The sequence below is a fragment of the Struthio camelus genome, chromosome 3 (assembly GCF_040807025.1).
Source record: "Struthio camelus isolate bStrCam1 chromosome 3, bStrCam1.hap1, whole genome shotgun sequence".
Taxonomy (NCBI): Eukaryota; Metazoa; Chordata; class Aves; order Struthioniformes; family Struthionidae; genus Struthio; species Struthio camelus.
This window is the reverse complement of record NC_090944.1, coordinates 39,556,149-39,628,237: the sequence shown is the minus strand read 5'-3', so window position 1 is coordinate 39,628,237 and position 72,089 is coordinate 39,556,149. Positions and strand designations below refer to the sequence as shown.

The 72,089-nt window shown below is 37.9% G+C and overlaps 2 long non-coding RNA genes across 2 annotated transcripts; one reads left to right on the top strand and one right to left on the bottom strand.

The window, feature by feature from the left end:
• Positions 1–36,782: 36,782 nt before the first annotated feature.
• On the top strand, positions 36,783–53,920 carry LOC104153307 (uncharacterized). The gene is made up of 3 exons (XR_696218.2): positions 36,783–36,983; positions 40,160–40,217; positions 52,817–53,920. It is a non-coding gene; the product is annotated as an uncharacterized lncRNA (long non-coding RNA).
• On the bottom strand, positions 51,816–67,002 carry LOC138066564 (uncharacterized). Its single transcript, XR_011139878.1, has 3 exons — positions 66,887–67,002; positions 58,893–59,024; positions 51,816–52,047 (listed from the first exon to the last, which is right to left on the bottom strand). It is a non-coding gene; the product is annotated as an uncharacterized lncRNA (long non-coding RNA).
• Positions 67,003–72,089: the final 5,087 nt, after the last annotated feature.

The window sequence follows — 72,089 nt, the reverse complement described above, 5'->3', positions numbered from 1 at the left end:
CCAGAACAGAAATTGCTCACTCAGTGATTTCTGCAGCCTTGTGATCCCAACTAGACTCAAATATTAGATTGTTTCAGATGCTGGAAGAAACCCCCCTTTAAGGGAACTATGCTTAAGAGTTTGAAGAATGAGGTAATATATTATGCCATCTGCATATATTGTTGTCAGATGAGAAATATGATAGATCTGAACTGCCACAATGTATCTATTAAAAGAAGAAGAATAACATCCTCTTGTGATGCAGACTGCTGATCCCCAGTTCTGAGCCAAGAACCAACAGTTTGAGAAGCTATTGCCAGGAGGTAAGCAAAAAGTATTTTAAGAAAAATATTTTAAAATAACTTTATGGAAAATATTATATAATTCATTCAGTGGAACAAAACAACTACAAATATTACATAAGAGAAAGATACGGCTGACTTTATAAGCCGTTAGAAGGAAAAAAATCTCAATACTGAAATAATCATAGATTTCTAAGACGTTAAGAAACACAAAGAGATGATTATCCTCTTAGAACTGAAGCTTGTCTATGCATCAGATGTAAGCTGTGAAGAAGTAAAGGTTCCTTTACCCTTTTAGGTGGTAACTTCAGTATGAACTTTTGTTCAGTTCCAAAAGAAGCAGTGAAACATATTGTCCAGAAGGGCTGCGGAATATGCATCCTTGGAGATCTTCAGAACTCAGCTGGTCAGGGCTCAGAGTGACCAGATCTACCTTTGAGCAAGAAGTTCGTCTAGGTGACCTCCAGAGATCCTTTCCACAAAATCCTTCTATGACTCAGTGATTAGAACCCTGTTTCAGGGCAGAATCTATCAGGACTTTCCTTTACTTGAGAAAGGTTCTTATCACAGTCTGCTGATCATCTTCCCTACAATAGCAATGGCAGCCAGGACTTTACTGAAATACAGACATCTTAAAAAGATGTCCACATTCCAGAAACTTTAGGACACTAGGGTGACATAAGATACCATTTGCAGAGCATCTGAATCTTACTCTAAAAGTTCAGAACACCCTGAAAAGCTGAATTCTTCTGAATTGCTTCCCATACTTTTGGCTTGCTTCACCAAGCTGTTTTTTTCTCTACCACATTTATCCTGCTAACAATAAATCAGCCCAGCACTTTGGCTTAGGCTCACTGGCTACTTCTGCCTGTATGGTGCACATACAATCAACACATACAATCAAAAAATGGGCAGAGCAGTCAAGGCAAGCAGGAAGAAAGCAGAAGTCACCAGATGCTTCAATGGAAGTAGTGCATGATTGCATTCAGCATAGGAAGGGAAGTAGACAAGAGCTAGTGAAGGTGATGACAGGTGATGGGAAAACTCAACAGAGTGTTTCAGCTGGATTTTATGTCCTCACTATGTCCTTGACTTCCAACACCCCACCCTTGGTGATCTTTAATTCACTGCAGTTGTATGTATCTTCAAAGAGCTCTACATAAAATGTTCCTTTGAGATAAGATTAATTTTTTATCTTTGCATTTTTTATTTTGTTTCTATTTGTAAAACCTTGCACTTTTATTTTGTCCACCAGATAAATTTCCTTTAGCATGTCTAAGGGTATGAAACATTTACATGGCTGTAGGGGAGGTCTTGTTGGGCAGGAAAGATAGGCATAGATAGATCTCTGGAGCTAGGCTACAACTGAACTGAAAAAAGTCTAGAAAGTTGTCAAGAATCAAGATCTGTACAGCTTTTTTTGTTTACAAATCAACAAAATACATAGCAATAGTCATGGGTCTTGCATGAAATAATTTACCATAGCCTTATGCACAATTTGGCCCCACTGGTTCTCCAAGGAAGATGACTGAGTGTCAGCAGACATTGCTTTAGGCTATTGATTCATAACTTCCTGACCCTAGCTTTCTGTCATCTGTTTGCTTTTGTTCTGCAGGAACCAGTAAATGAATAGGATCCTGCTAAAGTGTTCAACCTCAAGCTTGACAGAGAAAAAAAACAACTTTCTTTCCAGATGCCTGAACATTATTTTCACTGCTCTTTGAGAATTGCTGAAGCAGTAATTGAGGAAGTCCTGGTGGAAGTCAAGGTTCCCAGTGAATGGCTTCATTTGCCATGGCATCAGGTAGTAGGTGGGATTACCACATAGCACAGGGGAGATAGCACATAGATGCCTGCACTGGTTTCTGCAGGGTTTATGTAAAAGTAGGGATTGGTGATAGAGTCATACTGCAAACTCAGGAAAGTCAGTAACAGTGAGAGAAATTTCAGGATGGGAATTCCTTTTTAGAAGAGGATGCATTTATTGTCTTTGGCCAGGCAAGACTTACGGAAACAGTAGCATCAGAAACGTGACACAACAATTACTGATGACAGTAATAAGATGTCATGCTGATCCACAAAGGCTTGAATGATGACAGATAAATACCATTTCTACTGATGACTTTGGGTTGGGAAGAAAAGGGCAAAATTAAGGAACGGTATGAGAGGACATGGAAAAATACAGGTAAGAATCTGGCGAACAGTATCACCTGAATCATCTAACCAGTTTTTGCATTGTCAGTGGCTACCTGACTAGCCATGAAGTTCATACATACATACAATGACCAAGGTTGGAAGGCACCTCTGGAGAGCATCTAGTCCTACCCCTCTGCTCAAGGAGGGTCATCTAGAGCATACTGCACAGGATCACATCCAGACGGGTTTTGAATATCTCCAGGGACGGAGACTCCACCACCTCTCTGGGCAACCTCTTCCAGTGCTCTGTCACCCTCACAAGAAAGAAGTTTTTCCTCATGTTCAGATGGAACTTTCTGTGTTTCAGTTTGTGCCTGTTTTCATGGGAGACTTCAACCATCCTGACATCTGCTGGGAAGACAGCACAGCTAGGCACAAACAGTCAAAGAGGTTCCTGCAGAGGATTGATGATAATTTCTTGACTCAGGTGGTGGAGACGCCGACGAGGAAAGGTGCAATGCTAGACCTTGTACTAACGAACAAAGAAGGTCTAGTTGGAGAGGTGAAGGCTGGGGGCAGCCTTGGCTGCAGTGACCATGAGATGGTGGAGTTCAGGATCCTACGAGGAGGGAGCAGGGCAATGAGTAGGATTGCAACGCTGGACTTCAGGAGAGCTGACTTTGGCCTCTTGAGGGACCTACTTAGGAGAATCTCGTGTTGTAGAGCCCTAGAAGGAAGAGGGGTCCAAGAAAGCTGGTTAATATTCAAGCATCACTTCCTCCAGGCTCAAGAGCAGTGCATCCCTCTGAGGAAGAAGTCCAGCAAAGCGGGCAGGAGACCTGCCTGGATGAGCAAGGAACTCCTGGCCAAACTCCAACAGAAGGAGGAAGTACACAGGATGTGGAAAAGGGGACAGGCCACTTGGGAGGAATACAGGGAAGTTGTCAGAGTGTGCAGGGATGCGACAAGGAAGGCTAAGGCCCCTTTGGAATTAAATCTGGAAAGAGATGTCAAGGACAACAAGAAGGGGTTCTTCAAGTGCATCAGTAGCAAGAGGAAGACTAGAGAAAATGTGGGCCTGCTGCTGAATGGGGCGGGTGCCCTGATAACAAAGAATATAGAGAAGGTAGAGTTGCTGAATGCCTTCTTTGCTTCAGTCTTCACTGCTAAGGCCAGTCCTCAGGAATTCCAGACCCTGGGGAAAAGATAGGAAGTCTGGAGAAAGGAATACCCTCCCTTGGTTGAGGAGGATCAGGTTAGAGATCTTTTGTCCAAACTTGACATCCAGAAATCCATGGGCCCCGATGGGATGCACCCACGAGTGCTGAGGGAGCTGGCAGATGTTCTTGCTAGGCCACTCCCCATCCTCTTGGAAAGGCCCTGGAGAACAGGAGAGGTGCCTGAGGACTGGGAGAAAGCCAGTGTCACTCCCGTCTTCCAAAAGGGCAAGAAGGAGGAGCCAGGGAACTCCAGGCCTGCCAGCCTCCCCTCCATCTCTGGAAAGGTGATGGAACAGCTCCTCCTGGAGGTCATCACTGAGCATGTGGAGGACAAGAAGGTGATCAGGAATAGTCAGCGTGGATTTACCAGAGGGAAATCGTGCTTGACCAATCCGATAGCCTTCTCTGATGGAATGACTGGCTGGGTAGAGGAGGGGAGAGCAGTGGATGTTGTCTCCCTGCACTTCTGCAAGCCTTTTGACACTGTCTCCCATCGCATCCTCATAAGTAAACTCAGGAAGCAAGAGTTAGATGAGTGGACAGGGAGGTTGATGGAGAACTGGCTGGATGGCAGAGCTCAGTGGGGTGTGGTGAATGGCACAGAGTCTAGTTGGAGGCCTGTAGCGGTGTGAGAGACCTGTGGCGGTGTCCCCCAGGGGTCAGTCCTGGGTCCAGTCTTGTTCAATGTAGTCATCAATGACCTGGAGGAAGGGACAGAGTGCACCCTGAGCAAGTTTGCTGATGATACTAAACTGGGAGGAGAGGCTAACACACCAGAAGACTGTGCTGCCATTCAGAGGGACCTGGACAGGCTGGAGAGTTGGGCGGAGAGGAACCTCGTGAAGTTCAACAAAGGCAAGTGCCGGGTCCTGCACCAAGGGAGGAATAATCCCATGCAGCAGTACAGGCTGGGGGCTGACCTGCTAGAAAGTAGCTCTGCAGAGAAGGACCTCGGTGAACTGATAGATAAGCCGTTAAGCACGAGTCAGTAATGAGCCCTTGTGGCCAAGAAGGCCCGTGGTCTCCTGGGGTGCATTAGGCAGAGTGTTGCCAGCAGGTGGAGGGAGGTGATCCTGCCCCTCTCCTCAGCCCTGGGGAGGCCTCCCCTGGAGTACTGTGTCCAGTTCTGGGCTCCCCAGTGCAAGAGAGACATGGCCCTACTGGAGAGAGTTCAGCGGAGGGCTACAAAGATGATCAGGGGACTGGAGCATCTCTCCTCTGAAGAAAGGCTGAGAGAGCTGGGCCTGTTGAGCCTGGAGAAGAGAAGACTGAGAGGGGATCTCATCAACCTGTATAAGTATCTGAAGAGGGAGTGTCAAGAAGATGAGGTCAGTCTCTTCTCCGTGGTGCCCAGCAACAGGACAAGAGGCAATGGGCACACACTGAACCACAGGAAGTTCCACCTAAACCTGAGAAAAAACTTCTTTCCTGTGAGGGTGACGGAGCATTGGAACAGGTTGCCCAGAGAGGTGGTGGAGTCTCCTTCCCTGGAGATATTCAAAACCCGTCTGGATGTGATCCTGTGAAATGTGCTCTAGAGGACCCTGCTTGAGCAAGGGGGTTTGGACTAGATGATCTCCAGAGGTCCCTTCCAACCTAAACCATTTTGTGATTCTGTGATTCTGTTGCTGGGCACCATGGAGAGGAGTCTGGCCCCAGTTACGTAAGGAATTAAGTTAGGTGAGAAATTAAGGTTATTAGCTTCCAAAAAATGATGGCAACTGTCCTTTTCATGCTAGTCATCTTCATTGAAAGTTAACATACTTGCATCAAGAAGGAACACAAGAACACGAAGGTGCATAGAGAATCAATGACTCCAATAACCTGCTCAGGGAAATGGAGTTCCTGAATCAACTCTTCCCAAGGCATCTCAAAAGAGCCATCAGCCTCATAGTGTAGGTAAGAAAGGCATCGCGATTCAAGGGGAAAGGCTGGTGAGAGACCAGGGAATGGACCTTGGGACATCACTGTGGCAGCCTCACCTCTACTGGAATATGGGATTTGGCAGCTCCTAACAAAACAGTGTTCCTCCATGCTGATCCTCCCATATTTTCATCATGGCAGGCAACCATTAGTCCCTCCTATTCTTGCTATAAATCCTACTCAAAACAAAAGGGAGCATCTCAGTGTTACCTTATCCAGATAAAATATTTAAAATATAACTTTTGGGGGCTGCTTTAATTTCTGCTTGGAGAATTTCACACTGTACGAGGCTCATCATGAACAGGACACAATGTTTGCAGTTCTGAAAGTCCATATTCACTTGTAGAAAGGTCAGCCAACCCTTTTCCATTCTGCTGGTTAGAATGACCCGGTAAGATCTGACCACATATTTGTGTATACTTCTGTTACTGACTCTATTAACTACATGCTTTTAAAATACATTCATTTACTAAGATTACTTGAAAAACATAATTCCTATTCTTCAGATGCTTGGAGATTGAGTGTAGACTTGAACTGAAAAGAGATAATTCCAAACTTATTTTTGTTTTTCCCCTACCAAAGTAAAATCCCTCCTGAGCTATCTCTTCTCCAGGCTAAACAATCTCAGCTCTCTGAGCCTCTGCTCATATGAGAAATGCTCTAATCCTTTGCTCATCTTTGTGGCCCTTCGCTGAATGTTTCCCAGTAAGTTCATATCTCTCATTTATTGGGGAGCCCAGGACTGAATCCAGCACTCCAGTGTGCCCTAACCAGCGCTGACTGGAGGGGAAGGATCACCACCACAACCTGCCGCTAATGATCTTCCTAATGCAGCCCAGTATGTTGTTAACTTTCTTTGCCGCGAGGGCACATTGCTGACCAATGGTCAACTTGTTGTCCACCAGGACCCCAATGTCCTTTTCAGTCAAGCTTCTTTCCAGCCAGTTGGCCCCAGCCTGTACTGGTGCGTGGGATTTTCCCCTCCAAGGGCAGAACTTTGCACTTTGTTGAACTTCATGAGGTTCTTGTCAGCCCATTTATCCAGCCTGTTGAGGTCTTTCTGAATGGCAGTATGACCATCTGGACTATCAGCCACTCCTCTTAACTATATATTGTCTGCAAACTTGCTGAGGATGCACTCTTTCCCATGATCTAGGTCATTAATGAAGATGTTAAACAGCATTGGCCCCTGTATTGACCCCTGGGGTAAATGACTGGCAACTGGTCTCCAACTGGACTTTGTGTCTCTGATCAGTACCCTTTGAGCCCAGTAAGCTTTTCAATCCACCTCACCATCCACTTATCTATCCTGTACTTTATCAGTTTGTCTATGAGGAAGCAATGGGAGACACTGTCAAAGTTTTACTGAAACTGAGAGAAATAATATACACTGCTCTCCCTACACCCACCAAGTCACTCATCTCATTGTAAAAGGTATCAGGTTGGTTAAGTGTGTTTTTTTCCTTTATAAATCCATGCTGACTGCTCGCAGTCATCTTTTTGTCCTATAAATGTTTGGAAATGGCTTCCAGGATAATTTACTCCATTGGCTTCCGAGGGAGTAAAGCTAATCTCTTTCCTTTTTGAAATGATCATCATATTCTATTCACATCATCATTTTTCCACTCATATGATCAAGATATGCATGGAAGTTACTGTGCTGCTTATCTCACCTGTGTTTAAAGTAAGGCTTACCCCCACCTCATGGTCTCAGCAAAAGTCCTTATGTGTATCAGTCTGAATGATCCTCTACTATTTCATAATCTGCCATCACATTATATTTTAACTTTCTTGTTACTCCACAAAACTCCACAGGCTTTGTCAATAACTCTCTATTTTCTTTCATAGTGATTTGGCATATCTCTTTACTAGACATATATTTTCATCTCTATCTGATCCGCACAGTTATTTCATGTTTTTTCTCATGTAGCTCACACGACTGATTAAACCTTTCTCATCTGCCTTCCATAGCTCCTTTCTAGTTCACAGTTAAATTTTTCATAAAATATTGATCTCTGGATACAGCTAACAGTGAACTTCGAAAGCCCTTGCTTTCTTTCCCAGCCTCTGATTCTTTATTTTTACTCCTTTCAAATATTATTGCTTTTTTATTATCTGGAAAAAACCTAGAGTATTCAAATTGCTACAGTCCATCTATATTACATAATTTAATAATGAGAATGTGAGGCTAAACTGCATGATGACTTACTTCTGTGCAATTCCATATAAAACAATGGATGATACAAGACAATTTTTATCTCAGAAGTTTTGTTCATAGTCTTCCAGCACAAAACTGTTTTGCAGCACTTTTCTCTGCTATACTTCGCAGATTACCTTACAGATAAAGCTATAAAAGAGTGCTGTTGGATATAATCCTGATATGTGAAATGGGTACAGTGTCTAAACACTAGCACAATAAAAATGGTGAGCTTTTAACCTTAATTTCCAAATAGCAGAAGGCTGAGTTTAGAGAACAGAACTTCAAGATGTTGTTTCACACAGCAGTAGACTATCAGCTAAATCAACTTCTACTTGGAAGTTTACAGGCGAAGAAAGACCAGTAGATTTGTCTTTGCAGTTCTCAGCTACTGCTCAGAAACATGAAAAATAAGTGGAATATGAAAGACAGAAGCCTTACTGCACTTACAGGTTAAAACATTAGAAGGGTTTCTGCCAAAGATACCATGGAGCAACAGATATATCTTCCATAAGAATGGAAATGTTTTCAACAAACGTACTGATGGTGATAAGCAACAGAGTCATATACAGTGGCCTTTAATTAAATCATTTATAGTTTGCACTTTGCCCAGTTAAAAATATTATTATATTTATAGGGAATGCTGGGTATTAGAACACTGCTAATGGTGATAAGCCTTGAACAATTCGTAAGAGTAAGAATACCAGTAGATAAAACAGTGAGACCAGCAAATACTTTGATGTCAGTATATCTGGGAAACAAAGTCAATTGTTGTACAGAAAAAAGGAAGAAGATAAGAGAATAACTTGATGTCAGTATATCTGGGAAACAAAGTCAATGGTTGTACGGAAAAAAGGAAAAATAAAAGAGAATAACTTGAATCTGTTTTTCTGATATTTATATTATTACAACGTCTAGTTCAAAATTTTTTTGCTTACACTAACTTATTATATTACATGATTTTACATTTCTGTCTTAACAGTTTATTACACAACAATTGCCTTGATATGCATTTTATGATTATTTCGCACAGCCCTGAAACAAATCAATAAAACTTATCGGACATGGCTCCATAACTGTTTGATACGCACTGTCACTATAACTTACTTCACTGTTGAAATAATTGTGATTTGATCTACTGTTTTAATATTAACACAAGCAATCACAGGAACTTTCTCAAGAGACATTCAGTACTGCACAATGCTTGTCTATACGGTCAGTGGTGAGTGACAGATGTGTGCAGATAGCCATGATGTCATTCAGGAGCTCTGCAGAGCCTTACTGCGTTCCACATGCTGTGTGCTTCGTAGACAACTTCACTGCTACTTTCAGGAGGACCAGATGTCCCATTGAAGGTTACATGTTCCAATAGCTTGATATGCCTTACAGGAGTTCTGTAAGGCAAATAAGGCACGCTGAATCCCACTCTGACGGGCAAGAATTTCTGTTTCAGATAGCAATTCAGCTAATATTTAAAGATAGTGATCAAGGGTCATTTATACATTTCAGTGTGATTCAAACTGAAAAGTGATCGTCATAATCGAATTGCAAGGTTCCATGATTAATATCAGAAGGGGACAGAAACTGATTTATTCTTCCAGAGGAAAAAACCCAACTCCAAAACTAAAAATAGACAAAAAAAACCTCTTAATGAGTTATAACTTCATTCAGAGCAAAATATTAGGTTTCACCTAAGTAAATAAATAACATAAATTGAAGTAGTGGTATTTAACTGAAAAAAATAACTCTGGTTTGCAAGCCAAATTTAGCATTGGTGGAGGGCTTTTCTTCATTCCCATTAAAAATAACAATGACAGCAAACAAATTAAAAACCTACATCCTGCAAAAGGAGTATTGCAATTGAGTTAGTAAAGTTACAGCAGGTCAGCTTCTGTAACCAGTAATACAAATATTTCTAACATCGCCTCCTACTGCCTTGGATTATCAAGCCTGATAGACTAGATTTCTCTTTACATCATTTAAAGGTATGCATTAGGACAAATCCTAAATCAGGCTTCTCACTAGATAACAAGAGACCTTAAGTATTCTCTATGCTCATATATTATCTAAAATATAGCACTGTTCATCATAATTACAGTTATCAATAATAATACATTGAAGGAAGAATACATTGTTTTATCATAGTTATCTCACTTTCATACCAAGCCTTTTTACACTGTCTTGGCATCAGAAAGTACTTCACAGTGACTGAGGTTGGCTGCCACAGAGAATATTAAGGGATAAATCCTGTACATATTCTCAGGCCATATTCTGCTTGACTGACTTTATTTGCATTCCAATAGGAGAGAAAATATGCATATCTGTGCCTAAAAATACTAAGAAATAACAAAACAATGGACAGAAGAGCATTAATATAAATAGAACAGTTGCTCTTACAAACAATACTGTAGTGAGAAAAAGGAAGTTGAAAATGGCCATTTATTTATAGATCAAGTATGATTTAATATAACTCCCAGGAAACCTGATATTAAACAAGAAAATTTTGTCAGTAAAAGAAGCACTGAGTAACAACAGGCCAATGTATAAACTAGATTTCCATGTTTTAAAGAGATAATTTGTACAGTGCAATACCACAGAGACTAGAGAAATCAGAACATCATGCATAGATGCTGTGACAATTAAAATATTTTTAAAATGTGATTTTGACTTTTGATGTGTTTGGACAGAATTTTAAAAGAAGAACAAGGCTTAATTGTCATCACTGCTTCATGGAAGCCAGTGTGGTAACACAGCAGAAGAATCCAAGCTGCATGAGTAACAAAACCAGCATGCAGCTTCAAGTCATTATAAACCCCATTGAGATCCCTCTTGGTGGTACGGCTAAATCTGAAACTAGACAGAATATATGAAACAATTGACCCTTCCTTGGCTTAGTTATCTATTTATAGATCAGTTTCTTTCTGAAAACTTTAAAAAGTGAATAATTCATTTTGATAATTGCAAACATCCAAGTCTTTTTGAATAAGAGGGCTGACAGACTAACATGGGAGCAAAAGGGAATTCTGCCAAAGTTATTCTGCTTAGAATGGAATAAAAACTCTATGGAGGCCTAAAGAAAGGACAAGGGCAATTAAGACACTAAGGAAACAATTTTTAAATAGAGCACAGGAAGGATGTTCCCGGTTAAATTGATATTTCTCTATTAAAATCAATTAAAATTTGCTGATTTGTATATGGTGCATAACGACCATTGGAGTAGACCATAATGACCAGAAAAGAGCCATATCTATTTAAATATAAACTAAATTAGCAAATTCCTGGTCATATACAGAACAAGTTTTTTAAAATCTTGAGATTAGTTTAAACCTTTTCTCTTTCATGCTAGCTGAATAAATGGGAAAATATTCCTTTGAGAAATGGAAACTGGATTTTTGCAGTGCTATTTCACAATGAATCACTTAAAGTCTTGACTCTGCCTTTTCGCACAAAGCAACTGGTGGACCCATTGTGGGCTAGCTGTGAAGTCTGGCAGTGAAGTGTGTGAAATAGGTTACAAGGGTAGGAGTGAAATTTTCCCTTCCTGGCATAGCCTCTACATTTAGCCACATACTATTGTTAAAATAAATTTAAATGCTCTGAAGCATGTTCTCCCGTTGAAGTATATACAAGTTATTTTTATGAACGTCAAAAGGTTCTAAACAGACTTTGAGATATTGCTCAGTTTATGTTTTTCTTTTTTATTCCAAAAAGGTACTTTGTAATTGAGAAAAATAGATGTCACACTAAATAGTGCAAAATGTTCTACCAAATTTTGAAGTAACATTACATGACTGCTTGGACCTGACACTACCTTTTATATATAGCATTTTTTTAAAAAAAAGAAGTTTTATATGGTTGCCTTAGGGATAGAAAAAGCTCATGTGTCTTAAATTTTGTATGAAGAAACATAAAAGAGGGTATACATAGAAACTTAAGAGTTTGCTGAGAATGCTTCTATATTATAACTTCACTGGTGAATTATACGCTGCTTTTCAGATTTTGTGGAATATTCTTTATTCCCATACTGTATGGAAGACTATATCTTGAGAAACATTCTGGAAATTGTATCAAATCTTATTTAGGAAAGATAAAAGAAAGTCTAACTAAACTTTATTTGCACCTCTTCTCTCATGCAAAAGTTTCCCTAAGCATATAATTAATCTATTTCTTTATTAGTTCTGATACACAACGATATGGATTGCTTGTTTGGATGAATTCAAGGAATCAAAATGCATTTGAATACAGCCACATGGAAAGCCACACGTCTAAGAAAAAGAATACAGAACTGTATTTGTAAATTAGAGTGTCTGAAAAGAACTTGGCAGTTTTTGGGACCTATCAATTGAACATGTACTCCTAATTCAGTACTACAGCCAACACCAGTAATGTGATCCTTAGTACAATCATTAGATGGAGGAAGAAATTGCAATTATTTCTATACTTACATAGGTTTGACCAATTTCTGTCCAGTTCTGCTGTCCGTACTGTGTGAAGTATGTTGATGACTTGGAGCAGGTTCAGACATAGCTAGGAGTTCAATGAAGGATTAAAAATATGTTTTGTAGCATAAAGCTCAGAGATCTTGACCTAGGCAGTTTATTCAACAGAAAATGTGTTTCCGCTCACATAGTGTTTTTCTAGGCAGCAAGTTCTTCCAACAAAGGTTTCCTAAGCATGCATTGAGCAGTCCCGGCCTGTAGAGTAAATCTGCTTGGATGTTATATTGAAGGAAGGTATAATATACATAAATATGATTAAAGACCAAAAGTATTTTAAGAAAAACAAATTTATTAAAATTTTAAAGTTTTAAGTAGTGACAGATAAGAAAGAGAGAAGGTTCTCCTCCTGCACCCTTGCAGGTCCTTATTTCAGTCAAATGAGGAGCCTTCTAGATTTCAGCAAAATATCTGCAGTTCTCTCTGGTCCTAAGGAAGAGACTGGACTGCTGGTTTCTTGCTGCTTCTCTCAGAGTCTCTGGGACTTCGTGTGAGCCAGACACTCCTCAGTTTCTTGCTAAAAACCTTGCAGAAACACCATGCATGCTGGAAGCACTTCCCTGCTAAGCAGGCTCAGTCACTCCCTTGGGACTGGGCGCGGTCTATCGTCCCTCCTGGTTGTAGCAGTATTAAAGGACTATAGCACACAGCTGAGAAGTCAAACAGTCCATCACACCAAGATGTAAGACTTGCAAGTACGAACTAGATAAATTTAGACTGAAAGTAGATTCATATTTTAATCAAAGATTATATCCAAACACGAAAATAAATAACAATAGAATATTTTTCATTAGCCAATTTCTAAATCAAGGTCTGATTTTTTTCTTCTAATTCAAAGAAAGGAATTAATTCTCATCCTTTGACTTGCATTATTGAGGACTGTAAAGTTATATAATCTAAATAGTATTAAAATTTCAATTATAATGATGGATTTTTTATTTACACTTTCTAATTTTTTGTTATTGTCTTCAGTACTTGTGAACAGCAGGAAGATCTTAGTTTCCACAGTAAATATTTCTCCTTTTTTATGTAACCATGTACACAAGTCCAATCTGAAAGCTGCGGACTAGTGTGCTTATTACTATTGTAAGGCTTACTCTGAAGGGGTGAAATGGTGCAGATATAAACTAGTACAGAACTCATCCCACAGCCCTCACAGTATGTCACATCATTATGTATTTTCTACATATAGCAATAAATCTGTTTAATATGTTCAAGCGCTTGCCAAAATACTTGAATATTTTAAAAGGCGACTATAAAATAAACCAATAAATGAATCTTCAATTTAAGTAGCAATATCTCAAGAAAGAAAGAGATATAAAACAAGATTTTAATTTCTTGAGAGTAAACTTTTATATTATACTACAGACACAAATTGTCCCCATGGAACATGGCAACTACAAGTTATTACTTTTTGATGTACATGAGAACATAATAAGCATAATTTTTCCTTATTACCCAACTGTGTAAACCTCCGTGGTTAACATACACTTCTGATGAGAAACTCTTTCTAAAATTCAATGTTGCACATCATATTTGGTGTGATCCACGAGAGAACTGTATTATCCTTCCTTAAAAGAGTCAGAGCTGACTAGTGAAAAATACTTTTTCCTATTTGAATATATATATTTTTTAATTATTATTCATTACTGTGCTATTTAGCTAGCAAAAAATCACGAAACAACGATCCACAAAATTTACTGAAGTATAAATAAGTTTTGTGGTGATAACAAAGGGGTATTTTCACTAGCTGTTAATTACTTAACAAGAATAGAACTCTAATTTCTTATCTACAGAAAAGTTCACATCTTAGGAATGCAAATATTTTGTGGACTTTCTAATCATCAGACAAATATGTTGTCCAAATATGCCATTTTAAATAGTCTCCTTGTCAATGAGGAGGCCAGTCAATATCTGCAGGCCAGATATTGGAAGGGAAAGGGAAATAAGCAATGGGATGTAACACTGTATTATCCTCTCGGAGTTCTTGGTGTAGCTACAATCAAGTGAAACAAAGACATAAATGTATTTAGCGGCACCGTGAAAAAAAATAATAAATTATTGTAATCAAAAATGTCTATTTTGAAAAGATTTCTTTGTCCAAAAGTCAGTGCTATCAGAGTTCTCTTTTTATTATAATTTTTGTACATTTTCAATGTATTTTTGTGCTTTTACTTAAAAGTATTATCAAAATGCTTGCAAACTTTTTCTTTGGCAGAACTTGGTGTCTATTATCATATATAAATACGTTTTTTGAATATTTAATAATTATATAAATATAAAATGTTCATCAGAAGGAAAAGAAAAAAATGCCTATTTCAAAATCTGTGATATCAAAACAGTAGCATTTATTACCACTCTTTCCCTCCCTTTCTCTTAAAGCAACAGCACATAGGTTAGGTAGATCATTCCTACTTTGCAGCTCCTGTTAGTAGGAACAAAGTGTGCAGTAGTTTTTCCATTGCCAGCATCCAAACAGGTACATTTTGTTTTCTTTCCACTGCTCACTGTCTCCTAGGAGATTGATCAGATCGTCAAAGGGTATGCGAAACTGAAAATCAAGACAGAAGTTATTAACTGGCTGAGGCTGTTCCTAATCTCAATGTTTCCCTCAAGCAAAGCAAGGAACCTGAATCATAGGAACAAGAATGTAAATATGGAAAGGAAGAAAGATTAATCTGATCATCTGTTATACACCTAGTTCAATGAAAGAATACCAAGATAGCAAGCATGAAATTCAAGAAGAAAAAAAAAAAAAAACACTTTCATAAAATAAAAGCAATTAATAAGTAAGGAGAGTATTTACCAAATCTTACACAGAGAGCAGTAAACAGCACCACAAGTTAATACCATCAAAGCAGCCAGACTTCTAAGACCTTAGTAGAACTCGAGTACTGTTGGTCTGTTCCAGCATGTCAGATACCTGCACTCTTATCCTCTGAGACTGTGGCCCCCAAGACTTCCAAGCTCCTTGACCACCGAACTCGGGCTATGAAATTCTCAGGACGGCTAGTCCTCAATGCAGTGCGAGCCAGAGGGTCTGGAACAGGGTTAGCAGGGAGACCAGGAGACCATGGCGTTCAAGGCCTAATATCCCAAGGCGGCTAGCAGGGAAGCATCTAGGTAAGCAGGATGGTTTTGATTACAGTTTTTACTTTTTCAGAAGTTAGTGGAATCCAGAACTTTCTCACAACACATTTCTATTTGACAAATCAATATTTTCCAGTGAAAAATTGCTCCATTTGGAGAATTCCTGGCTGGGATTATTAAAGCTGGTTTTCAAGACAAATAGAAAGAATAGACACCTTAAATATTAGTTGTTCCACTCACTTTTTGATATAAAAGATTCTGAAGTGTGAAATGATTAAAAAGAAATGCCTGTCAGGTATGTTGATGTATTATTATTATGTTTTTGAGAAAGTTTATACCAAAAAATATGATTTTTCTCCTTTTTGCACTAAAGTAATTTTTCACTAAACTTATTAACCATTCTAAAAAAATAATATTTTGTAAAATATGGTCTTATTTCCCTCACGTTTGTGTTGTGCACCTCTTTTTCTCTCACGTACACACTCAGAAAGCCACATGCACAGCCAATAGTCCCCCACTCTCCCAGAGACTTAGCGGACAGCTAATCTTGTTCCAAAATCCACCACTTTATAACAATGATACATTTTCTTTTCCCCCATAGCACTAAATGACTCAAAAAGGTTCTCCTCCAACATAGCTGTGAAGTGCCGTGCACTTCTGCCCGCTTGCCTCGTTTGCGGAGGGGAGGGTGACGAGAAACGGGGAAGGACGAGTGGGTGGCTGTGGTTGGTTTCTGTCTGGAGGAAACTATATGGAAAACTGTAGCGTTCTTTTATCTGTCAATGATGTGACAGAGTCTGACGTGCCTAGCAGTAGGTAGAAGCAGCTGTCAGTAGTAGTACAATTTATTAGTATCTCTTTTTGAATAAGAAGGCTGACAGACTAACACGGGAGCAAAGGGGAACTCTGCCAAATCATTGGCATGCACCTGAGACTCAGACTGCTGATAATCTACCGTGGAGTGTGCACAGTACTAAATATATATTGATTAATACAGCAGCACAGCCCACTTACTTACAGTATTGTCAGTGATAAGAAAAAAGCCTGAGCCGTTACCTCTTCTCTTAGCTGAGAGAGACCCATACCCAACACACTGGCTTTAAAAATCCTCACCAGGAATAGCTAGGCTTGTTCATAAACATGATGCTGAGAAGAAGATTTTTGTGTGCATAAAGCAAAAGCAGGTTGGCAATGAATAAAAAAGAGTGTTCAATAAAGAAAGTGATTTAAAAAACACAGAAATATGCCATTATTAGCTAATAATTATAGAATAAGAAAATCAATTTGATTGATGACATTACGAAAGGCAAATTGGAAACCATCAAACAGGACTTCAGAGCTCTGGGAATGGTGGTGAAGGGTCTGGGAGCCCAGGTTGTTTTCTCCTTAAACTTGCCTGTGAGGGGAAAGGAAGGAGGAGAAGTAGACAAGTTTTCCAAGTTAACAGCTGGCTGCGCCGCTGGTGTTGGCAACAGGGCTTTGGTTTCTATGACCATGGGACCCTGTTTGAAGATCAACAGCTGATGGGGAGCGATGGGATCCACCTTACCAAGCGGGGCACGCGTGTCTTTGCCAACAGATTGGCCAGCCTTGTAAGGAGGGCTTTAAACTAGGCAAGATGGGGGAAGGGGAGTGGTATAGTGGCAGGGGAGTCAGTAAAACACCACTCAAGTCAGATGCCTCCAGCGGGTGCATACAACCAGGGGACATGGCTATGGAGGATCCTCTTGCACCTCTCCTGGGAAGCTTGCATGCTTGACTGGCTCTCTGAAGTGCCTGTATACCAATGCACGCAGCATGGGGAATAAGCAGGAAGAGTTAGAGATCTGTGTGCGGTGGCAGGGCCATGATCTCATTGCAGTGACAGAGACATGGTGGGATAGTTCACATGACTGGGATGCTGTCATGGATGGCTATGTGCTTTTTAGGAAAGACAGGCCAGGAAGGCAAGGTGGTGGAGTTGCTCTTTATGTGAGGGAGCAGCTAGAATGTATGGAGCTCTGCCTCGGGGTGGATGAAGAGCAAGTTGAGAGCCTATGGGTAAGGATTAAAGGGCAGGGCAACACGGGTGACACTGTTGTGGGGGTCTACTACAGGCCACCTGACCAGGAAGAAGTCATCGATGAGGCCTTCTACCGACAGCTGGAAGTAGCCTCACGATCAGAGGCCCCGGTTCTCATGGGAGACTTCAACCACCCTGACATCTGCTGGGAAGACAGCCCAGCTAGGCACAAACAGTCAAAGAGGTTCCTGCAGAGGATTGATGATAATTTCTTGGCCCAGGTGGCGGAGACGCCGACGAGGAAAGGTGCAATGCTAGACCTTGTACTAACGAACAAAGAAGGTCTAGTTGGAGAGGTGAAGGCTGGGGGCAGCCTTGGCTGCAGTGACCATGAGATGGTGGAGTTCAGGATCCTACGAGGAGGGAGCAGGGCAATGAGTAGGATTGCAACGCTGGACTTCAGGAGAGCTAACTTTGGCCTCTTGAGGGACCTACTTAGGAGAATCTCGTGTTGTAGAGCCCTAGAAGGAAGAGGGGTCCAAGAAAGCTGGTTAATATTCAAGCATCACTTCCTCCAGGCTCAAGAGCAGTGCATCCCTCTGAGGAAGAAGTCCAGCAAAGCGGGCAGGAGACCTGCCTGGATGAGCAAGGAACTCCTGGCCAAACTCCAACAGAAGGAGGAAGTACACAGGATGTGGAAAAGGGGACAGGCCACTTGGGAGGAATACAGGGAAGTTGTCAGAGTGTGCAGGGATGCGACAAGGAAGGCTAAGGCCCCTTTGGAATTAAATCTGGAAAGAGATGTCAAGGACAACAAGAAGGGGTTCTTCAAGTGCATCAGTAGCAAGAGGAAGACTAGAGAAAATGTGGGCCTGCTGCTGAATGGGGCGGGTGCCCTGATAACAAAGAATATAGAGAAGGTAGAGTTGCTGAATGCCTTCTTTGCTTCAGTCTTCACTGCTAAGGCCAGTCCTCAGGAATTCCAGACCCTGGGGAAAAGATAGGAAGTCTGGAGAAAGGAATACCCTCCCTTGGTTGAGGAAGATCAGGTTAGAGATCTTTTGTCCAAACTTGACATCCAGAAATCCATGGGCCCCGATGGGATGCACCCACGAGTGCTGAGGGAGCTGGCAGATGTTCTTGCTAGGCCACTCCCCATCATCTTGGAAAGGTCCTGGAGAACAGGAGAGGTGCCTGAGGACTGGGAGAAAGCCAGTGTCACTCCCGTCTTCCAAAAGGGCAAGAAGGAGGAGCCAGGGAACTCCAGGCCTGCCAGCCTCCCCTCCATCCCTGGAAAGGTGATGGAACAGCTCCTCCTGGAGGTCATCACTGAGCATGTGGAGGACAAGAAGGTGATCAGGAATAGTCAGCGTGGATTTACCAGAGGGAAATCGTGCTTGACCAATCCGATAGCCTTCTCTGATGGAATGACTGGCTGGGTAGAGGAGGGGAGAGCAGTGGATGTTGTCTCCCTGCACTTCTGCAAGTCTTTTGACACTGTCTCCCATCACATCCTCATAAGTAAACTCAGGAAGCAAGAGTTAGATGAGTGGACAGGGAGGTGGATGGAGAACTGGCTGGATGGCCGAGGTCGGAGGGTTGTGGTGAATGGTGCAGAGTCAAGTTGGAGGCCTGTGGCTAGTGGTGTCCCCCAGGGGTCAGTCCTGGGTCCAGTCTTGTTCAATATATTCATCAATGACCTGGAGGAAGGGAGAGAGTGCACCCTGAGCAAGTTTGCTGATGATACTAAACTGGGGGGAGAGGCTAACACACCAGAAGACTGTGCTGCCATTCAGAGGGACCTGGACAGGCTGGAGAGGTGGGTGGAGAGGAACCTCCTGAAGTTCAACAAAGGCAAGTGCCGGGTCCTGCACCAAGGGAGGAATAATCCCATGCACCAGTCCAGGCTGGGGGTTGACCTGCTGGAAAGTAGCTCTGCCGAGAAGGACCTGGGAGTGCTGGTAGACAACAAGTTAAACATGAGGCAGCAATGAGCCCTTGTGGCCAAGAAGGCCCGTGGTCTCCTGGGGTGCATTAGGCAGAGTGTTGCCAGCAGGTGGAGGGAGGTGATCCTGCCCCTCTCCTCAGCCCTGGGGAGGCCTCCCCTGGAGTACTGTGTCCAGTTCTGGGCTCCCCAGTCCAAGAGAGACATGGCACTCCTGGAAAGAGTCCAGCGCAGGGCCAAGATGATTAGAGGGCTGGAGCATCTCTCCTCTGAAGAAAGACTGAGAGAGCTGGGCCTGTTGAGCCTGGAGAAGAGAAGACTGAGAGGGGATCTGATCAATGTGTACAAGTATCTGAAGGGGGAGTGTCAAGAGGATGAGGCCAGCCTCTTCTCCGTGGTGCCCAGCAACAGGACAAGAGGCAATGGGCACACACTGAACCACAGGAAGTTCCATGTGAACCTGAGAAAAAACTTCTTTCCTGTGAGGGTGACGGAGCATTGGAACAGGTTGCCCAGAGAGGTGGTGGAGTCTCATTCCCTGGAGATATTCAAAACCCGTCTGGATGTGATCCTGTGAAATGTGCTCTAGGTGACCCTGCTTGAGCAGGGAGGTTCGACTAGATGATCTCCAGAGGTCCCTTCCAACCTAAACGATTCTGTGTGATTCTGTGATTCTGTCATCAATCTGCTGCTGCTGCTGTACTGCTGCTGCTGTACTGCTGCTGTTAGAGACCTAGAGTGGGTATTATCAAAAAGAGGGAGAAATTAATTGTCCGCATTTATTACATGAACCCTGGAAAGTGGTAGGGAACATAAAACCTTTTTTTTTTGTTTTTTTGTTTTTTTTGCTTTTTAGTTAGCATCGTTATTTATCACATTAATTCCGAACATATTTAAGAGCATCTTTGCTATTTTGCTCCTTTCTTTTTTCTGTAGCAGTTCATGAACAAAAAGTAACTATAGTAACTCCATGGTAACAACTGGTAAATGATAACATCTTAATGGTGAGTTCTAAATGTATTATAAGGAGGGAGAATCAAGACACGAAAAGACCAAGCAAATTTTAGGAATTTATGCCTCCAAGTATCATGAACATGTTTGCAGGCAAAAGCGAGCTCAGTACTTCAGGCTCATTATCTCAGAGAGTTTATAGTGAACCTTTTAAAAGTCTTTGCCATGAAACAGAGAAACAAAAACTGAAATAACAAATGCCTCGACTTGATAATGGAGCCAAAGCACAATTTCTAATTCAATCTATTGTTAATTGATACTGTGCCACTGATGTTAGAGCAAAAAAGTGATAGTGATTTAGGGCAATGCTTAAGTGGCAATGGTTCAGTTGGGTTCTCTGCGGTCCTGCAAAAACACTGAAGCCTTATGGTGAAGAATTTTTGTACCGTTCTGTCCTGTTAATTCTCTCAGCTGGTGGAAAACATAGAACTGTAATATGAACAGCACAAATTATGATTTTATTCAGCTAGGGTCTGCAAAATGTGTTTCAGTGGAACTCATGCAAATAATTTGTTAATCCTAACGTCCTAATAAGTTCAATTTACACTTGCTTGACCGTATATCAGAATCTATATCAACTTTTCTGCAATCCCTCTTGTGTATCAGACTCTATCTTTCCCTTTACCATCTCTCAGTCATAGGAAAATAAAGGCTATTACTAGTAATCTTATCAATTACATACATGAATAAACATGACTATGATTTAAATTTCAGTTGGAATATTAGATTTATTTTCAAATAAAAAAAATAGTATGCAATTTTAAAACTTCTTTTTTATGTGGAATATTCTTCTCATTTTTAACAATCTCAGCTTCCTAGTTACATAAATCTCAGTGATTACAGTAAACTTTCTCTGGAACATGTTATTCCATAACTCATAATTTTAGTTCCTTGCAACTTCCTTTGAAGTATTTGTTACTGGTGGCTATTTAATAGAATGTTTGTCACTGAACCTCTGACCTGATGTATTCTCTCAGCAATATTCTCTCTGCAATAGTATAGTTATGTATTTTTCAGATGAATGGTAATTGATTTTTTTGTATTGGGAGCATTACACAACTTTATATACACCACATGAGAGGAAACAGCTTTCTACCTCAGACTCAAGGCTATCCAGCTGTCCTTGTCTGTATTTGGGGGTCTCCTGGGATGTTTAATGGCAGTGCTGGTTCCCAATGGGTAGATTATAGATAATGCTATGGAAATATTACCTACTCTTTTGACTGTTACACATACAACTTGTTCTCCGTATACATCATATTTAGAAATTCTATATCAATCTTTTTCTTTGGGATTTAAGTGAAACCTGTATTTCAGGGATATTACAGGCTTTCCAGAGACAAAAATGGTGCCAGTGCCAATCTTTTCTATGCATAGGCATTTCTGAAGCTGAGCTGTGACACAGAGTATATCAACCTCATTGAGAAGCAACAGTCTGTCTAAAAATACCTTCTTCTACTCAAATATTCTTCTGCGGCTAATGAGAATATTCAGATTTGATATCAGCCTCCCAAAATACTTTTAAAAAATTCTTTTGTCATCTCAGTTTTGGAATCATGCCTTAATTCTGGTATGTGTTTTCATTTCTAGATTGAAAAATTGAAAATACTGAAAAATAAACACAGGAAACAATATAACAATAATAATAATAAAACCCAAAATCCTATCTTAGCTTTAAACTATAAAGAAAGAAGCTGAAAATTACCAGAAGTAATTTTCTAAAGGAAATCAATATAAAAACTTATATTTTTGTCCCAGAACCATTGAAGCTTGAATGAAATCCTACAAACTACTCAAGAGACATGTTGTTCATTAAACATATTATATTTACTAGGAAAAAAAATAAAGTAGGCAAATGAACTGTGATAATAATGTGCAAACTAACAGTTTATCCAGTCTCCAAAGCAAATCAGATGTCATAGAAGTAAACTAGTATTTTTTTTCTTAGGTATGTTATTTAGGGACCTTAACAAACAGATCAGTGGTCCCATCACCATGGCTGATGTTAGGCTATGTGATTAAAGACTCATCCTCACAAACACAAAGCGACACAAAGGAACAGTGGCAGATGGGGAAACGCCAATAACCTCATCAAGGAAATGGAGGTCCCGAGAGGGGTGTCCCCGGGCTGTCCCAGGAAAGCCACTAGGGACCCTGCTCGGATGCGACACCCCAAACCAAGGCAAGTGGAGAGGCTCTCCCGGATTGCCCCCCAGACTGAGGGATCATGGGGCCCCGGTGCAGGGGGGCTTGTTGTGGGATATTAAGGAATAGCATCCTGAGATTGCACAAGACTTATTATGGGGTGCTTAGGGGATGGAACAAAAGTGAAGAAAGGGAGGGATTCTGAGGGCTGTTACTAGAGGTATCCATATTGTGTGGCGAGTGTAATATAAATAATACACATAATACATGTAGCATATAATAATATATAATATATAATGTATAATATGTAATGTATAATATATAATACATAGTACTTAATATATGATATATTATATATAATAGGTACACATGCACACATATTTTATATATATATATACAAACGCACACACACATATATACATACACACACACACACACACACACACACACACGTATATACGTATATATATATATAGCACTAATTGGCTTTCATCCTGATGAGCCAGAAAGAGGAATAGGATGGGCATCAGATTGATTTGTGTGGGTGCTGTGTTCTCTGCCCGCGTTGATCTGTGTGGCCAGCCACATGCATATGTATGTATATATTGTGCGTAAGTGTTGCTAATGGGAGTACCTGCTCAGTCTTGCTGCTGGTTGGACTTGGGAACATGTTGCTGTAGCAGCCTCACCTCTGTTAGAACAGATTCAGTAACTTCTAACGGTTAAGACCCATGGGACAAATGTACAAGTTAAATGCTATTACCTTCCTTCCAAGAAAGACCCTAAGAATTTCTTGTAAATTGATTGTACATAGATGCTGAGAAATCTTTGCTTAACCAGAAAATCTCTTTTGTAAATAATGACTTCTCAGACTTTGGGGCAATTCGATGCTGCCCAAAACACGCACAAAAGAGGATGAGGAGTTCTCTATTTAAAGCAAGATGCTAGTTCTCCAGGGGTACAGTCCACAAAGGTATTTAGTAGTTAAATTCTCCTTAGGGCAGTTAATGTAAACATCAGTTATTGGAGAAGACGATGTGTATGTACCACCTCATTGATCAAACTGACTAGGAATCCATAGGGTAAGTGCATATTTGTGCCAAGAAGACTTTGAGGAGATCATTCAAACAACCACCTAAAAGGAGGCCTTGTTGCAGCAAAGCATACTCACTGCGTATTTGGACTTTTCAGAGCGTTGTTTGAGGCTTGAGACTAGCAGTTATTTGACCTTACAGTTATGGCCACTTATCTTTTTAAGAGGATGCACACCTATTATTTGATTCATTTTTCTGTTATGTTCATTACGGTGAATTCTTTCCAGTTGAATATAGTCTTCCTGGTAAGGTCCCCTTATGCTGTTCATGAATCTACGTGTATATAAACACTTCTTTCTTGTTTATCCTTCTTGTTGTTTTCCCTATCTAATGTAAATAATTCAGGCTCAAACTGCTTCTTGTGTATAAAGAAAATTTAAGAGAAAGCTCCAAGCTGTCTTAGCTGCTTAGATGCTCAAGGGATTTTTTAACTGTCATCTGATCCCCCTGAGGTACAGGCAAATAACCTACATCCCAAGTACAATGTGCCATCATTCCCAAATGTATGCATTATTTTATGAGTTTACACCAAGTGTGACAATTTCAGTGAATATGAAAAAAAAGTCGTGATTGAAGAACCCTTGAGACCCACCCTACATTTTTCTTTCATGAAATTATTGTAACTAGAATACACTTCTATATTCTCCTCAGACTCTCCAAAAAAGAATTTTTAAGGATGATTTCTACAGCAGAAAATCTCTGCACAGCACTATTTTATTAGTTCTCTAGAAGATTTTTATCAGCCTCCTCCTGAGAGCAACCCTATTACTATTCCTCTTCGGAGAAACATAACCTTTCCTTATAATCCTAAGGTCACACAGTCCAGTTCAGTACTTAGTTGTTAGGTGGTGTCTCTTTGAGCTAAGTTTATACCTTGGCTGTGAACTAACCTTATCCTTAGTTACCGGTCGATTTGAAAGGGCTTCCCATTCTGGTCAGTTTTGGGTATACTCTGTAAATACAGAAAAGCTTATATATTTCATCGTGTACCTACCTCCAGATAAAGGTCCAGAATTCCTATAGGATAATTTATTTCAGTAGGACATGATGAGGTATTTTCAAAGGGAAAGGAAGAGTTGAGCATCTGTTGGGATGGGTACCTCTGAGTGACACCCCTTGCAGTCCTCCTTCCCCATAGGCAGCGGTGACCCCACCAGCAGCTGCAGCTGCAGCTGCCACCAGAGGTGCGACCTATTTGTCACTTGGTGCTTCCTTCCTCTTCCATTGCTGTGGATATGTTTACATGCTGGGTTTTTTTTTTTTTTTTAGTCACCTGTATTTGTACTTTTTTACTGTCTTTTTTAGATCTAGCATTTTATACAGTCTCTTGGCTGTCTATCTATTCCAGGTCAGGTATGCTTTTCCCTTGTTGCTTTTGATGAGGTAACTTTTACTATTCTGTACGTATTACTGTCAGCAATATAAAATGAGGGTGTCGTTCTGGTAAGAGAGGGAGAAGGAAAGAGAGGGAATTCCTAGATTCTGAAACCCTGGAAGATCTTCTGTAAAATTTGTACTGCAGATTTTGAATGTTTCTGATCTAGTCATCTTATTTCCTTTCAAAGAATTAGAAAGAAATCTAGTCCTCTTTCTGCCTTCTTCAGTGTGCTTACCTGTTAGTGAGAGTCTGGGATTTCAACAAATTCTTTAGTGTGCATTTTTATATCCTCTTGCTTTCTCAAAATGAGTCTTCTCCAAATCTCGGATAAACTTTGAATTAAGGCCCTCATCACTGAAGTGTTTTGTAATACTGACTAATACTTGCGGGATAAAATTCATACTCTTCCTACTTTTCCTTGCTTTTGAATTCACTTTAATCTTTTATCCATTTCTATCCAATAATTCTCAATCCTTTTCAGCATATACCCCTTCAGCTTCTTTACTCCCTGCCACCTTTTTGCTGTTGTTGTTGTGAGAATCCCTGAATAACTGTGCAGCTCAGTTCCTCGGCCATGGAGGAAAGATAACTTTAAGAAATCTTACAGATTTCAAGTGTTTAGACTCATTCATTCCAAGAAATGAGCTCCTGACACAAATTAAAGGTATTTAGAAGTTCCTCAACTATTGCAAACGTCAGACAAACTGATTTCAGTTGTTTCAGTTTCCTTCTGCTGTTACTTTAGAGGGAACTGGACTTCCACTTATAGCTCCCATTTCAAGACTTGACCGGTGTCTTCAGTTTTGCAACCCAGAAGTGCTACGGAAACTGTAGTTCAGATAACTGTTTTAAATCCTATGTCTAAAGTAATCTATGTAGTTTCTGCAAAGCGTAATTCCAGGTTGTCTATGATGTCACACGTCTGTGAGATGAAAAGATGTAATTCTATATCAATTCATGTACACTATTTCCTTGTCTATTGTATTGTTTCCCATGTGATAATATTCATGTTTGCCTTACTAGCTCCACATCAATAATATCAAGAAAAAGTGTTAATTTAAAAAGAGTTCTCATTGGTAACATATATAAGCAGCTCTTTTATGCAATTATATTTTCAGCCACTGGAGTGCTTTGATTTTTTTACATTTTTCAGATTGTTTATAACTGTATTAACAGAACAATTCAAACTCCGGATGAAGAGTAAGCCTGAGGGCCTAGTAGAAGCAAATTGGTGAACTAAAATTAACACGCTGTGAAGTGCATGCTTGCCATAGTTTAGAACTATGGTGAACTAACACTCACCTATTAAAAGACAATGACAATAAACAAGAGATTAATAAAGGCTTTAATATATTTTGGATCAAAAAAAGTAAAACATTGTAGAAATAATTTACAGTTTTTTAAATAGTCAGAAGTTCTTTTCTGAAGAAATTTTAAAAGCTTCGAAAAGACCTTAGAACTAGAGCAGTCATCTGCTTATTTTGACTTAAATTTTTTTTTCCCTCCTTTACTACTAATATAAAATAAAATATAGGTGTTATTTTCATTAACTAAATGGCACATTTTTGCATTTTTACTTTGATAGCTTTTGTATACTTTTTAAATCAAACAATCTGTACATTTTTATTCTTTCCACACACAGTACATCTAATCGTTGTACTGATGTTGGATTTTCAGTATATTTACATTTTGAATCGTTAGCCTCTTAATGTAATATACTTTATACATCAGATTCTCAGTCTAAGTTTTAAGCTATGGGTTCATAGCTTCATAAACTGTATTACAAAGCATTTTTAGATCAGCTAAGCGGACTTCCCATACATCAAAGACCCTAACATGCTCATGTTTAACCAGGCACCTTACATTGTGGTCTTTGGAAAATTTTACTACTGTATTCCATAGACCAACAGAATGAGAAACCAAGGTACCAGCAGTGCCCAAGAAACTTTCAATGGCATAATTTCATTTACCTGAGATATGCCAAAATGATCCTAATGTGTAATTCATGTTCTCTGTTGCAGACAGCTATTTACTATATATGCACACACACACACCAAACATCCCTTCATAATCCCTAACTGGTTGATTATCATGAGCCTGAACAAATAAGCAGTATTCAGGTTTATGAGAAACAGGATTCTTTGCCTAATGTCATATATTGATTACCTCTGACAAATGTCTCATCTGTGATTGCAGCCAGTCTCTGATGTAACAAAAGATGGAGAAAATAAAAAATTAGGCCAAGTGTGCATCATGAGGAAAATATTTTCTCAGACTTACAGATAACTTGAAGAAGATGTAAAACAGAAAAAATATTTAGTGACTATGTTAATGAAGATTAGCGAATATCTGATTCATAGGTACAGACATTCACAGTTCAAGGCCAGAGGATGATCACAATTATGGACTGAAATTCCTTGCACCTTTAAGCATTTTATTTCCCAAACTGAAGTAAAACTTACTCTTTGATAAAGAAATGTAATCTCTCCTTCGAAGACTTCTGCTGAAAGTAACATCAGCTCCCTAGCAAGCTATTTAATATCTAATTACCTCACAGCCAGGAAATTCCACCTTATTTCAAGGTTGAGTTTGTCTACTTTTAGTTTTCAACCCCTGGATCTTATTATGTCTTTGTCATAAGCCTTGAAGAACCTCTATTCACTGCTATTTTTCCGACGTGTAAGGTCCTATGTTTAGTGATTGAGTCACCGCTCAAAGTTCTCTTTGGTAAGGTAAATCAAACTCCTTAAGGCTTATATCCCGTGATTCATTTTCCAGCCCAAGGACCATTTTTGCTGCAATATTTTTAACTCATTCCAGTATTTCCATTTTTCCTTTGAAGAGCAAGCATCATGAACTAGACAAAGCACTGGTAGTTTCAGTAGCGTTGCTACAAAATGACCAAAGCAAGAACATTTCCCTGGGCTTTTTTTTTTTTTTCCTGTTTTTCTGTATCAAGAAATCTCGTTAATCCTCATAACATTACAGTGGAAGTGTATGCTGAGGTTGTTATGATTTTTTAGTCACTTCATTCTAAGACCGTCTTTCATGCTATACCTAGTCCTTACCTTTTTTCCCTCAGTGGAATGGTTTTCATTTAGCTCATGAAAACACGTTTTATTAGGCTGCACCAGTCCACTGCATCTGGGAAAAGGGATATACAGTCAGAAGGAAGCACAGCAATCCGGTGGAAGAGCATGAGTTCCTAGTGCTACAGCAAGGAAGCAGAAGATGATAACTAAAGGAAAACCATATCTCCCTTAGATACTCTCCATAGGCATTTGAAACTCTGTCTACAGTATATGGAGAGAGATAGTCCCCTCTTGTAGTGATAACAAATCCAGTAATCTGATCAGGGAGCCTTATAAATTTACTAATGGAAAATGGCAAGAAGATGACTATTTTTACAAGATCACATCTCTACAAGCTTTAGCTACCAAGCTGGTAGCAAGCTTTTTGGACAGAAGAGAGAAGTCTGCAGTTCACTAAGTAACCTTTCTTGAGGTGATCCATTTATGTCAGGTAAATTCTTCATCATTGACAGAAAAATAAAAAAGTAGAAAACAGTGGAGAATGTCACTTTGTCTCCCCATTTTCTCTTCTTCCACACACCAGATGTGCAAGGAAAGTAATTCACTCATGGAACTTAATAAATGACAGATAAAAGTGTTAAGGTGTTATGGTGATAAATAATACAACAAAATGTTAAAATAAATAGGTTGGCTTCTAAGAAAATAGTAAACATCTCTTAGTAAACATCATACGCTAAGCAATTGTACTGTGGAGTTTTTACAGACCACTTCAAAACTGATGACTCCTCCTTTTCCCTTCCATTTATGATCTCAGCCAAAGCTGCCTTAGATAGAAGTGCCTTTTCTATTAAAGGATGATCAAAAGGACTGTGAAAACAACAATATCAGGGACAAGGTCAAAGAGCAATAGACACACATAAGCTAGTGAAGGTGAAAGTAATACAGGCCCGTGAATTAACGACTGCCACATATAAAGATCTGTTAAATTCAGGCCTTCTCTTCCTGCTATTCCATGATGTGAAAACCTAATAAAGCTCTGAGTTTTAACTGAGCATACATATATGTATGAGATATACATATATATCTGGTTATATTATGTCTGCTGATGATTTTGAAGGAATATTCAGTTTAGTCAGATCCTGTGGAGAAGCTAACTGATATTGTTCAGTTGTCATATTTGTTCTGGGGGTATCAAATCACAATTTCTAGCAGGATAAACATATAGAAAATGCACATTCTTCTTTTGCAAAGTTGCATTACTCATTGTAGTTATTCTTTACCAATACTATTCATAACTTACAGATGGCTTATGCTTTATTTTTGACTTTTCTTGAAGTTATAAATGATAGCATTTTTGTAGTTAAGTATACTTCTAAGCTACAACTTGCCTTTAAAAAAAAAAAAAAAAAAAGGTGACTTCTAGATATGCATCAGCAAGCAGTTGGCAAACTTCAACTCATAAACATCAGCTTAAGAGCTGATGTTTGCCAGAACTCTAAGTACACTGATGGAGTTTCACAGTAACACTTAAAGTCACTGGTTACCACAAAGCTCTTCCAGAAATTGCCACAGTCAAAGGCAATTCAAGTGGCACATGTCTTTGTAAAATGCAGCGTGGGAGATTCCAATCACTGAACACAATTTTCAGACTGTTAATTTATCTAGAACATGGAAAACAACAACGATAAAATGATGCTCAAGGGGTATTAGCAACAATGAAAGAGGCTATTTTACAATTAATTCTGTTGTTCTGTAAAACTACATACAATAAGAAGTGTGCCTATAATTTTAAGGATGCTGAATGCAGATAACACCATGCCTGAGCTGAAAAAACATTTCTTTCCAGAATACAAAAGAAATCAGAGCTCCAATTTTTATATTAACCCTTAGATTGCTACAAGCTTCTCAGTTTGCTGTTGAACTATTTGTTAGGTTGAACTTTAAAAATTTTGCCAACAAGTGGAAAATTTATGAAAAGATTTCTGCAATATAATTTTAAATTCCTATTTTTTAAAGAATTGATAGTATACATTTTGTAATTGAGGTGGTAATGACTATTATTAAAATTGCCTACTTCAGATTGTATAATGTTTTCATTTGTTTATTATTTCATCAAAATTTAATCAATTGGGCTGACATTTTCTGTGCTTGATCTTTGCACACACTATTATAGAAAAAAAACCTCAAACCCTAAACACTTCTTCATCCTATAAGCTCATTATTACTGAGAAGAAAAGCAGATTAAAATATATTTATTCCAAATATTAAATTTCTTACATGTATACATGAAGTTCTAGTACCTCTGAGCTTTGTAGCAAATATTTGGAAGGTAGCAGTGGCGATCTCTAGTGCAAAGTACATATCCTTCAGCAGCACATATACCCAATTTTCTTCAGTTCCAAGTGTCCAAAAACCATCCTGTGAACAAGCTCCATAAGAAAATTGCCATTAAATTATATAATAATTCAGTGTGCTGAGTAAATCCTAGCTTAATTGACCTTCACCAGAACAAAGCATGCTCTCAACCACTACTGATCTTGAGTTCTGGTAGAGCTGTAGCGGTTAACACACATGTCTCTGTGCTGCAGAATTGTATGTTGCATAGGAAACCCTGAAGGAGATTTTTTTTTTTTTTGGCTTGCTGATGTTACCAGTGATGGACAATTCACAATTCTTTTACTAAATTACTCATATCCCTGCATTGTTTGAAGCAAAATATAATCATAAAAAATGCATATATACTCACGTAATAATAAAAAATGCATATAACATCACTATGGTTAACAAGGAACATATCGTGATGAAATCTTAAATTCAAAACCTCTTGATAACCTACACAGCAAAGGAACTGTCAGCCTAAGTCCATATGATGCAATTTGCTTGCTTCTATTTTTCCATGAGCAAATTGACCTAGGAATTTACTAAACAGAAGAAGTATATTTGAAGAGCATAGCAACTGAAAAGTCCATCTCAGATTCTATCATGTTAAGAATGTTAGAACTAATGTTGCAAGGCATTTATAACTGCCTCTCCCATGTCAACTGCTTTATGAAACAATCTTTAATTCAAAGTTTTATTTTTTTCTTCTTTTTCTTTGCCTGGACTCAGCCAGTTGCAATGTATGGCATAGGTAGCACAGGAGGGAATGGCACAGCCATCCAGTATTTGATTTTACTGGTTTTTGTTTGGTTGGTTCGTTGGTTTTTTATGTGCAATACATCCTCAGACTGACTTACCACCCCCCTGGGAGTAGAACACCAATGCCATGCCATTTTATTTTTAAAATAATAAACCTTATTAGCCCTCCTTCTTGACTGCTGAACTCTATCTCAACCCTGTTGACTTTAAAATGAAGGAAGCATATAAAAATGATCCAGACTGAAAATGTTTTTGAAGATGTGACTTTGTGTTGGTGTGCTCATTGCACATCCCAATAAGAAAGCCTGACAGAGTTACTGAACTGTATCTATAAGAAGAAATGTGGTAGCAGCTGCAAAATGTAGATGTTTTGCACTGACTATTGTGGTATTATATAGCTGTAGCTGACATCATTGGCTTAGTATATCAATTAATAGAATAACTTAAATAACTTTAATAATTGAAAGGTGAGTTTTAGTGAATAAACACATTGGACAGCTTCTCTTGGAGAAATAATGAGGGTCAAAGTCAGCAAAACTTTGCAATAGATTACTAATACAATTGTATACGCGCTAAAAGGAAAGTCTGAGCATAAAGAAATTATTGTATGGATACAAGTGTACTCATCAGTACTTAATGAGTTCATAAATGGTGAACATCTCATGTAGTCACATGTAAAATGTAATATATGTAATATATTTACTTGCTAATAGACACATCTCCCTGGAAAAGGTGCAAACACACAAAAGAAATTGTATTCCTCCTTCTGGTAGCACACAGTCAATATCACTACTAGATCAATGGCTCTATCATCATCTGATCAGATTTTTTACCATCATGATTCCATTTCATTCCTATCAATCTAAACTAATCATAATTGAAATAATATTCCAACTTAGAAAATAAATTATTTGCATTTCTTCAATAAAATATTGGTATATCTGCCTCAGGTAATAAAAACTATTTCTTACTTTCTATAACATTAATTTGAGAAAATATTTTGTATTCATTATCTCTAAGATGCTCCACATTTCATGCAAGCAATTGCTTTTTTTTTAATACTGACATCGCTACTGACCTAGCAGTACGCTGACTTTTTCCAACTAGTAACTGATGTCATCATTCTCCTGAAAAAGTTAAAGACAAAATTAAAGATATACAGAAAGAAACTATTTAGAAAATAAAAGCAGCATAACTATGAGACATAAATGAAGGCTGACACAATAATAATGCTTTTCTGTGCCTTCATCTTACAATTCCTGGTCTTTTTGTTGGTTTATTTCTCTGTTTTCCTAGCTATATATGCAATATTACTCTCATAAAATGATCTTTAATGCTTGATTTTTAGCTACTGAGTAGGCACGGATGCAATTGACTTCAGTGTTGCTACTCAGCATTTCTGAAATGACCCTTCTGTTAAGCAGCGGGAATTTTAGGTTGCACAGATTCTGAGAAAGTCTGGCCTTCACAGATACTTTTTCTTTACTAATGAATGTCTTGAACAGGCAAAATGGCTGATAGTAGGGAAAGTGTATAGTGAAGTAAGGTAAATGAAAGAAAACTGAAGCAAAAAAAAAGGAGCAGTGTATCCAACTGGGAAACGGCTGTGGGAAGCTGAAACAAGGGAAGGTCAGAGTGACAATCTAGACAATAAAGGAAAGACTTTTGGTGTACCCAGCAGGTACCTCTGAATTAGACAAGAAAGTGAAAAGCATGTGAGTAACGTCCACTATAGATGTGCTGCTAAGATATCAGCTACCTCTCCATGAGCATGACACCTAAAGCCCTCAGCTGCTACAATACAAAGTTAAAAAATAATGGGTTTTATAAGCATGAGAGAGGGAATGTGGAAGTCCTCTGAGTGAATGGTAATGTAAGCAGAAGCCAACCTTGAGAAGTGAAGTTAAGAGGTTTTTCCTTTGGCTTAGAAATGGGGGCAGGGTAGAAGATGCTACTGTACCTTGTGGGAAATTGGATCCTTTACTACATCTCATCAGCGCAGAGGAGATAAGCAGCCTGGCCAGTGGGAGCCACTGAGGCTCTGTGGCCACAAATGACAGTATATTGCTCTGGTGAGAGCCTGGCGGTAGGCTTTGGGGACAATTAGGGACTTTAATTTTTCAGAAAATGGTAACAAGTAAGTTTAAAACTTTAAATCGTAAAGAAATACTTTCAAGACACATTTATCCCTTCCTAAATTTGAATTCATACTCTGTTTAACAATACTGTGTTAATTCTGTTAAGTTTCTATTTCTTCCAGAGCTGATCTGAACTTGCATTTGGCCTGAAATTTGCATTTCTAGTGACCTTCTTCACTCATCAGATAAGCTTATTTTTGAAAGCTTGCCCTGCCCAAATTCCCTCAATGCTATTTTCCATTAGTACTCCTGGAAAAAGGTTTTTCAAACTGAGTAGAAAATAAACTATTGTCAAGTTCTTCCATTGTACAGTGGAACTGTGGAAGATGGTGCCTTTTAACTTGTCAAAGTACAAGCGTAGGAAACAATATATTAAAAAATGAAACAGATGAAGGAACCTGAAAATTTATCCATTTAGGAGATGTAGATAGGTGTGTGATTATTTTAACATTACATTATATTTTCCTTTACTATTTGTAAGTAACTCTTTGTATAAGCAGAATTCCAGTCCTTATTAGTTGTAATTTATTCCTATCACAAGTAGAATTGTCTTAGTTCTGTGGAAGGATGTATCTTTGGGACTAAAATGAAAGATATTCCTTGAAAGAGAAGTACTTGAAGAAAGGATTAATTTTTGGGATGTTGCAATTATTTTGAGAACTGAAGAATGGAAAATATACATACGCTACTTCTTTTATTCTGTCAACTGGAAGCTCCTTGGGAGACAATTTGACCGCCTGGAGCTAAATTAGCTATATAACTCCCCATCCCTTCACTGGAGCCTAAAAGCTGATGGGTGGGATGAGTTTGTTTATGCTACTATCCCCTTACATGCCTTGCTATGAGAACAAAAACGATAGCTGTAATAAGTGTAATTACTATGCCTTTAATATAATTATTGCCATATACTTCATATAGGTTCTGCTATTTCCATCACTTTAAATTTGCATTCTTAATAGTAATAATAATAAAGAATTAAAAAAAAGCCTATCCACAAGAATCAGGACTTACCTTAAGTTACTGTTTTTTCAATCATTTTCCTCTCATATTTCTCCTTCTTTGTGGTTCTCCCTGTTCATCTCTCTGTCATATAGCTGTAACTGAATGTATTGCACAAGAGTCTGCAGCTACTGAAGATCTTTCCTTTGATCCTCTTAACACAGCGGAAAATGTACCTTCAGTACTTCCTTCGCAAAAGCATAATTGTCTTTTTTTTTCTCCCAGCTTAGTGTGAGAACTGAAGCTGCTATAGTTTGTGCAGTCGGCAAAACAAAGATTTTTTCATTTTTCCTTACAATATTAGTAATATTAGCTGAGGAGCTCATATAATATGTCCTGTAACTGCAGAGTAAACTGGAGTCCTCTTAAATGGCACGCCCCAGCGGAAACAAAATGTGCCAATTAAATGATCATCCCAATTACAAGAGGCTCATGGGTATACATTGTGCTGGTGTGGTTTACAATCATTTTCATTTCATGGACTGACGAAAACAAGCAACAGCATCAGCTCCCCATCTTGATTACCGAACGCAGATGATTTATTTTGTACCCATACAGAGATTCTTTCCTGTATCTGTGACAAAACTAGTGGAACTGATAGTACAGTATATGCCAGAACAAAAAAAACAACATTTTTATTCCCAAGTGGCTTTGCTGAATTCTTTATGGTATGTTGATGAAACCTCCATTGTCAGAGTAATCTCTTTTAATATCAGGAAAAGAATTGGATATTGAGGCTTGTCTTGATCCCAGAGCAATAAATGGGAGTATTTACTCTTAAACTGAGGGCAAAGCTCGACACATATGTCTTAAACACAGAACGTGAAATCAATGACCCAAATCATTAGACTTCAGTGGAAATAGAACTTTATTCAGAGACAAATATGGAATTAATCTCCTAAAAATAGAAATAAAGCAATCCATTCTGTTCTGAAGTCAGACCCCTCTCCCCAGAGAAACTCAGAATTAGAAGAGCTGTGCACTCCTTAGGGAAAAGTGAATTTTCTCACTGTTAAATAAGTGTTAAAGAGGCTTCTTACATGCATATGGTACTGTTTTACTGGGTTATGCCCTTCAAAAAACTCAGAGAGCTCCCAAAAGGAAAGAAAGAAAGATCCCAAATATTTTTGTGAATTTTCACAATGGGAATAAATCAAAAAGTAAGTTTTGTCATGGAAATGGGCAGTGTGACCGAAGCAAATTAGTAACCTGTTGGATGCTTTTTACGGTGTGTCTCTGACTTCTAAAATCTGCTGAATCAAATAATAGGGTATTCTTACTTGAGATGTTTCATTTGTATGTGCTGAAGCATACCTAAAATAAGGAGTCCATGCTCCTTATAGAGTCAGTAGGTGACTCCAAGCAGCTAAGTTAGCTTTAAGTAAGCCTTAAATTAGATGGTGTGACTGCCTTGCTGAGAGTCAACAGGGAGGTGTCCCCCTGAATGTTTTTTGGTCATGTAGATACATATAGCACTCTGGAAACTTTTCAAACCCTACATTAGGGACTATTCAGAATAAAAGTAGTAAAGTACCCTTCACTTTTAGGTACCTTCAAAGTACGTCACCAGCTGATCAGAAGTTTCTGGAATGACACCTTCACGTTTCTCTTCTTAATTATACATAACTTCTATTTTAGGCACTGCCTTTAGTTTAAATTACTTTTAGTTTCATTCATAAGATCCTCATTAAATTTTACCATTAACTTCAAAGTTCTTTAAGGTTTAGACTAAGAATATACTTTGATGGGTTAAACATCGATTTTACTCTAAACTTACTTTTATTTTTTAATAAATTGCATCTATGTTTACATGACAATATGCATACTTACTTTTATAGTAACTTTCAGAGCAGTGTATCAAAAACTTAAATATAAATAGAATAAATATTAACAGTGAGAGTAAAGCAGTATGAAGAAAACAGAAGAGTGAATGAAAGACTGAGATGCACTAAAAAAGCAAGGAAAAATATTTCTACTACTATTTGAAATGAGTAAAAATCAGTAAAACGTAGAGATAATACAGAAGTGATACAAAATAATATACAAAAGAATAAGGAGTGATTCTTGTGCTAATGTTGATGAGAATGTGTGGGGTGAAGCAGAAGGTCCTAACAATCCGTGAGCATATAGAGGAAGGAAGGATTTAGAAGAAAGTAGGACATGAAATCCTGTCTGCCTTTAAGTTAATAGCAAAGTTCCTTCTCACTTCCATGGGGCTAGAATTGCACCCAAAGACATCAGTACAAGTTGCCATTATTCATCCTTCCTGACACATTTATGTGTGGGTAAAATCCTTCACGGCCACTTAGTATTGTCCTCCCTATATATACCTATTAAATAATAGCTAGGTAGAATCACTGTATCTTCCTTCTCTCTGTGGATCATTATTATAGCCTGCTGTACCTCCTTCCCTAACTTTCCATTTTTCCTTATCTTTTAGTAAAAAAAAAACTCCTTTAGGAGAACCTGCTATTCATTGGATCCAAGAATAACTGCTCTTACTTTTAGCCCTCAGCAGTTTAATGTTCCTTCCCAATCCCAAGGGTGACAACCTGTTTCTTTTATCCCTTATATTTTATCTTCCTGTACAACCACTGCTTCTAGCACCATTTTTCTAGCATTATTGCTTATCCTTGTATAGCCTTCTTTGGAATGTAGTGTGTTATCAGTTAAATGCAGCTCCTGAAATTTCACTTTCTTTTCTCTCCAGGTATCAAAATCTAGTTAAGTAGTGCATTACAAGAGTTTCACCCCCATGGTAAGTTTCATGGCTTTCATGACTCTTGAGGGGGAAATTTTCAGTGTGGTGAATGGGGAATTAGATGTGCAACTGCCATTGCTGTTAATGGGAATGGTGGTGAGATTTCTAACACTTCACATTGTCAGTTCATCCTTTGATGTTTAGGTCATGCTTCAGGGCAAAGACTAGGTTTTAAAACATTATAATTGACAGCGGAAATCGAAAGGAATACATTTGCAATTTCTTAAATTCAACTTACACTGCCTTTCATTGACTTCTCAAGATATTCAAGAAAGCTATAAAAGATGATATAATCAAAAGGATACCAGAAACAAACTTTTTAATGTCTGTTTCTAACATATATAATTTCTAGTAGCACCTAATCTGAAAATACCTTTCAGTGTGCCTGTTGTAAACTTTCCTAAAACATTTAGATATTTAGATCCAATGTTTTCAGTATTCAAATATGTCATTAGATTATTTGCTATTTCAGAAGAAACCTTTCCTTTTCACTAAGAAAAAAAAAAAAACCTCCTCAATTATAAATCTTTTTCTTCACAAAGGAAAAATATTCCTTTATATTTGTTAGAAGCTAGAGTTTACAACAATTATTTTAAAAGCATTTAATTTTTTTAAAAATGATGATGTTTGTTTCTAGAAAAAAATTAACAGGGAAAATGCTAATTTCATAATTTTCTGGGTAGGACTGCAGAAATATCTTAATATCCAGCTCCAGCAAAGCTCTCACACTCTTACTTAACTGTAAGTATATGCTTTGTCAGATCACTCAATGTTAGAATCTTGTTAAAAGCAGTTGTGGATCTGGCTCTACAAAACCATCAGCAACATCATATGTATTCGAAAACGTTCACTTGTTTTTGTGATGAATTTTCCTTATGTCTCCTTCACTAAGAATATTCCATGCCTGCAGTGGTCTTGCTAGATATTTAAATGATATTCTACATTTTAAAGTAGAAAGATTAAGTCATAACTATAAGGCATAAAACTATAAAACTTTGGCTGAAGTTCTAATCCAATGTACCATCGTTTTACATACTTAGGTGATGAAAGTTACCCCAATTTGATACACAAAAAACTCATGACCACTGTTTGTTTTAAGGAAAATTCACAACTTAACAGTGATGATATGTCACAGGAGAAATCAGAATTATCTCTACTAAAATAACAGCAATTACAGGTTTTTTATACAGTGGAAGTGATGGCAAAGCCAGGCTATATCAGGCTGTATAAGCTATAACACAGAACCAAAGGAGGCAACACAGAAGTAACCAATGGGTGAGATACAGAGTAGGGCAAACCTCATTCTGATGACTTGTATAGTAACTTTGCTTTCCATGGGCTTGGAGGTGATCCTTTCTACATAGATGACTTCTATTCAAAAAGAATATGAAAAGTAATTATGTGGCTTTTACTTTTCTAACCTTCCAATTGGTAGAAAGGTAAACAAAGAAAAAAACTTACATCTTGTGTGACATTGCTATGTTTTCTAATATACTTGGATTCAGATTTTATGCTGTTATGAACAGCCATAACAAAGATAAACCTAGAATGTTACAGATATTTATAGACATGAGAGTGAATTCATCCAGAATGGGACTGCTCTGTAGCTGATGCAAATACTTACACTTCTACTGATCTAGAAGAGAGAGAGTAATTCGTGCTATAGCATCTCACAACCTGGTGGTTAATGATTACCTGCATACAGGAGCAGAAAACAGTTTCCAAAGCATCCGTGCTCTCTGTCACAGTTTTTAATAAATGTTCTACAACGCTCCTTTTGTGTTGCCCACCTGGAGAAAAGTCATAAATAGGAATATATATGAATACATAGGAATATTCATAGATATTAGTTTTAAATTTTTCATATAATACAAAATTATGAGGAGTGGTTGGAACACTGGGTGGTTGTGCTGACATTCAGAGACATGTGGACACACTGGGTAAATGGACCAAAAAAAGCTTCCAGTTCAGCAAAGAGAAAAGCCAAATTCTGCACCTCAGCGAGAATAACCCTATACACCAGTATACACTTGAGGCTAACTGGCTGCAAAGCAGCTTGACAGAAAAAGATCTGATGGTCCTGGGGGACACCAAGACCCAGAAATGAGCCAGAAATGTGCTCTTTCAGCAAAGAAGGATAACAACATCTTGGGCTGCACTAGGAAGACTGTTGTCTCCAGGTTGAAGGAGGTGATCCTTCCCCTCTACTTGGCACTGGTGAGGCCACATCTGGAGTACTGGGTCCATTTCAGGGTTCCCGAGCAAAAGAAAGACATGAACATATTGGACTGAGTCCACTGAAAGGCCATGAAGATAATAAAGAGACTGGAGCATCTGTGATGCAAGGAGAACCTGAGGGAGCTGGGACTCTGTAGCCTCGAGAACAAGAGGCTCAGGGAGGATCTTACTCATGTATATAAATAATGGTTGGGAGACTAGAGAAGATGGAGCCAGACTCTTCTCTGTGGTGCTCAGTGATTGCACAAGATGCAATGGGCACAAAATGAAATTCAGGAGATTCCATCTAAACGTGAGAAAAACTGTTTTACTTTGAGAGTTGTGAGACATTAGGGCATGTTGCTGAGACAGGCTGTGGGGTCTCCATCCCTGGAAATATTCCAAACCTGAGTGGTTGTGGCACTGAGCAACTTGCTGTAACTGACCCTGCTTTGAGCGGCAGTTGGACTAGTTTGTCTCCATAGGTGCCTTCCTGCTCCTGCATAGGTGATTCTGTGATTCCATGTACAGGTATCCACCTCTGAAGTGTTTCCAAAGCCACTTGTCCTCTGAAAGTTACAATTCGATGGAATCTGAACAACCAGTCAGAGGTGAAAAGCAAATATTCATATAAATATATATACATATATATAAAAGCTTCTAAAAGTATGCCTACGTATATTTTTAAGAACAAGTACATTTCCGAGTAACATAACCTCCAACTTGACTACTGAAAAACAAGAAGAGATTGAGTGCAGTTGATAAATTATTGATTTGAACTTTTCACTCATCTGCAAAAAGTATGCTAATAATTTTCTGTGATTTTAAAGGCAAATGTTCAAGAGAATTTTCATTTTTGCTATAGCTGTTCTCCTGTTTTCTTTATTTTTTTATTTTGTTTTTTGTAACTGAAATTCTGTGATGTACATTGAATGGTGGCAATGCTGGATCCCAAGTGCAAATAGCTGTGCTGGCAATTTGTCTCACCATCACCTGTTCCTGCCACACTAAGAGGTAAGAGTGATTTATATGGATTTATATTACCACAGAAAATACAACTATCACAGAAAGCCTGCCATGTTCTTTTTATAATTCATCCACCTGCTCAGTAAGTAGGAGATAATGCTTTAAGAATTTGATGGATGGAAAGCAGGTTCTATTCTAATCAGATAGTCTCTTTGGACTCAGAATCCATGTCATTCCCAACCATACACCGTCTGGATGACGGATAATGCCAAACTACTGGGCACATTTTATTCCCAGGTATTACATTGCAGTGGTGACAGAACTAGGGAAATGCCAAGAGATTCACCTTGCAGATTTTCCACTGAGGACTACCCATGCACAAGGAGGTAGAGAGAACTGCCTCTTCACATTGCTAGCTGTATCATTTCTCTAGTATCAACACAGTAATCCCAGATGTTATGCTGCTGTTGGCACGTCTACCCTTCCTACTCTCTGCCATTTCTCTTGGGGTGCAGTGGTATAGAATTATATCAGTTATGTAAAGTTATGAGCTTAGTACAATTGCTACATACTACCCCAGTGATGCCTGTCAGAGGTTACGTGAATAATCTTCATAAATTCAGTTAATAAAATACTTTTGAAATCATGAACCTACTCTCTTATATGACTGTTTTTATGCTCTATCTTTTTTAAATTATTTTTTAAAGGCTATGAGACAATCAGATCCATTGTATGAAAAGTTCACAGGTTAAAATATTTGCCAGGAGGAAAAAGACATCGCAAATCAAAACAACAAGAACTGGTTTTAAAGTACCGGGAATGTTAGGTAAAGAATAAAAGCAAAGACTGAGGCCTTAATAAGCCATCTAATGCTTTCCTTTGTATAGTTAAAGCTTCTAAAAGAAGTTGAAAACAAGATATATGAGATTCTACCAAAAAGAAGACTCTTTACAGAAGATTAAAGTTTCAATGAGATGGAGAAATGGAAGAGAATGAGGATTCTTTTATAGCATTTTCAGGGTATAGAGCTGTAGGGAAAGGTACATTTGTGGAGACATGCAATACAACAGTTTGTTAATAGGCTGCACCAAGGCACCTGCACAGTCTTCAAAAGAGAATACATATACGTGACGAGTGTTCCAAAGTATCAGCCAGCTGTACATCATTGCAATAAATTATTGAGAATGTGTGGAATTATTTCTGGTTAATAAACAAACTCAGATAGGCTTTGAATAATAAGATTAATTTTGAATGAGGAGTATTTGTTTCTCCACTTTGGCATTTCTGTTCTTCTGCAATCTGAGGAATGCCAGAGTGCATTTGAATGGCTTTTCTTCCACTTGTTACAGGAATTCATCTGTACTCCATCTATTCAAAGGCACAAACTGTGAGTCAACTTCATCTCTCATGTACCCTGGTGTAAAAAGAAGAACTTTCAATCTGTACAAACATACTTTCACTCCACTTTCATATTTTGGATGCTATACCATGATCTTAAGAATTTCTCGCTTAAAACACACAGTGAATTCTACAGTGTCTTTCAGTTTAGAAAATCTTTCTGATGTGTTCTAAACATATTCCAGTTCTGAGTTCTGTTCAGAGGTTGCTTAGACCATTTAAATAGCTGCTTCGTGTTGCTTATGAAATACCAATCAAGGATCTAAATTGGACAAGCGTAAGTTCTAAAACTCAGAAAATTTTACTCACTAAAAAGAGTATCACTAAAAAGAAAGTAAAAAGTGCTGATCAGCTGCAAAGGAAGGGAATGACTGGAGATTAAAATGTATGTCGTGTATATCATGACAGAACACAGGAGAAGAACAGTTCAATTCCCCATATTCTTCCTTCATAGCTAAGCACATTTTCACTCTCTACAGTTGGGAAAGTATGAAGACTCTTCAAGGTGAACTGAAATGGTAAAAAATAGGAGCCACCTCCCTCTGTGCTTGCAATGCACTGACAGAAGACATCAGCTGTACCGGATGTGGAAAACAACAGAGTGCAACACACTATGTTTAGTCCTCTCCCCTTCAACTTACAACGGTGTTAGAACTGACCCTTGATGGCCTTGATTTTACAAAAAAAAAATATAGAACAAACACAAAATAACTTTATAATAACACTGTTACAAAAAGTGCAAGATGCTTGGAAGTCTGCTTGCTGCAATTTGCTTGGATTTGCAATGCCAGTGAAAACCATAGAGCTTCTTCGCCTGTTTGATAGCTGAGAAGATGTTTTTTTCCAGTAGGGTGGAGACTTTCTCAACAACTCAGTATTTTTACTGCAGATATTAATTGTATATAATATGGATAAGTGTACAGAAATCCTAAAATGATGAAAAACGAGACCAAATCCACCTAAATTTATGCACTCAACAATTATGCAAAGTCTTAAAGAAAAAAAAGTGTATATAAAAAACATATACATTTCATTGCTTCAGGAAAATGTGTATATCACCTAAAAAGAAAAAAAGAATATTTGCTTTTGTGACTTGCACAGCATTTCTAATAAGTCACCAATATTTCATTAAAGAGTGAAAAAAAATAAGCTCAATAAGTGTTCAATCTTATGAAAAAAAATGCTTCTGAAACTGTCAGGATAGTAACTGAATCTTTAAAGATGTGTCTCTTGCATTTGTTTTCTAATGAGGAGTCTGATATATGTTTAGATAAAGGATTTTGAACAGAAGCAGATTGGAATCAGTCCTTTAAAGCACACAGGTGTCTCATTTCAATTAAAATAAATGTTTTATAAATTTAATGTCTTAAGTAATTGTACAGTCCTTTCTCAGGGCTAGATTAAAAATGCCAGACTATCAGATAATTAGGAACAACGTCTCTGATCGTCACTGAAGTTATCCCATCTATGTTGTACTTTACAGTATTGTGGCTGCGTGCTAGGGAATGGTCTCTTCAGGTTCCAGGCTTCATGTGTTCAAAAGCAGCTAGTGTCTAGCACTGTCTAAAGAAGTTTGTATAACACTTGGTCCAGATTTCCTCTAGAGTCCATATTTGTTCCCCAAAATGTAACTGCTATTCTATGTAGGGGTTTTCCTGTTCAGTATCTCCGATATAATGGGAATTGCTGTACATGAGAGTAATATTTTTGTAGCATAAAACTAAGGATATCTGTTGCACCCCTTGTGTAGAAAGACTAGGGTAGAGAAAGTCAAACTTGGGATGATCCTGTCCAAACTTCTGTCATGAGCAGTTAATTATACCACGACAATACAGTACTTGTGTTGTGTAGGGAGCTCATTAATTCATTCCAAAAGATTGGTTTTGTTAATGAAAACATAGGTAATTCAGACAGTCATAGATGATCTGAAAAGCTAAGGTTTTGTATAGATATAACATATGTTTAACCCGAAATAAGCTCTGTTAGGAACCAAAAGCAATCAGACCGTATTAGCATGGAGCTTTTTATTAGCAAATGTGTGATACTGAATATCCACCTAAGCTTTGCTGTACAAGAACCAATTTATTTTGACTGAATTAAATGACAGAGAAACCAATGACAGGTAGTAAAATGTTTAGATTAAGTGTAGTCAGCTATGCATAGATGCATATGCCATGCTGTTCCTTTGGAAAGTGGAAAATTCACTTTCCATTTTCAAGTATGCTGTTTTCAAATGTCTGCATTACAGCTAATCAAATGCCAGGTAAATTTCTGGAGCTTAAGGAAATTTTGTATTCATCTGACATGCTCAGTGAAATACTAAGCTCAGCCAAGCAAGGAAGGTGAAAAAAATATCTTCTACAACTTTTTCAGTCATTTCAGGGGATTAGCTTCAGAGTACTTTTTGCTCATACGTGCATCAAATCACCTCTTTTCTTTTGTCCTCTTTCATGTTCACAGGTGCTGAAGATTATGCCATGTTTCCAGATAATGCTCTGAAAAATAACAAGCTCCAGGTTTTCCTGGTTAGCCTAAGCAGATGTACATGGCAGTTTAATGAGACTGAATGATGAGCTGCTATTCATTGTTGGAGACCATATGGCTGTGGTTGTACAAGTATCTTAAACACAGCTTGGAATATTCCTAGGCACTGAAACTCATTCATATCTACAGTTAAACAGTTAAAGGGGTCTCCTGCCTTCAGTTTGTGCCAACTAGATCTCTTCTAGATGATTCCTGGACCCAGCTTGGGTCCTAGAACTAGAATATTCTGTAGACCATTTCCAATGCATTTAGTATGCAGACACCACCTTTCAGATGCTTAAAGAATTTACTGATATATTAGTAAATGTTATTACACAAATATTATATATTATATTATACATTACTATGTATAGTATATATTGTACTATATATTATTATATATATTGTATATTATTATATTATATATATTATATTAGCCTATATATAATATATAGACTAATTAGTGCCCGCTGTACTCAGGGCCTTGGAACATACGCAGGAACATTTAAATTATTACTAAAAAGGTAGTCTACAGGTGCACCTAAGGTTTTAGTTGGCGGGCTTTTGTACTTTAAGGTTTGAAAAAGCAGATGATGAGAAAATTGATCTCAGGAAACATGGGGGAGCTATGAGAGATGGCAAAACTTCACAGGTAATTAAAGGGAATATTAGGGCTCTTTGGGGGAGAGAAATCTTGCAAGGTCAAAACTGCCTATCAGTAATAACATTAAAGGATGAGCTCACCTTAGTGATCAGAAATACCAAATTTAGGTATACATATAGCAAAACTAGGACCAACAGGGAAAAAGTAGGGAAGGGTGCGTTGTTTATCTGTGAGAAGACAAAAGCAGAGAAAGACAGGGATTAAGCTGGATGGAGGAAGAACAACACGAGGAAATGAAAAGAAGGGGAAGTAAAAAGAGCCAGCGAGCTGCTGATCAGTAGGTTGCTTTGACCAGTATCTGATCACCGCAGTTTGTCCTGCTCCCAGCTGCCCTTCCACATGAGTGCGCTCTCTCTTTCAAGGGTAAATAATTACAGTGACTTCCTGGGACAGCTTTTCATAGGGGAATCATGTTTTGCCTTGACAATATCCCAGAAAAATAAACAGGATTACAGAATAATATAAGGTGTCACAGAGTTATCAGTAGAATGGAAAGGGGAATAAGAAATAGACTAGACACTTCGTCATAAACTTTGAGTGTGAGATCATTTTGCTTATATTTTTTACTGAGAGCAAACTGGCTTATTCCAAACTTACACCTATCTATCAGGGATCTCTCACTCCATTCCTTATGTTCAATTTAAGTTAAAAAAAAAAAAGAATTCTAGCTTTTCCATAGTCATTTGTAATATTTTTTTCCTCCAAATATTTTTTATTTGTAATATTTTTTTCCTCCAAGCACACAGTCCTAACTTTTGATTAATAGAAGAAGAACCAACCTTTCTTTCACCAGAGGTAGCAGTCTGTTTTTTTTAACATTTGGGCCTAAATAAGTCTTTTTATTTCATTAGCTCCCAGCTGGTCATGCCTTTCTGACCTAAGCTGAAATATAACTTGGAAATATAACCCCTGATACTCAGAAAGTTTGCAAATTTTAATATTGGGAAGGATAGCTTAGAGGCTAAAGGCGTAACGCAAGGCATAAATGGAGGCTGTATATCCAATGACATAGAATTTTTTATATGGAAAAGAGTTTATGGAATCAGAACTTACAATGACTTATATTTACTCTCAGAAAGCTACTAAAATGCCAGTTAAAAATGCAAATCTTTCTGGTTTTAGTTAGCAGGTGTATTTGATCTTACTGATTTTTCACTTTTATGCCACTGTTTCCTGTTTGTGGATGAAGTGATACATAAGAAATAGACTTAGTAAATACTAGATATTCAAGAAATCTAACAGAAAACTACCAGGAGTAGAGGCACGTCTGGAAAGGAACTTAAATCAAGTGGGTGCCCGCTGCTCACTTGAGATTTCAGGTACCCTGTGTTTTTTAGGACAATCTGTTGAAGAAAGATTTACAATCTTATTTTACAGACAAAGGATATGAAAGCTGGCTTACAGAAATGTATATATATAAATGGATCCTTTTCCTTTACAAGTTCTTTATATCACTTTTGGAAAACTTGATTTTTTTAAAGAAGAGATATTTTTTCAGCTCATTATCCTTAAAATGTATCAGTCATGAATGTAAGTCAATTCTGCTATTCCCTATTATTCTTAGAAGTCCTTATGAGCCTCTGAATAGTAAATATAAAGTTTTACCTCTTTAAATGAATATATGGACTAAACCTTTCTTTGCACTGTTTTCTCCCCAAACTTTCATTAAGGACATGTGATTTGCAATGAAAACAGACCAAAAATTTAGCTTTTTAATTTCCATACTTGAACTTCTTAACTTTACAATCCAACTTTTATTCCCTTGCTGTTATAATATTGCAAGTTCACTGATTACCTAGCTGTCTAACTATACAAGATATGGTTTTCTAATTTAAAAGTCAAATAGAAGACATGAAAATTCTTGCACTTCTTTGTTATTCATCATAAAGAAGTGAAAAAAGAACAAAGCCAACCTTTTCCATTCAGATCTCACCTTCCCAAATTCTTGTAGGGTCAGGTTCACTGTACAAAGATACATACTTTTAATAGGTTCATGGAACTAAACCATACTTCTGAACCTTTTAAAATGTACCTGTCACTAATTTTATCCGTCAGTAAAACATTCAACTGTTTGACTGACGAAACGCTGAAAGAGCCACAGATTTTATGGTTAGAGCGGTCAGAGGCCAGATGAATTAAGTCTCTAACTCAGGTTCTGTAATGCCAGAAAATAAGCACCTTACCCTGGCAGGCAACCTGACCTAGACTCCCACATTCATTCACTGGTTCCTTGTACACAGTCTTTATAGGGGTCTCAATAGATCAATTCAGAGTCAGTTAGGCTCCAGACTTTCTCCACTGACTATCCTGAGAGCCTAGACTTTTCTGCAGTGTGATTCATAGTGAGCAGGAAGTCTGTCAAGCCAGTTAACAGAAAATACTAGGAGGAGAGGTACATTTGAATCAAGCAGATGACACCACTCACCTGGAATTTCAGAATGCAGAATCTGTTTCTGGCAGGAGATGCCTCCCAAAAGGGGAAGAAATCTCTTTGAATACCACATCTAGGGTGATGATAGCACTACAGAGGGTGGCTGGAGTTCCTCCCTGTCCCCACTCTGTAAGCTACCGTGTATTTTACATTAAATAAATGTCCTACAAGGTTCTGGCCGAGTCCACTACTAGCTGAAAAAGAAAATCCTTTCCTAGTACAGGAGACTTTCCTTTCCTTTTCAGAGACAACAAACATCTGCCTGAAAGTGGCTTTTGGCTGCACACAAAACAAGTGCTACAACCTAAAGGAGTGGCTGGAAAGGCCAACCTGAGGCAGGTTTCAGCAGTGCTTCCTGTGAGCTCCTGGTACTGTGTTAGATGAGTCTTTGCAGAAGACCTTAGAAGAAAGGTAGTGACAGGCACAGATACCTCCAGACTTGCTAGAAAGCAGATGTGCTGCGCAGAAATGTATTTGACTTATCTTTCTTTTTCCTTTTTTCCCCTCATGAAACTTGGGATTTTTTTTTTTTTTTTGCCATTTGTTGGACAGTATCCTACTTTCCTAGTTAAGTTGTGTTTTGGGTTTTTTTGTTTTTTTTTTTTCTTCATATGTTCTACAAAACTAGAAAAACTAGCCCTCGCTTATAATCAACTCAATTTTTATCTTATTTTCTGGGTCAGTTTTGTACTGTTTAGCTTCAAATCAGAAGTCTTTCTGGACTGCATGACTAAAATCAACTACATCATCCTTTCTGTCTGGAGACACTTGCTTGATATCCTTTCCATTGCTAATGGTAGAACTTAAATGTCTGACTGCTTCCTTCACGTAGTTTTGCTGATTACACTTTGAAACTATTTCCTAAAGAGAGAGCACTGGTTAAAATGCCTCCCTGCTAACTAGCCATACACACTTTCACTGAAATACGCAAAGCGCTGGGAAAGATTTATAAAGACCTAGTACTGAGAAAAGAGCACCAAAAAAAATTATGTTTCTAGATGATAAGTGGCCACATAATTATTAAGCAGTGGGTTTTGGGAAGGTTTTTTTTTTTTTTTTTTCTGATAAATGAGCTGACATATTGCATTCCATTCACACAAGTCTAATGTTTTCAAGCAAAAAACTTGCATTATCTTCAAAGATAATTCTGTGCTTTTGAGAACTGAGGGCTTCAGGTAAAAAAGTCTGAGCTTGACAGAAAAGCCAGTATGAAGCACTTTGGATTTTTTCCCAGATCTGCTGTATGTCTTTTGTGCTTTATAGTGACATCAGCATTTTATACCTCAATATTTATTCTGGGGAGGAAATATTTCTCAAAGTATATAGACAATGGTATCATTAAATTGGGAACTTTGTCAAGGAAGACAAATAAAAAGCCTCTATACATGGTATATATAGCATGGGCTGAAAGAAATATATATTTGTCAAAATATATAGCCTTTTTTTTGGCCCTTTTGAGATGTTTTATCAGATTTTAAAAATGCAGTGATTCACACAATGCTTACTGAGTTTTGATAAGAGGTTCCTGAATATGCTGCAAGCTGGCAAAATGTAAAGCAGTGAGCTCTGATCTTATTCAAAGACTGTTATTCTCCAGTAAAGCATACATCATACCTCCTGCTGGCATCTGACCACCCTCTACCCCAAAAAATAATAAAAATAAATTATGACAAACACTTCCCAAACTTTAGTGTCCTTACATATGACTTCTGCAAAGTCGTACAAATGTTGACAGTACAGTAGCTGGAGAAAAAATTGGTTTGATTGATAGCTGACAAACTGTACCACCGAGGGGAGTGAGCTAAATGAGCTGGTGTGACCAGTATTTACACGAGAGTCCTCTAAGAAAGAGAACCCATGAATCAGAAGGCCCATGTCTTCCCCGAGGACTTCACTAGTGCCGCAGTACAGTGATGAATTGTTTGATGCACAGAATCTTCAGAATAAGACAGAACCAAGGTCCTGATGATCTGTGCTTTTTCATGTTACTGTACTCCAGTTGCTTGTCTGCCTTCGCTTTATTTCTAATTGGTCAAAAGAATCCTGATTTGGGGTTTCTGTTTTTCTTCCATTCTTATCTCCCGCTATTTATCAAGTTTTCAATCTTAATTTATTTGACTCCCAAGAAGTGGTAAAGACATTTTCCTCTTAACATTCATGCATCATATGTATATTTCATTTCTGCTTCTATTTTGAAAAAAAACATTATATCATAAATAGGAATGCAGGAATATACCCAGACCATTTTTAATATAAACACAATTTTTAGTGACCTTAATACTGTATACAAGCCACAGAGCCACAGCTATGTTCACCTATGTTACAATTGTATAATATGCATATGACCATTCATGTTGAGCCAGGGAGACATTTCTAAATATTTTGCAGGAACAGTGGTAGCAATAATCCATTGTGCTAGTTAAAATGTATGCTACATCCACATATCTTCACTGTTTTCCCTCAAAGGATATTTTGTTAAAAGCACATACATTTTCCCTTTGTTCCTGATAAGGCATAGATAATACTTTTTAAGGATGAAAGCAACGGAAAATGATGAAGTGTATAATTTGACTCTCAACTTAAGAATACCCAGCAGTGCTCTAATCTACAGTCATGGCTGTTCATATGTGTGATTTATTTTAAAATGTTTTAGGAAATGTGAAAGATAATGTCCCTAGTGTATTGTGAAAAGTAAAATATTTGGTTGATTTTATTCGTTCAATATGTATTTGAATTTTCACTACAATAAAGTTTTTTTCTGATGTCTGCATGTAGCATTAGCTTCTACTAGGAGCAGACTATTTTTTTAAACTGAATTTATCTAAAAGGATGACTTATGATCAATTAATCTAGTATATTTATTAATAATTCCTACTCATTGTGAAAGAAAGATAAAAGATTTTATTTAAAAAGAGGACTTAGAAGAAAATAATTTTAAAAAGCTAATTTAATTGTCTTTCTTCTTCTTCTTCCTCTTTTTTTTTTTTTTTTAAATTCTATTTACTTCAGAAGCAGCTCAAAGAATGAAGTCATTGTGAATTATTTTCTCCTATAGCTGATTTGGGAAGCTGCAGATAGGAAGCAGTTATATGACTGTGTCTTTTTATCCAACAGAGGCCTGTCCCAGAAAGTGTTAATACAGTAACTATGGCTAGATATATAATCACGTAGAGACAAATGGGAAAAGTAGCCCAGTTTCAGTGATTGTAATAGGAACTTTATAGTTAGATAACTGCAGACATTGTGCCACTATACAGGACAAAAGCGTGAAACATAGAAAGAAGAAAAGTGTGTGGTAATATCATTTTTATGATTTATAAGCACACTCACAGTTCAGTTCTTATTCATTCATATAAGCTTCTCTCTCCCTCTTCCTCTGCTCTTTAGGTATATATTAATATAGAAGTGAAAGTGTTGCTGAACTGGAAGGCAGCAAATTTAGATTTCAGAAGAAGATATGAGAAAAAATAGCATGACTTCAGATAAAGGACTTCTGTAAAAGTAGATATCTATTCACAGAAAGAAATATTTCACCAAACTTCCAGATCCTTACGTACCCTTTATGCCAGATAATCTTTGTAGTTTCATAGGCTCTTTAAGTGAAATCATTCCACAGCGTTTAACCAGTACCTTTAGTATGGTCGATCTACTTTAGATCTGAAATACTCTGCAAGTATCTGTCTTCTTTCTATGACCATAAAGAGAACATTGAGATGCTTCCATTCAGTGACTGGAGTTAAATGGGAAGTATCCAATCTCCACATCTAAACACAAGCACATAACCAAACATTTTGGGGACTTAGGTCACTTCCATCGGTATGGCTAACATGCAGGACAGTACTGAGAAAAGGGCATCCAGTGCCACACTGAGGTCCTTGCTCCCAGAAATATCTGAGGACCCCTGTGGGGCTTTTCCCAAGATATATCTTTACCCCCTTCCTGCCGCAGCCTACATAAGGAACGAAGTGTGCCTCTCTACCGTATACCAGGCCAGACAAGTATACTGTTTTTATAGGCCAGTCTTTATGGTAGGAGATGATGCCTAAGACTTCTGATGGAATTAGGTCAGAGCAGGGGAGAGAGAGTATTTTTCCCTGGTTTAACCCCAAGAGCTGTTATGCCTTTAAAAGCAATTGCCCTAGGGCCCAGGAGCTACAGAAGAAATCTTCCATCTGGCAGCTAGCTACATCAGAAACCACTTGACGAGTTCCCACCCTTACTGTTGTCCTTCTCTGTTCTCTTACCTTTTACTTCTTATTATGCCATCCTCTTTCCTACTGCAGTCTTTTGCAAGAGAAATATCTTTCTATTCCTCTGTGGAGAAGTGTCTTTCTCACTCTGTCTATATACCGTTATGGCATGGCACAGTAATATAGCCTCCTGCATGCAAAACGCTGCCACAAATCCCTTCCTCTCCCAGAATGCAACTGAATATGGGCTAATGACTGTGACACCAGCACCACACACAGCAACACTTCTGGGCCACATCCCATCTGCACAAACCAGAATGACCAAAAAAGATCCTGGGGGTGAGGGGGGGGGATGTTGGAATACGGGTTTAATTAGGGATGCAATGCATGCTAGTGGCTGATGTGGTTGTCAGTCAGTGGTGCGATTTTCCCCTCCTACCTTCTGGCACTGACGAAAAGTCAATCATTTACTGAGTGTGAGCAATGCTGATGTAATCCTGTTCCTGAGGCTTCTTGTAGACATTGCACACTCTTCCATTCTGCATAATAGTGAGTAGACCTTGTGGTTTCAGGGCACTGGGAATTTGCAGGAAGGATATAGGCCACAGAACCATTTTCATTCCTGGTGTTGGTGGGCACTTTGCAAACATGAGTTCATCTGTGAGTCTTCAACTAAAAGAAAGGAAGAAAGAGGTGCTCTCTCACATTTGCTGGCATACCAATTTTTCATAGAATACTTTTTCTGTGGAAAGTTATATCATTGCCCAAGGCAAGATAGAGATATAGGCAAGCTTCTGTGTGAGCAGGAAGTCCAGGTAGTTGCTTTCTGGGAAGGAAGGGAGAAAGAGGTGGAGTAGCACATAGTGTTGCGTGCAGGTGCTACAATACACCACTCCAGATCATTTTAAGATCTTGATGGACCCTAGCATAGCATGGAGAAAATACAGGTGGGATTCCACCTTCAGAACTCTATTGTCTAATTTACTACCAATGGGAATATCTAGAGCAAGAGAAAGATCTTGGCTTACTCAGTGATGGCTAACATAATCAATATAAAGTATCAAATATATTACTTCTTTCTACCCTTACTGCTTAAAACTAATTCCTGTCCCCTTACTGAATAGCTCGTTTCTGTATCTACTTTGCCTTCCCCTGCTGCAAAGCTGCTGTAGTCACCAGCAAGAATCTCCTGTAGTGAACTGCTGGCTGGGAAACAGAGGGAGCTCTTCAACACCTGATGACCCATCCTGCTCAGAGCTCAGCTTCTCCCATCCCTCACAGAAGTTAGTTATGGCAGAAGTGGACCTGTCCAGATGCTCCCAACCACATAGGAAAGAACTGTGTTCTGAAGAACCTGGGGGCTCTGGAGAAGGTAACCAGACAATAGACCACTGCACTGTATCCTCAAAGACTGACAGGCTTTCTTTTCTTTCTTCCTCAGATTCCTCAGGTGAAATCCTCTTCAAAAGGGTGCTGCAACTTGGCCTCCTGCTGCCTAACAGCCTCATGACAAAATTCCTGAGGGTGGCAGGATAAGCCCTTTGAGACCATCCTGGAGAGGATGATGCAACATTTCAAGCTAAGGTGATGCTATGAAGAAAGAGAAGAAAAAGGAGAAGAAAACAATCATTAAGGCAGTTATTGATGGAATCACTGAGGTCACTCAGCGGGGTAACATCAATTTTTGACTCCAGCTGTTCATCAATCTGTTTGACTGATCACAGTTTAGTGACTGCTAGGGTCTCTCCCACTCCAATGCAATCTTACCAGTCTGAATTCGTATCCCAGGTCCAGAACCCCTCTTTACTCTCTGCAAAGCTGTCACAGAAGTAGGAGTTTCTAAAAAGTAATTATATACATCTTTTTTCCTCATACAAAAGGCAGTTTAAGAGGACTGGAATCAGTTCACTCGGGGTACTCTCCAAGAGGCCATCATTTCCCTACTAATGGTGCCTTCATTTGGATGTTGACCAACACAGAATTAGGAGTGGGTTAAAGCAGCAAGTGCCCAAGTATCATTAGCAAACAAGCAGGAAGGCTGTTTTTCAGCCTCTTGGGTGAGAGGTCTCACGTAACTGATGGCAGTAGGGCAGTGGCGTGGCATGATCATGTGTGCGTTGTGCCCTTTGGGGCTCCACAGGTGGTGGGACAGCTTTGAATCACATGCATGGTAAATGCAATTGGTTCTCTTTGTTTCTGATTGCTTCTGATTGCTTGTTCTCTTACACAACTGAAGAAAGAAGAGCACAGAAGAGTAAGGATTCTTGTGACTTACTTACATGTCTTGTTTAGATGGGACAAAGAACGTCACAGGATGGAAAATAGCGGGATGGGGGAAGTGTCACTAGAGTGTTATCTGATGAAAATATATTGTCTTAATCATTTTGTTTCTTTTAGTGTTGTCCTAATCGATTTAGTGTAAACAAAAGTTTTATTTTTCATATACATCTATATCAGATGCATGTATTTCAGGTATTGAGATATATAGTCTTTATGAGTAAGGCAAGCATTTAATTAACTATTCATGGGTTGCTTTTTACATCGTTCCAGCTAAGAAGATAGGTTCTTAGGGTGTGTCTTTACAGACAGAAGCAGATAAACTAATTCTGAAACTGTTCTGATTTATCATTCTACATAATGAAAATGCTCAGCTTGTAGTCGCTGCAGTAGGAGTGATTCTTGATTAAGAATGTTTGTCAACCATAAAATTAAAATTCATATGGAAGTTTCATTGTATGTGTTCTTCATTCTTTGTCTTTTTCATAGCTAAAATTAAATTATAATTTCTTTCTTAATGTATTTTATATTAGCTAGAATTTTTCTCATTCATATAATAGGAAACAGTCATGAAGGCAGAAAGTCTGTATAGGCTGCTGTTCTATAAGATTCTGCACTATAAAAGTATTTTCTAAGAAGGAAGATACTGATTTGCTTTTATTATGGGTCAGCTCAAATGTGTTGGTTTTACAAAAGTTGTCACTTGCTTAAAGAAATTAAATTGTTTTAATATCCAGAGATACATGTAGTTCTGTGCTGGCAAATTAAACCTCTGTGTCTGGAGCATGAGTTAAAATTGTAATTCTTCTGTGTAGGCTGGGATTTGGACTACAATGGCATCTTATACTGATACCATAAACTCTCAGCTAATTGTGAAGTGGTAAACAAAAGGATGATTCTCCTGAGAGGGAATTTACTTCACAGACCTCAGGGGCTGTTTGGAGTTGCATTGTCCTGATCGTCTTAAGCAGAACTTCAGCTAGAGCTTGGACACCAAGGTAAAAAATGGGGGGGAGGGAGTGGTGAAGATTGACTTCTCCACTTTCTTTTTGTTATGTTGGTTTATTTGTTTGTTTTGTCTAATGACAAGAAATGTTTACCGCTACTTTTGCTGATAAGAAGTTGTTGAAACAAGCCAGCACAGGTGGTACAATTTGTGCTCTCAGCTGAGGCTGCTGCTGACAGAATGTTCCTACTAGTCAAATGCCCTTGAACCTGAAGTGCTAACCAGAAAAAAAATTAAGTTACGTAAATTACTCTACAGTGTTAGATACATGATGTACTCTGCCAAGGAAGAGGTACCCACTAGTATGGAGTGGGAGAAAAAATCCAATGACTGAAGGCTACAGAGAGGACATGGAACGAATTTGTTTAAACTATTAGAGAGGTCAGGCTGATTCATTAGCGAGCTATGTAAGAACACTCTTTCACAGGTGACTGAGGGACAAGCACATCACAGAATAATTTCTTGAGGTATTTGCTTTACCCTTAGCAGCTCCATCCTATCAGCAGAATTGTGTCTTATATGTCAGGATGGATATTGAGCAAATTGGTACTTAAAAACTGAACAGATGTAAAATAGGAGCGTAAAAACGGTGAGCTCACTGCTTTCAGGCAGTTACCTGCACTGAGGAAGAGTGAGGCTTTATTTTATCCTTAAATTCACCAGGAAGAATAGTCCTGCTGTTGCCTGGCAGGCGGTGCACCTCACTCCACTGCTTTTTACTTCACAAGGAGAATAAGCCGAAGCCCCACTACTCCTGGTCTCCCATTTAGTGCCAGTAGCTAGAACCAGTTAAACAGACATGACACAGGCATTTGATAAATAACTAACTAAACACTATGATGTTCATTTCTGGAATACCTGAAAACACAGCATCCAGCTCCATAGGTAGAAGTGTGTGCTGGCTTTGGCATCTGACTGCGTGGGAGAGCATCAGTGCTTGAACAGGCTGTCCCAACAGGAACTGGATGAGGGCAAGGGGATGGTGGGTTGTCCAAGGGACACCATAGGAAACACCACAGGGACTAAAGCATCTGCAGTTCCATCTCTTCAGAGCCTGCTTCATCGACGTATCAACAACTTACATTGTTCACTAAAACTCAAATTCAGAGGCTGAAATGGCTTCTCTCATATACTTAAGTTGCCAATCCTCCATCTATGGGCTGGAATACCCACGCCAAGAGAGTAATATTTAGCTTAAAAAAGTAAACCTACAAACCTTGACAGAAAAGGTTTTTTTTTTTTTTTTTTAACCACGTATTTTCCCTGCTCATTTTCTCAGCACAGTTCATAAATAGTTGCACCACCATAGTCAAGCAGTGTACAGGAAATGGGACTGAAATCAAATTTTTATTTTTTTTCTTAAACTTTATGTGGTAGTAATAAATAAATAAATAAAATTATTACTTTTATCTCAATATTTATCTAATGTTAATTGTGACTTTAGCTGTGGTTAGCAAACCACAGTAATTCAATTCTCTGTAGAGCTGGGATTCTAAATAAAAAGGACCTACTAGTAACGAATGTAGGGATTTTAATTTACATCTTGATTTTTCCCTTTTTTTTTTTCTTTTATCTTTCTAAGATGATTTGGGGCTTTCTCAAGCAACTATTTCCTCTGCACATTACTATTTTGTAAATGTCCTCACAGTTTATCAAATTATTACAACTGGAAATAAGCTACAGTGAACCCAGAAAGACAATGAAGGCAGCTAGATATTCAACTACAGCATCAGATTCAGTTATTGTAGATGTTACGAGCAATGAAAATACAGGAAAAACAAGATACAGGTATCTTGTTTATAACTTTGGTCAGTTTCTTTTCTCTAAGGTCAATAAAGGGACAGTTCAGGTTATGTTTGATAGATCTGAAGAATTTGCCCTTTTTCTAAGGAACAGGATCATTAAAATTTCAGTAATACTCAACCCCCTCCAATGTCTCTTACAGGAATAAACTGCCAGTTTACATGAACAGTTCTGTACTAAGGGTTTTCAGTTTTAATGTTGTGTCATGGGAAATGCAATCATTCGCGACTGTGATTAAATTCAGACTCATGTAGTCTGACAGTTTATTCCCCTAGAAAAGGCACAAGAGGTTAAAGAGTTTCTAAAGATTCTGATGGATCATGGTGGAAAGGGCAATTTTCCTATCCCAATATAACAGAAGTTAATAACGTTAAAAACATTCTTGTAACATGGTTTCCATATGACTACAATGGACATATGGAGGTGCTAGTTGAGCAAGTTTTCCTTTTTTTGTTTTTTGTTTTGTTTTTTTTTTTTTCCTAAAATGACTGTAATAGATGGTTTGGTAGGAAAGGTTCTCTTGTGCTATGTATGTATATCTATGTCAAGGTCTTTGGATTTCATTGAAAATTTTACATATTAGTTTACTAGAAAGCAATTTAATTTAGTTATCTATATTTCCAGTGGCTGATAGCTGCTTAAGATATATATATAGTGTCTTATTTAAATGTCTAGCCTTGGCATTAGAGCACATGGTATTGACAAATTACTAAATCAATACTATGATGTGGTGGTGTTATTAATTTGGCCTGTCCTGCAATTAGGCCTGCTTGCAAAGATTTGGGCACTTACGGGAAGCTCCACTGATGTCTAAAGGTAGGATAGTCTATATTTTGCTGTTTTCTCTCCCTCATCTACTTTTTTCATGTACTAGTGAGTTGACTACATGTCTACCAGGAATGAAATCTTTCTGTGCTTTAAAGACACATAAATATAAATTTTGCCATTTTATATTTTATTTCCAACTCATTACTGTGAGAATTAATTAATACTTGTATGCAAGAAGTTTTCCATGGAGTAGAAAATGGCATTCATGATTATATCAAACAGGTTCTTCATAGCAGTGTAGCATTTGTTTTTGTTCTATAAAATGGTGTGAAACAATCTTTGTTGTATCTTTGTAAGCACAGTTATGTTGTTACAGTACAAAATTAAGCAGCATCATGCCGTTTTGGCTGCAAACGTTACTATTTCAGTGCAAGCTTTATCTTTAGGGACTGATACCTTTTGTTTGTGTTTGCATTTTTTAGCTAATATAATTTAGAAGAGTCCTAGATTCACTTTCACATTTACACATATTTAATTTTAATGATCGCCTAACTTACAGCCAGAAAATCTGTATGAGAAGAAAAAAAATCCATATCTGTTCACTAAGTGTATTTTTTGTGCTAATGCTTTTTTTAGTAAAATGTCAGAAAAATATATGAAAAATCCATGTATAGTATTTTGGTTCTACTGGGTAAAAAATCAGATTTTGAAGGTAAGACTTACATTAAGACCATCAGAGCAGGAGGTAATGATAGCAAAATACTTCTGCATATTTAATAGACTTATTTCAAAATGCATTTACAAAAATGTAATTTATTCATGCTGTATATGTTTTGTGCGTACAATAGATGTACTGTCAATATCAGATCTCATTAAATTAAACCTTCAAACCTTACAACCTTAGAAATGTAAAGCAGCACTGAAGCTAAATTATTTAAATTTTTTCATCAGAAAAGTGTTTAGACTGCAGCTCTTCGTGTTTTTAGGACATACTATATTTTTATAAAAACTGCTAATAACATACATTAGACAATATAATGGTCAAACGCAGAGATTATTGTAGATGTCATTGCATCACACACAAAGGGCTACATGAGCAAGTTCTCCCATGTTAACATTATTTCAATGCTAAAACACTTAATTTTGCATATGCAAGCTAGGTTTAATGCTGAAAAGTTATAATAATTTCCTCAGGCTTATAAATTAAAGGAAAAATTGATACATTATGATATGATGAAAACGCAATCCTTACAGAAGTAAAACAACAGTGCATAGTCTTTAAAGACAACTTATGCTGTAGGTGCTTTAAAAAAAAGTAAGAATCAGGTTACCGTAGAAATTTAATAATAAGCCTAAAGTGTTTCTTTTCTAAAAAGTAATTTCTGAAGAAGTCATAGATGAATAAGAATGTGCAGGAAGTAGCCTCTGGCAGTTCTGAGTGGAGATGAGCACTACCACTACAACCACTGGTAACCATACTGCAGAAAGCAGGCCGGTGCAATGAATTCTCTTCCACGTGGCCTTCCCAGTACTCTGGATAAAGGATAATTGTTAATCATAAATGTAAAAAGGTATCTGAAAATAGTACAAAGAGGTATTACAAAATTAAAATATTTGCTGTTACCAATGAGATTTGAATATGCCTCTATGACTCCATACTTACATATCTTATATATGTCAGGCCACCAGTTCAGGAAGACGTCGATGATGCCAGACGTAGATGATCTCCAGAGGTCCCTTCCAACCGCAGCCATTCTGTGATTGATTCTGTGATTCTGTGTGCAGCTCTCAGCATCTCAAGAAAGACAAGGTAGAGTTAGAGGGGGTACAGAGACCGACAGCTACAACAATTAAGGAGGTGGAACAGCTGCCTTATAAAGAGATACTAAAATGGTTATGACTTTGCAGTTTGAGTAGGAGAAGACTAGGTGATATGATTGATTGAGTTTTATAAAATCATAATATGAGGGATAAGATGAAAGTAAAACTGTTAATCATCAGATCACTCTGTACCTAAACCAAGGGGAATTCACTGAAACTAGTAGGAGATCAATAATCTTTTCAAAACAGAAAAAAGAAAATACTTCCTAGTGGGTAATGAATTTCTGGAATGTGGTGCCACAAGAGGCTGTAGAAAACAACTCAGAAATCCCAGAAAATAACTGTGGGTATCCGAGGACTATATAGGTAAAGGACTGTAGAATTTAGTGATGCTTGCATGCTCTTCCTAAAGACCATTTACTAGTGCCACTGCCAGAAACATGATACTCAGCTAAATAGACCACTAGTCTGACCCAGGTAGACATTTACAGAAAAGAAGATGACTGAATGTCAAATTGTGGGCAAACAAATGGAAGTAAGATCTCTTTCTTAACTCACTTCTTGTTTCCCCTCTTAGCTCTACAGTTACTGTCAGTGATTATGTTAGTTTATTTTCTCATTGCATCTTCAGCCTTAAATTTATCCCCATGATATTTGAAATATATTTTATGTGTAACCAAGAATTACTCCACTAATTCTTGTTATGCTGTTCTTGTGCTTCTAATTTTTTTTCCATATCTCCTCACCTAGGGAGAAATCAGAGGAAGGAAATAAACACAAAAACAATTTAAAGATTAATAACCTAGAAGTAACCAATATTATTTTCCTATTAATGATTTTCTTATGTTTTAGGATGTGATTTTCTGTCGAATTCCCAAAACATATTTTCACATCAATCACCTATAAAAAGTCAAAAGTTACTCTAAATCAGCAAGCAGTGTAATCTGAGTTACTGCAGCTATTTCAGATACCAGTATGTGTTTGTTAACTTTTGTCAGACTGACTTTTTAATGACAACATCGCATATTTCATAGAACAGAATAAGCTTAAAAATTAAAACTGGGATTCTGTTTTCCATTCCCATGGTTTGGAAGGATTAAAATTTAAAATACAGGTTTGGCAGATTATAAAGATGAGGATCTAGCAGAGTAGCAGAGCTAATCCTTAAGTTTACTTAGAAACTAGCTTTGGAACACTACAAAAATGCTGAGTGATTCCCGTTGATTTATGTCTGTTGCCAACTACTGTAGCGTACAAATGTTTGTGAGGAGCAACTCTCTCTCCCAGGAGATCAGAACGATTTGTGTCTGCTATAGTGAGGTCAAGTAGGAACAGTGCCTTGAAGGTAATGTTGGGGCTGAGATCAATGGTTTTAGGAGTGCTCTTATTTTTTAATTACTAAGTTCATCTTGCAGAAACAGTTAAATTGAACTAATCCTGTGTGTTCCGGTTCTGTTCACAACAGGGTGAAGAACCTTTTTTATTTCAGAGATCATTAATAAAATTTCAGTGTTGGTTGTAGGCTTGGATTTCAAATATTCTCATGTCTCATCTCATACATATTAAGAGCTGTGATACCTATAGAAAAGAACAGGTAAGTAAGTAGGAGACTGGCAGTATGAATTATGCATAAGATCACAGAATCACAGAATGGCTGAGCTTGGAAGGGACCTCTGGAGATCATCTAGTCCAAACCCCCTTGCTCAAGCAGGGTCCTCTAGAGCACATTTCACAGGATCACATCCAGACGGGTTTTGAATATCTCCAGGGAAGGAGACTCCACCACCTCTCTGGGCAACCTGTGCCAGTGCTCTGGCACCCTCACAGGAAAGAAGTTTTTTCTCAGGTTTAGATGGAACTTCCTGTGGTTCAGTTTGTGCCCATTGCCTCTTGTCCCGTTGCTGGGCACCACGGAGAAGAGGCTGGCCTCATCCTCTTGACACTCCCCCTTCAGATACTTGTACACGTTGATGAGATCCCCTCTCAGTCTTCTCTTCTCCAGGCTGAACAGGCCCAGCTCTCTCAGCCTTTTTTCAGAGGAGAGATGCTCCAGTCCCCTCATCATCTTTGCAGCCCTCCGCTGGACTCTCTCCAGGAGTGCCATGTCTCTCTTGTAGTGGGGAGCCCAGAACTGGACACAGTACTCCAGGGGAGGCCTCCCCAGGGCTGAGGAGAGGGGCAGGATCACCTCCCTCCACCTGCTGGCAACACTCTGCCTCATGCACCCCAGGAGACCATTGGCCTTCTTGGCCACAAGGGCACATTGCTGCCTCATGGTTGACTTGTTGTCCACCAGCACTCCCAGGTCCTTCTCCGCAGAGCTGCTTTCCAGCAGGTCAACCCCCAGCCTGGACTGGTGCATGGGATTATTCCTGCCTAGGTGCAGGACCTTGCACTTGCCTTTGTTGAACTTCATGAGGTTCCTCTCTGCCCACCTCTCCAGCCTGTCCAGGTCCCTCTGAATGGCAGCACAGCCTTCTGGTGTGTCAGCCACTCCCCCTCTTCCATACCATCAGCAAACTAGCTGAGGGTGCACTCTGTCCCTTCCTCCAGGTCATTGATGACTACATTCAACAAGACTGGACCCAGGACTGACCCCTGGGGGACACCACTAGCCACAGGCCTCCAACTTGACTCTGTGCCATTCACCACAACCCTCTGACCTCGGCCATCCAGCCAGTTCTCCATCCACCTCCCTGTCCACTCATCTAACTCTTGCTTCCTGAGTTTACTTATGAGGATGTGATGGGAGACAGTGTCAAAAGACTTGCAGAATTGCAGGGAGACAACATCCACTGCTCTCCCCTCCTCTACCCAGCCAGTCATTCCATCAGAGAAGGCTATCGGATTGGTCAAGCACGATTTCCCTCTGGTAAATCCACGCTGACTATTCCTGATCACCTTCTTGTCCTCCACATGCTCAGTGATGACCTCCAGGAGGAGCTGTTCCATCACCTTTCCAGGGATGGAGGGGAGGCTGGCAGGCCTGGAGTTCCCTGGCTCCTCCTTCTTGCCCTTTTGGAAGACCGGAGTGACACTGGCTTTCTTCCAGTCCTCAGGCACCTCTCCTGTTCTCCAGGACCTTTCCAAGATGATGGGGAGTGGCCTAGCAAGAACATCTGCCAGCTCTCTCAGCACTCGCGGATGCGTCCCATCGGGGCCCATGGATTTCTGGATGTCAAGTTTGGACAAAAGATCTCTAACCTGATCCTCCTCAACCAAGGGAGAGTCTTCCTTTCTCCAGCCTTCCTCTCTTGTCTCCAAGGTCTGGAATTCCTGAGGGCTGGCCTTAGCAGTGAAGACTGAAACAAAGGCAGCATTCAATAACTCTACCTTCTCTCTATCCTTCGTCAGCAGGGTCTCTTCCCCACTCAGCAGCGGGCTCACATTTTCCATAGTCTTCTTTTTGCTGCTGTTGTTTTTGAAGAAGCCCTTCTTGTTGTCCTTGACATCTCTTTCCAGATTTAATTCCAAAGGGGCCTTAGCCTTCCTTGTTGCATCCCTGCATCCTCTGACAAAGTTCATATGTTCCTCCCACAGTGCTCAGTATATGGCCTCACAAAGGTTTTATATGTGGCAAAACAACACCCTCTCTCTTCTTATAACATTTTTAATTAAGTGCAATGTTTACTTGATGTGTTGGCTCTTTAGTTTATAGCAATGATTTCAGAGAAACATCAAGAATATTCCTAACATCTTTTTTTCTGAGTTGTAACTGCTAGTTCCAACCTCAGAATCATGTAAACATGATTTAGATTTTTTTCCCTAAGTACATTATTTTGCATTTGAAATTCATCAAAACTCATTCACTACCTTTTTACTTGTTTACTCAGTTTTATCAGTTCCTGTGGATTTTCCTTGTCATCAGCATAACATTGAGAGCTCAGAAGATCTTTCTATCATTTGCAAATTTAGAGATTTGTTGCACACTGTCTTCTTCTGACCATTAAATTGAATTGAACATTGAATAAGCGATGGTACCAAGGTTGCACTCGGAGAACTCCAGCAGATGAGTGACACAGGATTTCCCTCTACAGAACCACCTATTGTATCACACCAGTTTTCTCTCTGTACAAAGAATGTCTGTAAATAATCTCTGTCTAAGTTAAGGATTTTCATACTTGCACATACTCTAGATACACAAAAGGACTTCACTGCCAAGGGAATTCATCTTTCTGTGAGATGCAATAGTGATTTAGCATCCTAAATTGCTCAAGCCATAAGTCTCATAGAAGCAAGTCATTTACAAAAATAAATCTGCTGGCAAAGAAATAAGAAATCCATTTAATAATTAAAAACACTTTTGGAGGTTGTTTTTTTTGGCAAAAGTTATTAAAACCAGAATAATTTAGTATAAATTCATTAGTTACCTACTACCTTCAACTGTAACTGTATAGGCTATACAGAACAAAGTGGAATCTGTGAAACATTATGTTTCATTCTTGAAAGTTTATATTTCTGATTTAGTTCAAATAAGTCCTCTGTGATACTGAAGAAATTAATCAAAAATTTTATTTAAATGTTTGACTTTCAGAAGATTTCTGCTAAAATGTGTATTACAGTTGTTACTTGAACATAGACAAAGGTTTATTTATTTATCATGTACATTTGCAGAAAAAGAGAAAAAGAGAGTAGCAATATCAGTCCTTTTCACATGACAGTGCTAGCAGATTATATATACATAGTTCCATGACCACTTTACTGCATAATTTTTATGGAAAACAATTAATGAATGGTCAAAATGGTTCTCACAAAAGCTTCGACTTATTTTTTATATAGGAAATGTAAAAACTTCAGATTTTACAACAAAATAGTACTACCTTCTTTGCTGCATGAAAGTAGGAAAATAATTGTATTTTGTCACTGAAGAGGTTTCTGAGAGTGTGCGTTTATATATATACATATCTATTCATATATAAATCTGTTCAGTTATTGAAGGGAATTGATATTTTCCAGAGAGCAGCATGATTATATCTGATAGACTTAATTTATCATTATACTTTTACAGGTAAGTATCTCTTTTGTCATTAGGAAAGCTACACTGGAATACCTCTGAACTAACATAGTGAAATTATGCATTTCGATAACCAGTGGAGCAATCTAACTGTTACTGGCTACAGAGTAGGGTGAAATCGTTGCTCTAGAAAAAATAAATATGTGTGTCAACTTATACTTAAAAAATATTCTTGCTTATCTGCCTTTTTTTTCCGAAGTAATATTGCAGTTAATGTGCAAACAGCTGATTCTCTGATCTCTCACATCTAGTCATTTATTCTCTAAATAAACTGACCTGAAGTCTGAGCTTTAGGGGAAAAAGGGTTTTTTTTCTGTACAAAAAATTTGATTTTTTAATCAAAGCAACAGCTAATCTTTTCAGATCCTCAGTGAAGAAACATGCACACAAAAAAAGAATGATTGACAAAAAATATATTTTCTTTATGTGGAATATTAGAAGCTTATAAATGATGATGATGAATGAATTGCATTACAAAAATAGGCTCTTACAAAAATAACATCATTTTGTCATTCTACATGCCAACTCTGTGGTTATTCTTCCAGCTCCTAAAGTGCCTGAAAAAAAAAAAAGTTTCCTCTCTCCCTTTATATATACAAATATATATACTTATAATACCAGGAAACATCAAGAAAGTCTGTTTTTTGGTATACAAATTTTGACTCTGCATTCTCAAAGTTTTCCAAGAAGCTGCAAGTAGAAAAATTTCCACACCAAATCAGAATTCAAAGCATTCAGACTAACACTGAAATATGACTGAAAGAGTATCAAGTGTACTACTGCAGAGTATTATTTGTTCATACCATGTCTCCACTCAATAACATTGTACCTATTTTTATCATGGTAAAGAATGGTAGAATGCAATAAATAGCTATTCCCTTATGGTTAAGATACTTATTTATATTACAGGATATTCACAGAATATCAAGTCTAATCTTTGATTTATGAAGAATAACTTGACCATACAAAACTCTAAGTCTAACCCTCAAATTTACGACAGTTTTATCTGTACATGTTATATGCTGTCCTGTGCAAATAATAAAAAAAATGAGCAAATTCTTATGATTAACTTGTGTTTTTATCATTGTAGAGCTAAACTTAATGGTGATATTAACATTATTTCAATAGAATCATCATTAGCACTTACAGTTTTTGGACAAATAACTTTCTAACCTAACAGGTGAAAGTATAGCTTCTGTAAAGTAATTACAGAAAATTGTCTCTATTGATAACTTGTAAATATCCATGAAAAACTTATCTTTTCAAATTTATTTATAGTAGTTTCAGGAATATGAAAAAACCAAGGATGTAAGAGCTAAAATTAAGTGAAAATAAATGCTTTTTAATGTACCTTAAAATCTATTTTGAGTCCAATTGGACTTTCAGAATGCAGACACCTGACATATTTTACTGCAATTTGATCCTCAATGCTGGCAGGGCTGACAATTTCCACTTTTTTTTTTTTTTTTTAATTTCAACTTTCATAGGTCAGAATAAAATTACATAGCAATAATAGGCTATACCTAAATACAGAAATCTGTTTGTACCTGAGGTGCCTGCTCCTGAAGGTAGGGAGGCTGCTGAAATTTCTTTGAGAGTTATATTTTGGGATTAAAGATGTGAGAAATGTTCTCATTTTGAGACTTGAAAATTGGAGGATCTACTTCCAGGCCCCCCCCCCCCCCAATTTCTGAAACTGAGAGTGGGAAGCACAGGACACTGCAAGGGAAAATGGAAGATCTGAAGTTGTGACTTGGAAGAATTGTAAATAGCAGGAACGAATTGTAGAATAGATGCATGGCAAACCCAAGAAAGCTTTCTGCATTGCATATTGAAGGTGGATTAGAACGATCCAGTCTCATTGTTATTGTCTGAGTGTCAGCATAGTGATGTTATGCTAGATTTTTGAATTTTGATTTTACATTTGAATCATCTAGATAGGTATAGAAAAGATTTTCTAAGTTTAAAACAAACTATGCAAAGGTGAGGAATACTGGTCTATCCATAGTAGGTATCTATTCTATCTATGAAAGAACTAGAAAAAGATTAATTCACTACATCTATGATGATAGTATTACAGGCTGTCTAGGACAGAAAAATATTTTTCAGAAACCGAGCTTCTTTTTCAACTGTTTTATTTTTGCTTTCTTGTTAATAAAGAACAAGGTCTTATCCCCAGGACTTGCATGTACTTGTTTCCTAATGAGGAGATCAGCTCAGGGTTGGCTAGGGTTTCCGTAACTTGGACAGGGCCACGAACACTGCTGGCTGAATGCATTTACTGAGTTTATTTACTGCCAGGTTTACCAGGAGACACACATCAGAAAGGGAGGTAGTAGTTTTGGTCGTTATACCTCTTATATATACCTCTTATATATACCGTTATACCTCTTTGGTCGTTATACCTCTACCGTTATACCCCTACCTCAGTACTTCCCTGAAACTGCTAAAAAACTTTTTTAAAAGTGGAATAACTCCAAAGAAGAATTTCGAAAGGGGATCCACAGCTTGCAAATATGGATGGGAGAAAGGTCCACTCAGCTACTTAGAAAAATATGATATTCTTATCAATTATTTGCTCTTTCACTTCCTTCTTGCCTGATGTCATGTTTGTCTTCCTAATAGTAAATATTATCTGTTTGAATTACTATATTAACTCAGTGGTCAAGGTTTCCAAAGAGAAGACTTACTGCAACTACACCGAGATGGACTCGAATGAAAAGGTGTAACAGCTCTCCGCATAAATGGTTTCACAGTAACTGGAGAGAAGCTGCAATCGCATGCACTTCCACATGAGCAACTGAATATATGCCCAAGGTTACCTTGGCAATGCTGAGGACTTCACTGCTGTGGCACCATCACACCATTGCTGTAGCCGTTTAGATTAAAGTTAGCTCAGGTATTCTTGCACATGCTGTAGTCACAACTCCTATGCAGTGCAAACACCTACTCAGATAGAAAGAATCAAAGGGTCTAACTTTATTCCTGAAAATCAAGGAAGTGTATTATGAAAAAAACCCACAGAAGGTAGTCAGAGGAACATAGTTATCCTATCTTCAGGGCTTGTGCATGTTTTTCAGGGAATTTATTAACAGCCATGTTTGGGAGAACTTGAGCTATATTATCCATGTTTGGGAGAACTTGAGCTATATTATATGCTCTTTAGATAGTGCATTGGTGTAAGGTAAATATAATTGAGACTTCTAACAAACGTTATCTGCCTTTATCCAGCCAATATGCAATCTTTGAAAAAAAGCAGGTGGTGTCCAAACTCAGAGAGTCACCAACCACACTGCAGTTAGTTTTCTTCATGCTGTTTGTGACTTCTGAGATATGTTAGAATGAGAACTGTTGCTAGCATTACAAAAAATGTACTTTTGTGAGAAGTGGGGGATCAGAACATACCATCAATATTATCCACGTAACTCAATTTGCTCAGGGTGACAATGATCCAGGTACTTTTTTTTGACTTCAATACAATTAAGCTAAATTGTATTTGTAGGGACTGAGAAGTGAAGAAAGATCCTGAGTCACATCTGCAAATAAAGTATAGAAAAATGAGAGAAAAAGAGTAGCTAAAATGAGATTATATCTCACATTTGTAAAGAAGATACTATTTTATTCACAATTGCACTTAATGAGCTAAAATAAGAGAGTTTTGTAAATCTGGTGATTCAGCATGCAAAACTCATACTATTATTAGTAATTAATAGCATTTCTTGCTGATTTAATTTAGAAATGAACTAGAAGAGACACCTAAAAGAAAAGGAAATAGAATAATTTGCAGGTAAAAAATTTAAAAGCACCTAAAGTGAATCTACAAGAAGGTATGCTGTAGCTCTTTGGTTGCTAAGTACTTCTCTATTAATTAAAATCAATCTAGTTTAGAATTTTACAGAGCAGATTTCTCTGAATATTTGGAAGATTAAATTTGATATACACATTATGCTGATCATCTAAAAGTCAGAATTAAACTGTATAGTTTCTCTGGTTAGGTCCTGTAAGAAGGAGGCTGAAAGACATCAGTAGTTTTGGTTTTTTGGGTTTTTTTTTGTATCGTGAGTAATCAGGCAAACAGCATAAGAAAATTTGGGTATGTTACTGACTGGCATATGAAGGTATATAATACACTGAAGCTCAAGTAAAATCTATAAGTTACAGAGGACTTCAATGTCTTGTTTTTCATTGCACTCACCCAGACTGATTATGTGACTGTGGATATTTGCGCATGAGAGCCTCATCGTTTTCTTGTTCATCTGTAAAGTTTGCTAAGGGCTTTTGGGAATGCTGTCTTTCTGCTTTGGTAAGCCATATTCGGTTTTACTGTACTGTACAGCATTTAGGAACGGGTATTTCTCTGCTACAGCAGCACTTGGTAGCGAGATGGAGCCTGATTGTACCAAGCTGATTGCCTTTCTGCTAATGTTCTGTGCTGTATGATAAGGTATTGAAGAAGAGCATTTTCTACACATATATCTGTTGAAGCATCTTTTGGGAAAACATTTGTAATTTTCCATATGTGGCCATAGTTATGAAGTATGAAAATTCATTAACGTGAACAGTGAGAAACACCAAGGAGACACTGTAATTGATGAAAGATTGAGGTGGAGGAGGGGATAGGAGCTGTCCTGCCAAAAAGTTCCTGACGTTTATTTTCAATAATAGTTATTTCTGTATTTGCCTAGATTATTTTAATTGATATGTATCTGTCTGATAATGGAATATGTCATTTTAATACTGAATCCTAATTTTCAATGTTGAGTACTTATTCTATGGTAAGAATGTTAGGAGTGCTGTAAATGATATCCAGATATAATAAATGCATTTATTAATACTAAATAAACATTTTTATTAATTTTTAATGCCTATATGTAGTGTAAAACTATAATGATTAGAGAATAAGATCAGTATTTTTATGAGTGTCTGTTTTTAGGCACTAAAATCCGTATTTTGTCATGAAATGGCCTTATTTTACAAACTTGTTGGGTAGCTACAGATTCCAGTGGTTAATAGATGCGAAAGTCAAACTGAAGTCAGTCAGTCAGGTTTGTAGCATCTTTGGAATTTCTTTAAGAAGTTGACAGGTTTTTATTTAGATGACTATATATGGCCTTAATTCTGTTTGAAATTTCTTTCTTTTGACCTTAATGTCATATCTGAGATCCCACTCAGCATAAATGGCATAGAGAAAAGTAGAACTTATGGCCTGATCAGGCCACAGCAATCTGCTACCTCCTATGTGTCTAATTTAATGGCTTGTGACAGGTCAATTAAAGCTAAGAAACTCAAGGTTTGTATGATAGATTGGTTGTTTATGAAGTGAATTGATATGTGTACATAATGTAATAATTTGCATGGTTAATTTATTATTGTTGTGAGTATCATATTGACTTGTGTAAATTATTCCAGTTTGCTGTCCAGATAAAAATGGATGTTGATTGATTTGTTTTGACTCTGCACAGGCTGGCCCTGACTAGAGATTTGTCTGGATGCAATTTTTTGCCATCTGGAGTCAGATGGCAGAATGTGACTGCATATCAGAGATGAGGACATAAGTCAGTGGACACAGATAAAACCGCCAAGGTCCTGATACTACTAGAATTCTAACTTCTCTTCATCGCTCTGGAAGAGGAAGGATGAGTAAGAGAGGGAAAAGATAGTCAGGTCAGTTCTCAGCGTCATCACCAAAGGATGTCGGGTAGCAAGGACATGTATTAAAACTTTATAACTATTTATTTGAGGTAGAACAGTTTTGTCTGAAGAGATTGACAGGTACTTATTTCCGAAACACTGATGATTAGGACAAATCCCTGGAATATGGGAGACCTAAATTTATGTTCATTCTACATAGGACAATTGTAAGATATTTTTACTGTGTAACCACTGTAGTCACTACATTACTGGATATAGCGGAATGCATTTTTATCTTTTTGTTTTTGTTTTTCTTCCTGAAATGGAACTGTCTTAGTTAATATGTCTGATGATGGTAAGGGTTTATATCTTTTTCTGTTCAAGAGCTAGTCCTATATGTTCCTTTTAGGTGCAATGTTTACTCTTTATACCTAGCTACCTTAGCTAATTCTCCACTGACCTTACTCCAGGCATCTAGAAATCTTTTCCTGAGTCTTTATGAACCTCCAGGAGACATAAAAATGTTCTGAAATAACAGATATTTTGGGGTAATTTGGGGAAAAAAGCAGAAGAGTTGGTAGATTTATATTAATAACAGATTTTCTGATAGTACCTTTTGAAAGGCTCTTTATTGTTTTACTGTAAAATTTGCTTAAGCCAAACTAGTTCTAGCTGTTGCTGAAAAGGGCTCTTTCCTGTTCTCATTTTTGTATTAGCATTAGCAATCATGTGTGAATCATGAGATCACCTTTTTTTTTTCTTTTTTTTTGTAGTCTTAATCTTCAGTCACATCAGCTAATCTGATTCATAGTAGGGCTGCGTGATTGCTAGCATTGACTCTAGTGAGGCAGCAAAAATTGAGCTGAAAAAGATCAGAGCGTTACTTTGGCTTAAGCTGATCATGAAGCAGCACCCTTAGGTGCATTCAGGATGGCTCCTCCATGTTCCAGCTGTAGCCAAACCCAAACTTTTAATCTGTGTCCAGTGACAAAGATGCAACTTCTCCACTGGAGACCCTGCCACATTTTCCCTGCCTTTGTTCTCTTTCTCTTATACAGGTGTAATGAGATACACACTGGTCACCACCTTGAGGCTGCTCAGAGAATGAAGCAATGTGACCTGTGGATCATGCTTGTTAACTGCGGTTTCATGTTGTGTTCCCATCATACTACTTTCTGAGAACTAATGGCTTTTAAAAAGCTTCTGCAGGCTACACAGTGTCTTTATATTAACCTTTAATACACCTATTATGTCTCAGATCCTCTGCTTTGCTCACTCTCTCATGAATGTAGTCTTGCAGTTGATGCCAGTGGCAACTTCTGAGCTGGTGTTTCTTCTTGTAAGTGGGAGGCAATTACTGACAGGATGTCATCCGTTGGATTTCGTTCCTTGCCATGAGTCATTAAAGCCTGCTATACCTTCTGTGTATACTAGAAAGGCTATCTCTTTCCCATTTTTTCAAAAAATATATTTGCTAGTGAATCTGGGAAGCAATGCAAGGTGAGCAGCCATTTCTAGCATACCTTAGTGTACCTTTTAATTAATGATATTGTGTGAGACAGATGAGCCTACAGAAGAAAAAAAACAGCACTTAAATGTGAAAAATACACAGCTTATTTGCTTTAAGATGAAGAAATAACAGTCAGGAATGAGTCGTATTTTTCTGTAATACATATAAAGAATTACTGTGCTTGAATATAAGCCTATTTGTTTTTTTCAGTCTCTTGGAGTGCTTTCTGCTCTCATTTATACAAATGCAAATAGAGAGTAACTTCTGTGGAGGGAGGGCAATAGATAAGAATTTGCCAATATATATGTTTGACTTGCATACTCTTCCTAATATGTTTAAACAAATGAATCCAGCATGCATGTCCACTACAGCATTTCAGACAAATGGAATGGTAAAGTCTGCAAAATGGAAGCTTTCAAAATGGCATCTTCGAATTGCTATAAATGACTTTTAACAGTACTTAACTTTCCCAGATACAAAAAATAATTATATACATTTTGAAGTCAATGGATTATAATAATCTGTCAATCATCTTCTCTTTATTGATGTTTAAACTTGATATAATTTAATGTTAAATTTATTTCAAAATAAAATTAATGAAATCAGTCTCTTTGAATTGGATGTGCATCTTTCAGCATGATATTTTAAAATCTTGTTTATCATTTCATTTAACTTTTATTATATGTAAAAAAAAAAAAAAAAAGAAGACAATCCTGAAATCCTGATAAATGTTAGGGAATTTTAGAGAATTCTGAAAAACTGCTGGAAAAATTTACACAGATCCTTGAGAATTCTCAGGTAGAAAGACAGAATCTTCTTGATGTTCATGAGCCATGAATTGCTGAGGTGGGGAGAGCTTTTTGGTGAAGTATCTCAACATTTTT